Source organism: Cyprinodon tularosa, unplaced genomic scaffold (assembly GCF_016077235.1).
Source record: "Cyprinodon tularosa strain WSP-4 unplaced genomic scaffold, ASM1607723v1 ctg49, whole genome shotgun sequence".
Taxonomy (NCBI): domain Eukaryota; kingdom Metazoa; phylum Chordata; class Actinopteri; order Cyprinodontiformes; family Cyprinodontidae; genus Cyprinodon; species Cyprinodon tularosa.
This window is the reverse complement of record NW_024039218.1, coordinates 1,115,944-1,177,675: the sequence shown is the minus strand read 5'-3', so window position 1 is coordinate 1,177,675 and position 61,732 is coordinate 1,115,944. Positions and strand designations below refer to the sequence as shown.

At 38.9% G+C, this 61,732-nt stretch overlaps 1 long non-coding RNA gene across 1 annotated transcript; it reads left to right on the top strand.

Moving 5' to 3' along the window:
• Positions 1 to 23,927: 23,927 nt before the first annotated feature.
• LOC119794712 lies at positions 23,928 to 32,765 on the top strand. Its single transcript, XR_005282256.1, has 3 exons — positions 23,928 to 24,059; positions 24,147 to 24,335; positions 32,061 to 32,765. It is a non-coding gene; the product is annotated as an uncharacterized LOC119794712 (long non-coding RNA).
• The last annotated feature ends 28,967 nt before the right edge of the window (positions 32,766 to 61,732 follow it).

The window sequence follows — 61,732 nt, the reverse complement described above, 5'->3', positions numbered from 1 at the left end:
CTGGCCTACCTGTTCTCCAGAGCTGAATCTGATTGAGCACATCTGGGACATCATGTCTCGATCCATCCACCAATGTCACATTGCACCACAGACTGTCAATTAGTTGTCAACGGCTTTAGTCCAGGTCTGGAAGGAGATCCCTCAGGAAACCATCCCCCACCTCATCAGGAGCTTGCCTTGACATTGTAGGGCGGTCATACAGGCACATAAAGGCCACACACAATGCCGAGCCTCATTTTGACCTGTTTTAAAGACATTAAATCAAAATTGCATCAGGCTGCAGTGTGCTTTTCAACTTTAACTCTGTGTTTAACTTTGACTCCAAGTCCAGGCACCCCATTGGATGACACATTTCCTTTCCATTAATTGTTTTTCTGTGATTTTGTTGTTAGCACATTCAACTTTGTACAGAACAAAGTATTCAATGAAAATATTTTATTTATTTAGTTTTAGGATGTTTTATTTAAGTGTTCTGTTTATTTTTTAGCAGTGTACATAAAATAAGGTGATTAAGAAGTAAGAAATGCTTGATAGCCCATTCAATTGACCTATAAAGATTTCAAAAATAGTTCTAAACATTAGTGTACTTATTTTACGTAGAAGTCGGCCTAAACCATTCATCCCGATTCTCATGCTGTGAAGATGAACAAGAAAAACCATGCTTGTCTTTTCAATATGGTTTTGCTTTTGTAGAAAGTACGGTGAACAATTTGGGCAAGTTAATGTAGTGTTGGAATACAAAACTTATAACTTTACCTCTTTGATAGGCAAGCGACCTGACCAGGGTGTACCCTACCCTGATGGATGGATGGATGGATGGATGGATGGATGGATGGATGGATGGATGGATGGATGGATGGATGGATGGATGGATGGATGGATGGATGGATGGATGGATGGATGGATGGATATTGATAAATGATTCACCTGGTCAGTGAGGGAACCAATTAGAAGATGCTGTTGTGACTAATTTCAATGTAATTGTAAGCTGCAATGCATAACTAAGTGTCATATTTAATATTTTTTTTAAGAACCATCTTTACAAGTATTTTTTTATTTGACAAAAGAAAAAACATTGTAAGATAGTGCAAGATAGAGACATCAGTACAACATGTTCCTCTTTTTTTTTAGGAAATTGTCAGTAAAAGCATTTAGTCAGGTATAGATTACTCATTACCTGATTTAGTCAGGTATAGATTACTCTTCCCATTACTTGATTTAGTCAGGTATAGATTACTCTTCCCATTACTTGATAAAAAAAAAATATATAGTAGTGGACAATATATATATATATATATATATATATATATATATATATATATATATATATATATATATATTATATATTTTTATGATTAATCAAGAACAATAGAATAATAAATTCATAGCCCATGCTGTTGTATATGCAATTTAAGGCCATTTTTGACCCATTCTTCTTTATCTCACTTCTCTCTCTGGAATTGAAGTTTCCCTTGCAATCAAATGGCACATTTCTGCCTGCTGAGTTTAACTGCCTGCATGATCAAAAACACCCAGGGATATTTCCCCCATAATGACACTTTCAAAATTTTCTTCTATGAAATCCCTGAGCTACTGTGCTGATGTCAGTTTTACTCCTGGTGTTGCCGGCCTTAATGAAAGGCTTCTCTGTGGTATGTGGGACCGAAGCTTTCGAAGCTCAGACCCGCTCCCCTGGGAGCTCTAATTAAGGTAAAGGAAGCGGGACTTATCTGCATGGCTGATGGCGCTCATACCACTTTAAATTGCTGCTAGCCTGTGTGCTGTGAATTTAAGCAGTGAGTTTTGGTACCGAGAGCAACAAAGGACAGAATTGAAATAACTACCCAAATACTGGAGAAGAGTGAGCCTGATGCAACTCTTATCCTTATAATATTTATTTTGTTTAATCTAAACATTCTATTTGCAATCAGTAGTGGACAAAATTATAATTTGAGCTTGAAAGTAGAGAAATGTTGTGGGATGACTTTGTGATGTAAATTTTAAAGGCCCAGCAACCTTATGTAAACAATTTCTTGCATCCTTATCCTGCTACAAGACCGATTGAAGGGCTTTTTTCTGTTTCCCGACTAAGTCAGCCAGATTTTTGATTAAAATTAATAAATTTCAATGTGACCATGATGCCTTGCAACCCCAAAATAAGTTCTGGGGAGATTTAGAAGAAAGAGAGGGCCACAGAATCATCATACATGCACAATTGCACTCTTACAAACAACTACAGGTGCTTGGTTCCAGGTACTTAGAGATTCACTTCCATACAGAAAGCCCATATTCTTATCTTCAGGTAACACAGAATACATGTCAGATTAAATAATACTACTTATACATCAGCGATAGTATCTAGGTGTTACTTTATTGTATATCGTATACCATGTCCGTTGGTTGTGCTGTTCTTTTCACATCTCTTTGCAGGTGATGAAGCTGACTGAAAATGTTTTATCATTATCTCCCTTTTATCTCCTCTTTCTTTCTTTGTTTCTCCTTTTTTTCCCCTATTTTTCCTTTCCTGTTCTACTTACATTACAATGTCCATATAATCTGTAAAACTCCCTGCATAATTATAATGATGATAAATAACAAGCGGAACAGTATGGCAATAGCCGTACTGCTCCATTTGTGAAAGTAAAATCTGTTGGACTCCTTTTGGCATCAAGACAACTATTCTTATTGCCACATTGCCAGACAGGACACTGTTAAAAAATAAATAGTTGAAGCTATTATTGAAGCTATTATATTGTTAGCTCAGATAAGTACCACCTTGGTAGCCCATGGAACCAGTACTGTTTTTTCCATTTATATTTAGTAGCAACTGCAGACCAAGAACATCCAAATGTCATGATGGGCTTTAAAGCTACAGTGTGTAATAATTACAGGCATATAAAGTCAGAAATTTAATATATTATACATAACTATGTTATTTATCATCACCTATGAGCTCAGCCTTTTAACCATAATATTTGCGTTGCCTTAGAATTCGTTATTAATAATTACATAGGAGCGGGTCTCGCAGCCATGGAGGCTGACATCTTTGCGCTACGGCAAGCGCAGAGGCAACAAACTAGCGATTGCGAGATCTCCCATGACGCTCGAAAATAACTACGGCAAGTTGAGAGAGATTAACTGAGACGGTACTGAACAGTAGATGGCAGTATTATGCCTGAGAAGCGTTTAGTCTGCCTGAAACCAAAGAAGAAGAAGAAGCAGGTATACTGCGCCTCAGTAACAAGAAAGGTGAACAAGGCGGCAGGCGTGAGTGACTTTGCAAACTGTTTGGCACTGTGTGGCCAAACATCAGACGAATGGAGGATCATGCCTACTCTGTATCACAACGAAAAGCGGCGGACACCGAACCCCCGTCATCTAAGAAGCGGAAACACGATGAGAATAAACGCAAGCGTGACAAGAAACGACAAAAAACACGGATCAACATTGGCACGGCATTTACACGATGGAAGTCACTGATGGAGGAAAAAGGTTTTCAAAGTGACGCTCAAGTTGCCAGTTTTCTCTTGGACAGGTAATTAATCCTACACACACAATTGTCTAATATCACTGCAGTTTTTGGAGTACAGGATGCTCAGACCTGTCTAAAACAATAACATGCTGCGTGATGATGCTGTTACTCTCCAGTATACTTATTCAGCAACGTCCCTGACGTTTCATAGGTAATGATTCAGTAATTTTCTGTAAAATAATTTTCTGGATATATACCTCGGTTACTTCTCTCCGGCTCCTTTGGAGATCTTCAAGCCTTTCCTCCTCTGCTCTCACCCCGCTGGCACCCCTCCCTCGCCTGGCCCTAGCTGCACGGCCTCCCTGCCCTCTCCCTCTTCCTCGCCTTGTAACCCCCGTGCCACAAACAAGACTTGGACTCTGTAAACGGGGAATATATATTCTTCCAGCGAACACAATCTCGCTGTTAAACTAATGACTACAATTACTTCGTCTGTTTATATCACCATGCAAAGCAGCTCACCAAAACGTCACAACGATGTAGAAAAAATAACGGGTATATTTATTATCTTAAGTCTACATGAAATCTATACCCTACACAGACTAATGAAATACTATCTGTAAAATTATCTATGTAAACAAACCTCATCACTTGAGAAGGTAGGTGATGTGGACGTCGTGGAAGACATTTTGTCCCGTAACGCTCGCCGTACTGTTGGGGGGAGAAGCGGTGGGGGGGAGATGTTCATGTTGCTGCGGTCTGCAGTCTGACCGCTAGATGTCGCTGAAAATTACACACTCTAGCTTTAAAGTTCTAACCCACATGCATAGACACACTCAGAAAACCAAGGGTAAAAGTTAACTGGTTTATTTGTAGATTAACAAAAATAGAGTGAGAGGTTATACAGCAGGGTAAACTCAGTTGAACCCCAGCGGACTGGTGAACCGGAACTGGAAACTCTGAAGGGGAGATCACAATGATCAGTTCAAGGCCCGTAGGAAATATGACTGAGACTTGTAATATGCAGGAATGGGACTCACGTTTGGGGGGCTCATGGTTTCCCTTTTATCCAGAGATACTGTAAATGAACTCATTGGAGGGCGGACAGGCATACTAGTGTTGGGTCCAGAGGAAGTTTCCTGAAGCAGACTTGAACGGATCTGGTGGAGGTTTCCCCTTGCTCAATGTGACTCAAACAATTCCTTCCAGGGGGGTAGAAGGTCCAGGCTTATCCAGTGAATCAGGTAGGCATCCTACCGGACAACAAAGACAAAGGCAAAGCTAAGACTCAGAGAGACAAGGCAATAATCTCAGTTTGGCTAGAGTACCCAATACTGGCAAAACTCTGGTGTCGAGGTAGCGACAGCCCGCTGCTCAAATACTCCTCTGGTGATGACCCAATGAGCTGCAGGTGTGCGAGGAGGCCCAAACGAGGAGAGGGCACCATCTAGTGGAGGAAAGGGAGAACAAAAGAAAACACAAAAACAACCCTCACAAACTGGAATCCTAACACCAACAAGTTGCATTGGGCTAGTCGTTAGTGATTACAAATTTGTGAGAATCCAAGTGGCTAAAGTTCTGGTTCTAAAGGCTTAAGTACCCCTTCTTCTAATTTACCTATTTCAAAGAGTGTCTAATGTAGAGAAAACCTGGTCCCACATCCTCTTCGTAATTTAGGTAAATGCAAATCATGGTGTGCTACTTAAAGTTCCTAGACACTCTAAATGAAAGTAGAAGATGAAATAAAATTAAAAAAAAAAACAACCTCACTTACATTTCTTCTGCAGGATTTGTAAGGAGTAGAAACACATGTGCTACATTAGCCCAATCCTAATCCCCTGGCACACTGGACAATGACATATATGTGATTTTTTTAAATAAAGAAATTCACCCAACTGCCTCCTCACTCTTGATCTGTAGCCTAAATGTCAAACAAACAAGCCAGGAACAAAGGCTCTTACAGTCCAACACGCACAGACAGAAATGTAAATCCAAAGGGGTGAAACAAGGATAGAAATAGCTAAGAAGATGGGGGGGACAAAACACTATCAATGAGAAAAAAAAATTGGACAGCAAAACATTATCGAATATGCACATAATAGACTGGGCAGCATGATAAAACTGATCAATGAAGAACTATTAAATGATATAGCTTTACCAATTTTCCAAATAAATGCATTAATACCAACCATTGTGCTTGAAGCTTGTTGATGGCTACAAGAAGGGTGGTGTTTCTTTGCCTCTTGCCAATTACAATAAATATTACAAATTTGTGGGAGTGTGTATACCACAGTAATTGATCAATTACCTTAAATTTTTACTCAAGTAAGAGTAGCACTACTTAAATGTTATTTACTCAAGTTAAAGTAGAAACAAGTCATCTAAAAAATTACTTGGTAAAAGGGCCACTCAAGTATTGATTTATTGTTGGCTCACATCACCTGATTTAATGTTTAAAATAATGAATCTGATAAACCAATACAGAATGTGTAAATCATAGCATTTCAAGGTACAAAATAAAATCTAAAAATAATCAAATAAATAACATGATTACAAATAAAAAAAGGCAGAATAAACATTTTTCCAATCCAATTTTATTTAAATTAGCTTTTAAATCCAATCTATGCAGCAGGTACTGCTTATAAGTCAGGAAATGAATTCAATTTACATCCAAATTAGAGGGGGGTTATTAATCCCAAAGGGAAATTAAATATTCTAGTAACTCATCTGCTTGTTTTAACAAGTTGTTGTAGAAGTTGATAGCTGTAGGCAGCAAATTACTTTTAAAGTGGTCTGTCTTGCACTGGATAGATAAGTCTTCTCCAGTCAGTAAAACTCTTATCCAGACATTTTTTGTCTGAGATAATTGTATAATAGCAAATTACTAAACCTCTGCTTGTCTAGATTAAATCGGAGGACAACATCTATCTCACTGTGGATGGAGCAGTTGGTCTTTCTAGGAATCTGGCCACATTTAATAGTCTTCTAAAGCTCTGCAGATCGCTTTCCTTGTGGCAATGGCCACCACAAAGAAAACACCCAACTGTCAGCCCCAGTGTATCACCTGCAGGCCCCCTAGTCCCCCAAAGACCAAAGGGGATGCAGACCAGACTGTGCAAACAATATCGGGCTGAAGACTCAGGCTTCTGCCTGGTTACCTAGGTTCTTGGCCAACCTCTGACAATTTTGGTGCTGGATCGTGAGAGCAGATTGAAGGGAAGAACTCAGTGGCAAACCACCAGTTGCCCAACTACCAATAGGTCACACCTGTGAAGTCCTGACAGTTGTTGAAGCATTTTGGTGTGTCTTGAGTTATGCCCCCATGGATTTAACTGCACCAGAATCAAAGAGTTTTTTTGAACCACAGGGAGAGCTCTGGTGGGTATTTTCCACCAAAAATAACCATTGTTTGGCACTAAGTTCCAACTCCTGTTTCAACCACTTTGTTGAATGCAGCACTCGTTGTCAGCAGTGGCCATTACACAATACAGAAATAGAAAGCGGGCTCCATCTGTGTTTACAGATATGCCTTTTAATATGCATAGAAAGGATCAATTAAACTACGGTTTTGATCAGGCATGCCAAAGTTGGTATTTGAGGACCACTGTCCTGCAGGCTTTACAGGTTTCTCTGTTTAGCACAATTGATTCTGATTATTGCAGTTCAGCAAAAGCCTGTTAATCAGGAATCAATTAAAGTCAGCTGTGCAGGAGCCAGGAAACCTCTAAAACCTGCAAGGCGGGTTTCATCAAAAAATTAGAAGAGCAAAATTTTCGCAGATATTTATAGGTGTAAAGGGCAACTTAGAATTATGTGGAATACTAAAGCAATCAGTAGGGAAGAAAAGTATTTGGAAAAGTATTAAATCACCTTGATTTCTTTGATCTTTGAAAGACCTACAAAGTTAGCTTTATTACTTAAGATAAGGGTTTTTCTTCTCCATTCAAACATCTGGGACTACAACATTCAGAAAAAACTACATGGACTTCAATTAAAATTATATATTTGGAGTTTTATCCAGATCTAAGTGTTTCAATCAATGCAACCAACATCTTACCAAAAGAGTTTATCCATGAGTAAAAACCCAAATTCAAGATCGATGTTGGGAGGAAGCAGGGTTAGGAATTTTTGTAGCCTAATGTTAAATCAAAAATTTGTTTTATTTTACCAACTGTACTTCCTGTCTTCTTTTATTTTCTTTATGCAACTTTAGATGATTTCCAGTAAAATCAGTGAGTTGCAGATGAACAAGAAAAAACAGGCAAATGTGCCCAAAATCATCAAGAGTAAGCTGGATGATCTCCTACACACACATCATATGGCTGATGTCAGCCACTCCAAAGGGTGAAGCATCTGCTTATTCGTGGGGGGATAAAGTTTGAACTACTCTTGGGTGTCATTTCTAAATGAAAGAAAAATAGATTAATACAGTACAGAAGTGTTTTTCAACCGTGCTCCTCAATTCAGCAATGTGTGTTCTCTGCCTTTTGGATGCATCTTTTCCAAAAATCCTGAATCAAATAAAAAGGTTGATTATGTGTGGAAGCAAAGACATCTGAAAAACTTCGGCTTGTCATCAGTATATTTAGAAAAATTATTGCTATATCATAAACATTGTGAAAAGGTTTTTATGCCTTTATTAAATATATGTAATATAGTTAAACAACAATGCAACATTGCACATATGTATTCTTCAATTACCCAATTCCTCTGATCTCTGCTGCTTTTTAACCCCATTCATCATACCCATATTTTTAGCAAACTTCACCTCCTTAATGCCTATCATCAATACAGAAGATATATCCAACCAGATGACCAAAAGACAGCCTTCAAAACCCACATCAGGGATTTTGAAGGCTTTTAGCCTGTCCAATACCCCATCCTTGTTTTAAGCCCGTATTAATAATATTGTCTGTGACTTTCTAAACATCATCCTATATGTTTATCTGGATGACATCTACATTTTCTAGAAAGACACACCGGACACCGCCATCAGGTCAAACAACTGCTTCAAAACCTTCTCCAGAACTGTCTCTATGTTAAGACTGAGAAATGCGAGTTCCAAAAGACTTCAGTAACCTACTGCTCCAAATCTTTAGGGGCAGTCAGGTCTGTGCTGACCCAACAAAAATCAGACTTTACAATGCGCCACTATAACTGCAATAACTAATGTGCACTATTTAACAACCTGTGCAATAACCTATTTATACTGTAGTTAATGCCCTGTGCAATAACCTGTGCAATATTTCCATTATATAGCTAAGAGACTTCAGCTGTATACAGTATATATATATGGACCGAGATGTCTGAAGTATTGCCAGGGATCTGCCGTAATCACTCCTCAAGTTTGAGGGTCACTGCCCCAAGTGCCCAATGACCATGGATACCACTGATGCCTTGACCTTTCAAGTTTTCTTTAGCTCTTCTATTAGCCCCTGGTTTTTCTCTAGTTTCTCATGTTTCTTTTTCTTGATGTTGCAGTCACTTGGTATGGCTATGTCAACCACAATGGATTTCCTCTGCTTTTTGTTCACCACCACAATGCGTGGTTGGTTTGCCATTACCATTCAGTCCCTCTGTATCTGGAAGTCCCACAGGTTCTTGGCTTGATCATTCTCTACCATCTTTGAAAGTGTTTCCTACTTTGACCTTGGGGTTTCAAGTCCATACACTGCACAGATGTTGCTGGACACTATTCCAGCCACTTCATTATGGCGCTCCATGTAAGCTTTCCTAGACAGCATCTTACACCCAGCAGTTATGTGCTGGATTGTCTCAGGGGCCTCTTTGCACAGTCTCCACCTGGGGTCTTGTGTGGTGTGGTAGATCCGGGCCTCTATTGCTTTGGTGCTCAGGGCCTGCTCCTGTGCAGCCATGATGATTGCCTCTGTGCTGTCCTTCAGTCCGACTAGCCATTGGTAGGATTTCCTTCAGTCCGACTAGCCATATATATATATATATATATATATATATATATATATATATATATATATATATATATATATATATATATATATATATATACATACACACACACACACACACACACCCCATGCACCGTTGCCTCCTTTTGGCACCTTCTTTTGATTATTAAGCGCTGATGTGACCAGTGAATTCCTCCACATTGAGATCAAGTCTATTGTATCTTATGGAAGGGAGACCCGAACACCAGTAAGAAAATTGGAGACCTTTGTAGGGTTCGCCAACTTCTACTGCCACTTAATATACACTTCATATCCACCAAAACTCCCTTTGTTTGGACTCCAGAAGCCAACTCCACCTTTAACCACCGCAAGGCTCTGTTGTGTATGGCCCCTATCCTCATTCAACCAGGTCCACACAGGCAGTTCATCTTGTAGGTTGACTACAGAGTCAACCTATACACTGGATCTGCCTTCACCCTTGAGAATTCTTCTCTCAGGTTAACCCCTCCTGAACGAAACCATGTTGTAGGAGAAAGGAAGCTAATCGCCATTAGGTTGGCCTTAGAAGAGTACGCAGACCATAAAAACTTTTCAGACCAAGTCCTACAGGCCAGGCTCCAAGAATAATAAACCAGATGCTCATTCCAGATAGTTCTCATCCGGGCATCACACATCAAACTCTCCTACAAGAACCCAATTGTAAACTTTCTCTCACGTCCAACATTTACATCCCTGAGGAACATGCACAGATTAAGGAGTGAGTAGTCCCTTAAGAAAAGGTTCAAACAGTGCATATGTCTGATCAATTAAAGATTATTTTAACACCAAATATTGCTGAGAAATATCTAGCCTGATTAAAGCCCTGGCTGGGAACTGTGCAACATGCTTTAAAGGCTGAACATGCATGATGGAACTCTAATGTAACATCGGTCTCAGGGATATTTATAATGACGACCTAATGGGCTCTTTTAAATGAGGTCCTAGAGTAAACTGTGGTGAGAAAGGAAGAGATCACTAAATATGTATGCCTTGAGCAAGATGGAAAAGGGGCAATTGTCGACTGAAAAATTAGGTGCGGGTGGGTGTGACAGTGAGAGAGACGATGTTAAGAGATGGACTCACGGACATAGAGGGATGGGTGACTATAAAGCAAGCAAAAAAGATAGATATCTGTGGAGGGATCAGGTGCTTATTTCCTCACTTCAGCCTGTCACAGGGATTATTCAACACCTGACAAGCAAACGCATTTCTAAAAGCTACGCCAGCTTCCAGGCAAGTTGTAAATGTGCCACCCTGGGGTGGGAGTAGTTCAAAGAAGGCGTGGGTGATTGGGAGATGGTTTGTTGGAGCAGTATAATAGGCTGTAAGACATCAAGAAGAGCATTATGATTACACCCTTCTCCCTTGCATCATCTGACCCAATCTCATCAAATTATTGTAACACCATTCATCATTTAGTCACACGCTGCGAAATCTATGCTGAGGAGGCGAGCATCTCACTGCTGCAACAGAAGCTGCAAATTATTTTGAGTGTGTGTTTTCTATTGTAGAAACACTGTCATTTTAGTTTCTCCTCAGTGGATTCAGTCTGAACTAATACATTCCATTTCCTTTTTTCAGTCTCTTGTTAAAGATTCAGTTCAATTTAAGTGAGAGGTCAACTAAGCCAACAACAAAAGTTTTTTATTATTTTTTATTAAAGGATTCCAGTGGAGTAATAAACTACAACTGAAAAAAACATGAATACAATTTCCAGTAAGTGACCAAGATAATTAATTTTCAGCCTTGAAGGTTGGATGAACAAGAACATGTATTTATCTAGATGTATTTGTCTGATAAAGATGGCAGTTTTTTGGTAGTTGGATGCTTATTCTTAGAGCTTTTCTATATCATCAAGAACCTTGCTATTCTCAAATTGTGAACGTATAACACAAAGTTGAAAAGCTTGTTGCTTGGCCATTACAAGTCAAGGTTTTTTAGTTTTCACTGAAGAATATTGGAAGTTTACAATGGACTCTCAGCTACTAGCTTTCAAACACAGTCACTTCCAGTGTTTGACAGCGTGGGTGTATTCTCATCAGCTTTTAGTGGCTTTTAGTGGCTGGAGTTCTACGTATGTACTGTGCTGAAACCATCTACTGGTTCAGGGGAAATTTTCCCCTCCGGGGGGACTTAACCTGGACCTGGGAGGACAGAATGGGAGTTTGAGTGGGTGTACGATGTCCATATCTGTCCATGGTGTATATGGTCATGGACATGGGGATGTCTGATTGTGTGCCTAGTTATTTGTAAGGTTAAAGCCTGGATCATTTTGGGCCCTATACTAAAATATGATGCCTCGCCACTCCCCTCTGGTTGGCTGGTACCTCTGCCCATTGGTGTATTTGTGTCTATCAGTATCTATTTCTCTGTGTCATGGTGTGTGCCAGCTAACCCTGCTTGAGACTGCTTGTGGGGGGACTGTGGAGCCCTTTCTGGTTCAGACTCCTATGGGTGGTGGACTTGGATGCCCTAATGGGCGTGGGTGTTTGTGTCCATGGTCGGATCTGCTCTGGCATAGGGAATTGCTGGCAAGGCCTCTGGGCTCCTGTGGCTTTTTTACTGTTGCTGACCGAGGGTTACACAGGAACTCTCTGGAACTCTGCTATTCACTTTGGGCAGGTGGAGCCTGTGGCTTTGGTACTCCTAGAGACATCATTGTGTCCTTTGGGGTGGATTTGTAGGCATCTACGCCCACTATTGCACACTGTAATGGAGAATCATGATAGATACTAACATACTGATCATGATCTAGGCCAGGGGCCGGCAACCCACTGCTCTAGAGCTGCATGCAGCTGTTTAGCGCCCCCCTTTCTGCTCGCTGGAGTTTTTTCAAAAATCTATGAAAAACTAATTTTTTTGGTTTGTTTATTTTAACATGGTGTGCAGGAGGTCAAATTGACATTCATTGTGTTTTCCAATGCTGTAAACATTTGTAAAATGAATAAATTTAAACAATATATGTAAACATTTATTTCAGCTGGACATCTGAGCCTGCCTGTTCTTGTTCTGATTTGTTTGTCTGACCTGGCTCTGGACTCCTGCTTGTTCTCAGGGGCTGGGATACTCTGGGCAGTGCCTGCTGTACCTTACTGGCAGCCCACCGGCTAAATCCTACCTTGTTCTCTGGGTATGGACTGAACTGTTAAACCAGGTTAGTGACTCATACGTTTATAATCTTCCTCTGTCAGATTATTCTTTGCCAGATACAGTCTCAATTGGTCTGCTTTTCACCCTCTACTGTGTGCTTTTCATTGATGCTACAAATGTTATGATTATAAAGGGATTTGTTTTTTCTTGTTGTGGTTTCTTGCTTTTGTGTTATGATCTTGGTGCTGATGATTGGCTTGATAACTCATTTTATTCACCTGCTTAGCTCCGCCCAGTTTCTTATTACCATTGATCTGATCCACCTGCTCTTGCCTTTATTTAACAAGCCCTTTTACCAGTCACCAGCTCTAGATTATTCCTGAGCCCTTGGTGAGAGTCTTCTAGTGAAGCTAAGTGTGTTCTGATTGCCTGATCCTGACCCATTCTGCATTTGGACCTCTGTGCCTGCCTCTTCCCATTCTGATCTGTTTGCCTGACCTGTCTTCGGACTCTTGCTGGATTCTCCCTGTTTACCAAACATGGAACTGCTTCCTGGATTTCCCTCCAGTATCTCTTTCTAGCCGGGACTCCCGAGCACGTCCTCAACACCGGCTTTGGCTTTTATCTCTGGATTATCCTGCTTTCCATCATCTGCTCGGTTCTGATCTCCTGTCTGTTATTAGGTCTATGGGGCTTCAGCGTCTGGGACTCTCTGGGCAGCGTCCACCTTGTCTTGTTGGCAGCCAACCGGCTGGAACAAACCTCGTCCTCTGTACATGGACTAAACTTTAAGACCAGGTTAGTTATTCACACGTTCATCATCTGTTGCCAGACAGACGTGGTCACTAGGTAAATCCGTTACTTTAAAAAACGCTTTTTTGAGATATCAAACCGTCTGTGTGCTTGAATACTGGGTTCTCTGTTCTGAGCCGTTACACGTTGTTTTTTCTCTTTCTTCAGGTTTAGAGGCAGACTTCAAGGTTTTTGATTTTTGTTATTATAAACTTTTCTCTCTCTTCTACTTCTTTCTCATTCTTTCTCATTAGATCTTCTCCCCTTCTTTCTCTCTTCTATTCTTTTTCATCAAATAAATATGTATCAAGTGGACCATTAGAGAAAAAGCTATAGTGCTCAGTTTGAGAAAGTAAAAGTCATGAGTGTCATAATTTTGCAGCTTTCTGAGCTGCATTTGAGCATTTCTTGTGAAAAACTGCTATAGCATTTCTGTGGTAGGTGAAAGAATTTGTCAACATATATCCCTTGGTGTGAACTTAAAATTGTACATCAGAGATAACATTTCATTTTAAAAGTAACTGCAGTAATGTTCATATGTGAACATTACTGCAAAAAAACAACTCACAAGATTTACTTAAATAATATATTGTAAGTATTTGTACACAAATGATTTAAGTAAAATTTAATGCTGCAATGTCAAGTAACACTCACTTGCCAGTATCAAGTGAGTTTTACTCTTAATAAGACATATCAGTTGTGAAGATATTAAGTAACATTTACTTAATTACATCCAAGATGTAAGTTAGATTTATTTAAACAAATTAAGTAAAGTGTACTTGTTTTTCATAGGCACAAACAGCATTTTACTCAAAATTGTATTTGTAAATCTTATATCCCTCTAGTATTTGCTAGAGAGGTGGGGTACACCCTGGACAGGTTGCCAGTCTACTGCAGGGCACCAGAGAGATAATCAGGACAAGCAACCATTCATGCACACACTCACACCTAAGGAGAATTTAGAAAAGCCAATTAACCTAACAGTCATGTTTTCGGACTGTGGGAGGATGCCGGAGTACCTAGAGAGAACCCATGCATGCACAGGGAGAACATGCAAACTCCATGCAGAAAAACCTCGGGCCAGCTGCAAGGCAGCAATGCTACCTCACTGAGAAGCCCTCTAACTAGAATTGTACTTTTCATATATGCAATAAAAAAATATACAACCCTCTAAAACTGAGAGTTGCAACTTTCGTTACAGAAATATAATCATATGTAAGATCCAGAATATTTAACTTACACAAACATATTCAAAACAACATCTGGGCGACAGCGCAATTTTAACATTTAAACCAATCATCCAGACTAGTGTACTGCCTAGTGAATGCAATTACAAGATTAATAAAACAAAATCAAACTGTCTCACCATTATCAATGAAGAATAAATTCTCTGTAAGATATTTGAATAAAGGTATCTGCTATTTTTAGCCAAATAACATATACCTTATTCAGCAAAAAAATAAAAAAACAGGCAACTTTCCACTAAGATTAACTTGAAGCCACTGACAAAGTCATGGATGCATTTAGGAAAGCAACTACAACTTCAGGGTGTTTACTTATGGGGACAGTTGAAATCCATCTAACGCGAGAAAAAGTTGTTGGAAGACTTCAAAAGTTAAGCGCAAAGTGGGAGGGTATGCCAAGTTCAGGGCATATATCAGTCCCATCAGCAGCAAGCAGGCGTTGGCAGCACTGTTGCACCCTACCAAAATGACTGTCATCGGGACTACCTCTTGCTCTGTGTGTGATCCTGTAATGTCCGGACTCAGAGCAGAATCAGTCCTGCTGTGAGCTACAGTGCACATGCACCATTTGTCCATTTCAAAAAAGTAAATTTTTAGAGCAAAGTTTATGCAGTATTTATAGTATAATGTATATACTGCTATTAAACATTTGAATAATATAAAGAAATCTAAATAAAACTAACTCTTTCCCCAAAATTCATGTATTACAATAAAACATTTTTTTAGGTACTTGAATTTAGGAAATTACATTACATGCCACCACCACTAGCAATGGGGTGTTTAAACTGTTACCTGCTAAATGTTTTGTAACTGCTACAATGGCCAAGCGGTGTAAGAAAGAAATACATGCTTTCACAGCAAATTCAAAGAGTCCTGCAAACACAAAAAAGTTATATGTGCAAACTCAAAAATTAAACCAAGAAACATAAGAGTGTGACAAACACTGCAATACTGCAACCTCATATAAAGAAAAAAAAAATGCTGCAAAAGAGAAAATCTCTGATGAAAGAACATTAAGACTAGCAAAGTGGAAACATGCTGCAGAAACCACTCACCTGGCAAACCAGATTGATAAAGTGTTGCATTCAGGTTCCACACATTGTTGATATGGGACTGCCACCATTAAATCTTTTCAGGTATAGGAACTATCTTGGCGCTAATGTCTGGTGTGATTATTCATATCACGCACCGGCTTATCTCCGCCCAGTTCTAATTACTGTTCATCTTATCCACCTGCTTCAGTCTCTATTTAACTAGCCTTCAGACCAGTCATCAGTTCCAGATTATTCCAAAACAGTGATGAGAATTTTTCGAGCATTCCTGTTGTTTCTGATTGCCTGATCCTGATCTGTTCGGCATCTGTTTGCCTGACCCGTCTTCAGATGCCGGATCTCTGCCTGTCAGTGTCCCGAACCTGGAACTGTTTCCAGATCCGATCTGGATTTCCCTTCGACAGCTCTTTGGACCTCTGATCTCCTGGATCTGACTACCTGTTGTGTTGTTTTTGACAGCCATCTTAGATCTAGTCTTAGGGCCGGATCTATCAAAGGTTTGCGTGTATTAAAACGTGAGCTATTTCACTGCGCACGCTAAAAAATGTACAAACTGATCTATCAACAGCGTGCTAAAAGGATTTGGTCTTTAAAACGTGCTAAATAGCGCCTCTTATCCATTTAGTACTTTTTCTGCAATGAATATGCAATATGGGGCGTTTACACGCTAAAGTGCGTCTTGTGGGAGGAGAACATGTAAATATATTAATTTAGCACTCGCAAAGTGATTTATCAAACCTGAACGCAATTTTGCTAACGGTATCTGACTCTATATTTAACACGTTTCAAAAGAAGGTGCAAATGGTCTGTATGCGTAATTGCGCACACATGGCAGCGGTTATTGTCGCAAGAAGGAGACATGGAAATAAAGCAAGGAGACGCAGAGAACGCATTTTTTCACTCCGTGTGAATATTTTTGCAATGAACGAGGAAACGATCATCAAAACATATCGTTTATCCAGCATTGCCATTTTGGAGCTGTTGGGGGAACTCCGAATGGATTTGGAGCCAGCCACAAGGAGGACTCGCGCAATACCAGATATCACAAAACTCCTTGCAACATTGCACTTTTTTGCATCTGGGTCATTCCAGCGTACGGTTGCAGCGAGAGCTGGGATCTCCCAATCTCGTTTTTTCAGAAGTGCTGTCCGACGGGGTCGGGGTTCTCCCCCTGCGCCTGTGGAGCAACATACCAAATGCTGCGGGGATCTCATCCACAGTCACAGGCCAATACAAAACACCTGTTTTTTTTTTTGTTTTTTTTACTGCAGCACATACCACCTTAGGGAATAAAGGTTGCCAATTTATATATATATATATATATATATATATATATATATATATATATATATATATATTTACTTATTTATTTTTTTTGTTGGGGGTCACTGTAAGATTTAAATTTCTTAATGCACTAGTTTGTACAGACTACAAACTACTTTGCCGCAAACCACAAAACGCGCAAAACCATCATTTAAATAGGGCGTCTCCAACAGTTTTGCACCTTCCACCAGTTACGCAATCGCTCTTGTTAAATCACCCGCAAACCATGGTTCAGCCCCTCGCGCAAAATTCCAGTTTGCGAGCGCAAATTACTGCACGCAAAATTGGATCTTGATAAATCCGGCCCTTAGTCTTCACGATGAAAACTATTATTAGTCTTAGTCGCATTTTATTCATTACGATATGTGATAGTTTTAGTTGGTTTAAGCCGACTTAAACTTAAAAAGGTTCTAGTCAGGTTTAAGTCATTGTTATGTTGCAAAAAAAAGTTAACTTTTACAATTTCAAATAACCACAAAACTCTTTACCAGACTGACAACTCCTACCTAGATACTACAATTGCTGGATATAGAATGCTGCCATGCAGTTCTTCATTACTTCATTAATTCATTACTGTGGCAAAAAACTTTCATTTACAGAATTCAAATAAACTTTTTTATGAATTAATTCCCTACTTATTAAAAAGTGTCTCACAAAAGCTGTGAAAATAGCAGATCTAGACAGGCAAGCTAACAACACGTACAATAAAGGAATAGTTTTAGACATACGTTTCCATTCAAAGGCAAAGACTTCCTGATCTACTATGAATTATGCATTACACACAGATTAATAAAATCTTCATTACTCCAAAATGAAAAGAGAAAAAAAAAATCTTTTTTCTACTATTTTGGCTTTATTTCTTAAAATTTGCCCCTTAGTTACCACTGCTCATGGGTCAAAGTAGATTTAAATTCACAGGGTTTTATAGAGAAAAATTCAGAGAGAACCTACATATTTCCCTTTCTAATGCCAATCCAATCCTAAATTGAATGAATATGCTACTAAAATGTTGAGACATATAAAGGAAAAATAGAAAATGTTTTAATGACAATACAAGGAAACATTTACACCATAATTAAAGATGCAGTCCAGAGTGTAAACCCTGTGCATCTAAAATGCAGAGTGGTGAACTCCTTGCGGGGCTCACAGAAATCACCACGGACACTGCTTTCAGTCTGTAAGCACCTTAAAGGGCACAATTTTGCCATTTCTAATCTGCCTTGTTTGCCCAGCACATCCAAGAAATACCCAGTTTGAACAGATTTGGAGTGCTTGGAACCCAAGTCAAAGCATCCACTGCTATTTTGTGCCTAATTCCAAACTTTATGAATTGTTGCATGGTGTATGATTCTTCTGCAATAAACCAACTGACAATATTGGTTCCATGTTGACACCATGAGGAAGATTTGTTGAAGTACAAACTGAGCACCAGAATAAGGAAGAAAGGGGGAAACACGTAACTTTAAACCTACTGATATTTTAATTATATTCTTTACTGTTGGCATGGTCCAACAAACAGGAAATATCCATTAAACAACAGATGTTGATGAACATTTCTACTTGTGAAAGGACAACAAAGAAACTTAGGTGACAAAAGGACAATATTGAGTGAAATGACCACACCAGATTGCACTCCTTTTTGTTGTTTTTATGAAAACCGTTTCTAAATAATTTTATCATCATTATTACTATCATCATTTTTAGAATTTTCATATTACAGTAGAAATAGTGGTAAATAAATAATTGTTTTAATGCGACAGGCTTTCTCCAGTGGCCTCCATAAAGGTGCTTTTTCTAGACCTCAGTCTAATATCTACCACTCGAGAAGGCTCAGGGGATTCACGTCACTTTTGTACACCCAACAATCTTCAGCAACTGAGAGATGTCATCATATCATTGACTAAACTCAGAGAAATTTTTCCAACATGTTACAGAACATATGGCACAAAAAACTTAGAAAAATCTGAAGGTAAAGAGATATCAGGTCTAGTACTGTACCAAAGCTGGTGAATTTAGTTGTTCCTTTCTGATATGGATCAAGATAAAATTTGGTCTTGGACCTTTTTATATCTCTTGCAGAAGTTATAAAGTAAAATCATCATGCATGTGAAATTACTACTGTATCTCCAACAGTCTGCTGTACTGGACATAAAACATCACTGTTTTATGGTTTAACCCGCATAATTACCCCAAACATCAAGAACAGACAGTAGGGTTTCTAGCGGCCCCACTGATTTTTATATTGTAGTGGCTATAGACATGTTGCCATGGAGCTGGCCAAATCAAATATTTCCTTTTACTGGAGGCAAGATTGAATACAAACCTTTGTACAGCTATTATGGAACAATGTAAGCATTAGTAACAATGGTTTGGTAGTGCCAAGAGAAATGGCAGCGTCTGAGTGTGCAATACATCACAGTAGCCCTGCAAGCGGCTTCTCTTGGGAAAGTGCAGCCTTTTGACATGTCTTTCCTTGATATCCATGTAAATAAATAAAAAAAATGTTGGACTACATTTGTTAACATTCTACAACTGATGACTTGAACATCCCCAAAGAGCTGCTGCTATAGAGATGTTTTGATCCACGTATCAAGGCAGGACACCCTGTCCTTTTATTTTAAAATCAGATTAACATGCATATTTTTATATGATCCCAATCAAAGGATCAATGAGTGCCCTTGTGCTTTAATGTATCTATATCCATTATGTTGTTCCCCTTAGTTCTGCAGCTGCTAATGAGGGGCCTTGTCTCACATGATGTAACGCCTCCATGTCTTTGAGATAATTCCATGTAATTTTGAGTATTTGTTTCAGCAGATTGTTACATTTCAACTGTGAAATGCAACCACCAAGAGTCTTGATATAAAAATAGATGTAATGCTTTTAATAAAAAATTATTTTCAACACCACATATATCTGCATGGGATGTCATGTGCTAATGTTCTTGCCTCAGTAGATGGTTTATCAAAGCACCCAAAACCATTAGTATTTCAAACAGAAATAAAATGCGAATGTAATACAGTAACATAAAACAAAATTAATGAATGCAATAAGGTAAAAATGAATATTTTACCACTTATGTTTGGACATAAAGCTCTTGGAATATATCATTTTACTTGATGTCATTATGTCATCTTATTGCTATTAAAGATGGAGAAAATGTGTCAAAAATATTAATAGTCAAGAAGTTATTCAATGATAACAATAATTTAATCAAACATATAATATGTGTATATAGAACCCTTAGCTATTATTGGCACCTTGTTAACAATCGAGGTCCTTTATGCAGTAAATTGTGGTCCCAGGGGCTTGGTGGCTCTCCAATATTCTATTCTATGCTGCTATTCTCTAATAGAAGTCTTTGAAGACTTGTATTCATCCCCTATTCTGTTCGCTGTTGTGATGGCAAGGTGGAAAAGCCTCGTTTGTCACAGTTCAGGCTGTTTAAACATTTTAGTTATCGCTCTATCTGTAGATATAGGAAAATGTCGGAGTTACTTTTCGTACAGCCTTTTCAGAATGTCTTTACCTTGAGGCTGATGCCTGTGGTACACTGTACTTGCCAGAAATTGTTTATTTATCATTTGAAAGTGTCTAATCCCACATAAGGTTTGACTGTTTAGCCACATTTTTGTCCTGTTCAGCATTTGGCACCAGAACTGAAATCTTCTTACCAAACTTTATGTGTGTCCAATAATGCCAAACCTGACAGAGGGACAGGGAAGAAAAAAGAACAAAGAGAAGCAAACCTGAAAAGGAGAAAGAGGAAAAGAAAGAGCAAAAACATACAACCAGTTTTACAGTTTTAAGATGAATGAAAAGAGTGTCTTGTCTGTCTCTTTATTATTTCCTTGTTTTCTTTTTTGTTTTTTTTATGCTTGCTGTTTGTTCATTCATCTTTACGTATGTGTGTTAATCCGACTTTGCTTCAGAAAGTTTTGTTTTTGTCTTTGGGGAATGTCTTTTCTGAATCTTGTGGGTGTTTTTTTCTGTACATTTTTTCTACCTGACTAATTCAATAGATAAATCAAGGACAAACACAAAAACATTCTTAAAAGAAATTAGTTGTGAATCAAAATGCAGATAAAGGAACATTCGGAAAAATACACAAGAATGCAGAGCTTTGGAGCATTTCGACATCTGCTTGCTTAGGGGCCTTCCCTGGTCCGCTGGTTATGCATTCATGCAGGCGTGTATGTGTGTTTTCTGCGTATGTGTGTGTGCTGTTTGTGTGCATGTGTTTGTCCAGGCGTTTGCACACCTGCACAGACTGAGTGGGTTGGCTCAGTGGGCTGGCGTGGATCTCCGTGGATCCCCCTCCAGGCCAGTTCTCTGTCAGGCCCTGCCAAGGTCAGCTGTCTGCCAGTGGGTGGGTGGGGGTGGGCGGTGTTTGCCAGTGGGGTGTGGAGTAGGGAGGGAGTACGCTTCAGCAGTATGGCCACTGGGGTCTCAGCACACGGTGTCCAACACCAACAGCAAACCTCACACTCATACCAGAATGTACAGCAGCAGAGACAAAGTGGAAAATAATGAATCATCCATAGACTAATTTTAAAGGTATAAGAGCACATTTCAAAGAAAGGAAAATGGTTTGGGTAATTAGAGACAGTAACTTAACCTCTAGAGATTGGGAGAATGAAAGGGTATAGGAAAGTAACATGGGGACCTGTGTTCACTCAGTATTGTGTCCATTTCCTAGATATCCATTACCTGGATCACTTTACTGGGTGGCTAGGCCCAGGGTGGGACCTGAGATACTGCAGGCATACCTGACAATCTTATTTACTTTCTCCCATCTTTTTACAACTATAAACTTGAATTTGGTTTTCTTGGATTTCATGACATTAAAGAAGAAAGTAGTGTATAATTATGATACTGGAGGAAAATGATACAAGTCCTCTTTTTCAGTCACGTAGGGAAATGACAGGTGAAAGCAATACTCTAGTCGGATAATACAAAAACTTTCAGCCTACTTTAAGAAGGTGTGGACATCACTCTGCATACACCGCTCCAATGGGAAATGTGGTATCATGTCAAGGAGATGCTTTTCTTCAGCAGGAATGGCAGAATCTTATCAGAGTTTAAGAAAAGATGGATGGAGCCAAGCAAAATTCTGAGTGAAAAAAAAGAAGCTGTGAGAGGTAGCAAGAACTTGAGACAATATAGAGGTTCACTTGGAACAGTTATGAGTGGACCACCATCTGTTCCAGTGGATACAGGATTACCTCTTTGGCCACCTGCTTAATTTGAGAACACTGGATTGTGGCTGACAGACAGGTCAGGTTTGCATTACAGGTAACTGGGTTGGCACTGATCCTCTTAACCTTCTCCACTGCAGACTTCTCCATCAACTCCCAAAACTGACATATTTTAAAGTTCTCAGATGACTCTGCCATAGTCAACCTCATCACAGATGAGAATGATTGAGTGAAAACAATAAATGCAAGACCTTGTAGACTGGTGCTCGCAGAACTACCAATGGCCTTTTTTTTTATTTTGTGGTTTCATCATTTTGTATGGTGTGGTATGATGGACTAGAAGGTAATATGCATTTTAAAGGAAGGTACTGGATAAGCTAATTAGGAAGGTCTGCTTTGTCCTACAAAGACAGGATATGTACCAACACTGCGTCCAGAAGATTCAGAGGAGCTGTTGGAAGTCAGAAGTTTTCCACTCCATGCATGAAGCTGTTACTTAACAGTAAAGCTCACTCAGTAAAATATTTCTGCACCCTAGATGCACAAAGGAGCACTACCACAGATCCTTCCTCCAGCTGCTGTAAGACTTTATAATCTTCACCACTCCCGCAAGGCCCAGTGAGTTTTAACTGCACAGTATCTATTTATTTGCACAGCTTTACGTGACATTTAGTCTTTTTTTTACCTGCTGCATTAGTTTTTCTCTTTTTAATTTAACCATTCTTTTTTTTTCATTATATCTGTAAAAGGGTTATTATTTGTTCTTTTTGAGCTTGAATTATTTTCATTTAACCAAAGCATAAGTTTTCCAGTAACTACAGTGTTCCCTCTGGATTTGTTTTCCTTTGTACTGCATTATTTTATTTAAAATTTAGTTCATTATTTTTTTGTGTGTGTGTTTTTATAGTTTTGTTTGTACAGAAATCATGTATTTTCTTTGCTTACGTGCTTTGCTCTTGACTTGCCTGACTTTTCCCACTGTGGAACAAAAAAGGGTATTCTATTCTATATTCATTCTATTCAGAAAATGAATCTTAAGCACAAGGCTAGAACTATAATGGAATAGTTTAGATCAAAGTAGGTTCATGTAATGGAAATATCCAGTTTGTGTCTAAAAATCTTTAAAGAAAAGAAAAAACATTTGAGACTTACCAACTAAAGTTCACTGATATTCTCCAATCAATCTCATAGAACTTGAGTTATGAAAAATGGAATGGGCAAAACTTTGATTGTCTAGATGAGCACCACCAGTTACGAATTTAAATACGACTTTCCTAATTTGTTACTTCTAAACTAAGTCTTTATGTCTTCATTGTCTGCAATGGATAGATTTCTCATAAAGAAATAGAAACCATATGAATTGTGTCGCAGCACAAAAGCAATTACCCACTGCCACTCCTCCGCACCCCCCCACTGCTGTCAAACCTGTCATTAACCCCAGTGTGTGCATCGATGTGAGTGTGTAACTAGCCGCCAGAGTCCTCAGCGTTACTGGTTGGTTGCTATTTTCCCAGCCTCCAGCTCTCTGGGTTTGTTGTAGAGGGACCTTGTGTTGTCCCCCTTGGTTGCAGGACCCCTCCCACTTCACCTCTTTTACCCCCCAACCCCCACCCCGCCCTACCTCACCTCCGCCCCCTCCACTCCCCTCTCAGGCGTTGGGTAGAGACAGAACAGCCAGTGCTCTCCAAACGCAAGGACAGAAGTTGCCAGCAGGTAGCCATGGCAACAGTTTCTCTCTCTCCCTCAAGTTCCCCGCTCACTAAAAGCGAGTGTGGAGAATCGCAGGGCCCCTCTCCTCCTTTTTTATTTTTTTTTTCTGCGCTCCCTCACAGCCCAAATTAGACGGGTCACAGTGTTTTTCTGGCACCCGTTTAAGTAATCATAGAGATGGATGTGCATAAAAAGAGATGGAAGAAGAAAGAGAGGTGAGGCGGGGGCAATCCAGGGAAATAGAATGGGGGTGTTAATCAAAAAGAGGCAGATTGCTGCACAACAAATGATTTTCTTTGCAGGCATAAGGCTCTGGTGGGCTGTAGACAAGGATACTTGAGATATGTGCCAGCCATGGTGTGGAACATATCAATCTACCGTGAGAGCAAGGAAGAAGTATGAGTAATTTCAACAGCTGAGTCTTGATGAGAGGATGGAAATGTCTGGCAAACACATCAGTTCTTTATTCCAAGGAAAATGGGATTGTGAAGGTTTGTTTCTAGATCTATCTTTAAAGAGGAATATGAGTAATTTGTGGCTGCTCAGGGCCCTCACCTGGCTTCTGAGTCCCAAGAGAATAACAATTTATGAGAATGACAACTTTGCAAATACACCAGTTGCACACATTGGAAAAACCTGCTAAGTTTTTTTTATAATTTGTTTTCCTGAATCGTTCGGGTATATTACTGATGGGGAACCAACTTCTGCAATATTCTAACTAATCATTTACTGATGACTTTAGAGTTTAAATGTCTCTGTTAACCTTTTCTTCATTTCTACTGGCCAACTCAGTTAATTATGCAGCACATATCTATTATTCCAGATAGGAGTTCGGTGTGGAGTAAAATTACGCATGTACATACATTTCCAGCACAACAACACTTGTTTGGGTAAGGAAGCTCACTTCATGGGGAGTTTATCAATGTAAACATTTACTTAAGAAAGGCTTTGAATGAACTTTGCTTTTATTTTGAAAGTCTTCGAATAAACTTCTGGTTCTCAAAGTGCAGGAGACCTCACAGTGCAGCTCTGTAGCCAGGGTCCTGACAGCGCAGCTCTGCAGCCAGACTATTTTTATAAAAGGACTGAAGTGATTACCATGTAACATGGTCAGTCATTGTTAAGTAACTACAGTAGTTAGCTGGTTAAAAACTGGACAAGAGCCCTAAAAGAAACTATGTCTGGGGACTAATTTAATTTTGAATCGCCTTTGCTCATGTTTTTATAAAATATAATAAAACAGAAGCTTTAATTACATGGCTGGAGTCTCATCTTTGACTCTATTTTTTCTCATCAATTAGTCTGTACAAATACCCAGTTACGGGTTATGAGTTTTTTCATTAAGCACATTGGCTAGTGCAGCAGCTTTATGTAGATCCTGGATGTCCTCCTGAACTTTTGTGTATCCTGGAAGAGGTGCTAATATTGTGAGCAAGAACTTGCATGATGGAAAACCCTGAAATGTTTTTCTTTCATCAGCTGCTGCCACGGGCTCGCTCGAGTTTATTAGTATTCCGGCCTTTTCAAAATAATTCAACACTGCTTATTTTCTACTTGATTTACTCAGCGCAAGCCTCCCTTCATCAGCCTAGAGTTCTGAAATGACGCCAAAATAAATTGGTTTCCTTTCTCTGCAAGATGTTGGTCTCAGAGAAGAACTTCAAGAACACAACCAGGGGATTACATCACTGCTAAACAATTTCTATTTTTATGTTGGCTGAAAGTTTTTCTTACTTCTAGGAATTTCCTAAACAGGTTAACGCTGAAAGATCAAGCACAGTGCTCCAAAAAATTAAATTAAAGTGTAGTCTTACACGCAGGGTAAAAACAGGGATTAAATATTCTAGGGGGATGTTGGAGAGCACGTTCGAAAGGATTAGGTGTCCTTGTATGGAAATCTTCTTCCAGGTCTCAGGCGACTGCATGTTGTTGACGTTTGGGGTGAAGCCCTGACATATTGAAATACCTCATATCTTAACAGTAACAAGAGTACAGCAAGTACCTTGCTTAATTGTTTTTTTTTTTTTTGTGTTTAGGTTTTTCTTTTTCAAACTTACCACTTGCTGTTTTGTTTTCTGTTTCTCAGTTTAAAAAAGATCTGTTCATACCTATTTGCATAAACTTGTAGATTTGTGGAGGGGTTAGAGCCCACCAATTAGTCCCCTAGTTTTAATTACCTGCCTGTTGATGTCTGGGACACTTTCCTTTTCTTTTCATGGCAGCTTTTTGTACAGTTTATCATCACCTCCTGCAGCCAAAAATCCTGCAACATTATGCTGCCTCATACTAAGCAGGTATAATATTCTTTAATTTTTTTTTTTTTACTCCGGATGGTCATGAAGCAAATTTTGGATCTTCTCTGAGCAAAAAACCAGATATGATACTGAAATTGGAAGGGGGCAGCTTCAGTACCAGTAAAAGTGACAGATTCTGCTTTGTTTGAATAAAAAAAACTTTTGTTTTGGAACCTAATGAAAATATGTTTTAGCTTCCACATACGTCTTACTACCCTAGAAACCCTGAGGAATAGCAATGTCTGCAGTAAAAATTTGCTTTATTTGGTTGTAAAGATGAAAATGGCAGTTCAACACATCTAGAACTCATATCATAGAAAATAAACATATAAACATAAACAACTATCCTGTTTGTATCTTTCAGAAGTATTAACAGCTTCGTCCCCAGAGCAGTGAAAGTGGTCAAAGACTCATTTCTCAACAGAACTTGCTCACATTCACCCTCCCCCTCCAATCACAGACTCTCACCTTCAGACACACCCACACACTTCCATCATCGCACATACACTCCTGAGTATCAAATTTGTAGACCATTACCCCCTTTCATAGACTGACTTGCACTAGCTGCACTTTTTTTTCAAAATACTTTACTTTTTTCTATGTACATATTATTTCTAATGAGAGTGTCTTATATTTTAAATTTTCTTTATTCTGCCTATTATGTATATGTTCCTTCTAAGTCCTTAGAAGGAACATATACATATGTTCCTATGTAATACAGAGTCCTTATGTTATGATGTCACATTAGTATATATATATATATATATATATATATATATATATATATATATATATATATATATATATATATATATATATATATATATATATATATATATATATATATATAATAACAATTATTATTAAAATATTTAAATTATTAAAATAGGAAATGTAAAAAAAAAAAAATTATGTCCAAGAGATTGACCCACACCTGGACAGTGAAAAATTCAAGTTTGTTACTTTACATTAGTTTCTAAATTTCTTTTTTCAAGGCTTTGTAGAAATAAATGACATCTTTACCAGAAAAATATAAGGTTTGGATGCCAAAAGAACCCCTTCCTGGAAATGAATCGTTAGAGGTCCCTCACACGATGTTCAGGTTCAACCATGATTCTCTTTTATGAAAACACTTCTGTCTGGTGTGTGTAGGGAAGGGGGTTTGTATCTGGTTGGGAATATGGACGTGTGCACATTCACAAGCTTGCTTGACTTCCCCTCATTGATACCAGATGGCCCTTCCCATCATGGCCAATAGAGGAATTCAGTTGGCAAGACCCCTTTTATTTCATGGTCAGTGTGTTGGTGTAGCTCTGTGTGTGTGTTTATCTGAAGCCCTCTTTTTCACCACACACTGACCTATTTGTATTCTGGGCAGAGCAGATGAGGCTCCAGGCCCACTGCCCTGCTCCCCTGTAGCCAGTCCCCTCGGGAGGGCATCTGTGGATCTGCACTGGGCAGATAGGGGCCGTCCCATCATGGCAACACTTTAAAGACCACCTCACTGGTCCAAGTAGAGTCAGTGTGTTCTGAACTTGTTGTGGAGGGCCTCTGTGCTTCTGAGATGTCTCTCTTTGTGTTTCTTTAAGCTGAGAAGTGTTGCTTCTGTTGTTTGATGACAAAAGAAAACACCGGATTCCTTTATGAAACAGAAAACCTATGATCAAGCCCTAATGATGCCTTCTAGTGACAATGATAAGTTCCTTATTAAGAATAAAAAAATAGTTAAAGCCTTGTCAGGCATGTTTTGTCTCTCCATATAAACAGATAGACAGGGACTCCTCTCCATCCTCTTTGGGCTGATACATGGTCAGCCTGTATATGTTGTGCAAGAGTCTCTGTCTGTGTGTTTCAATTCAAATTGAAATGGGCCTATTTGAAACTACCCAAGCATCTCTGATAGACCCCCTTATTTTTAACCTACATCCATTTACCCTGCAAACATTATTTGCTGATTTGCGGCCACACACATATGTTGTGAAATCCAAACACAAAGGTGTGTGTGTGGAGGTACGCACGCAGACGCGCAACGAGGAAGAGGTTGCTGAGCCATAAAGGAATGCAGGGCAGTATAATCACAGCATCATCAGCTCTGTCCTCTGAGAGAGAGGGCCAATAATGCCCCTCTAATTGAATAACTTATCCACAGCTATTTCCCAGGGGGGGCCGAGCTGCAAGGCACTGTCGCAGAGAGGGAGTAAGGGGGGCAGATGGCGCCTAGCAGAGCTGTGAGCATCCTTCAAGTGCTACAATGAAAGGTGGAGTTGAGCAAACACACATAATCACTTGGTACTGTGCAACCGTTCTCATATCAGGGGCTTTTCAGGTTTTCAGGATGAATGTTTTTAAGAAAATCAGGATCCTAAAAAGCTATACATGAACAAGAACACATCAGTCTGTGTTTATTGCTGTTTTTTAAATAACTCTAAGAGATTTGTAGTATTCCCAAACTTGATTGTAAAGCTAAATACCCTCTTAGACCCCACCAAAATCTGGCTCCCTTTTAAAGCAGCAGTTGCATCCCTAAAAGGAGTAATTCTACATTCTGTCTTTTATTTTTAGAACATGCATACTAGATAAAATAGAAATACGTTCTATGAAAGTAGGTGAACATATCTTTAAAGGCTGGACCAAAAATGTGACTAAACATTAATATTGTGCCAAAAGTCCACATGTGTAAAAAAAAAACTCATATCAGCAGTTTTATTTAAAACACACGTATACTACTACGTATGCACATTTTAATGTTCTATGACTGCAGATTTAATACTATGAGGCCCTAAATGTATCACAAAAATGAGTGTGTGCTGCTTTTCTGCACTCTAGGTTTGCTTTTTAAGCGCTAATAGATTCTCTCTTTGTTGCGTGTGGACCTGTTTCTGTGGGTTCATGTCAACTTTTGTCACTTTGAAGGCGTTACCCACTGGACAAAGTAACCAACCTGTAATTGGCTGCTTTTCAGGAAATCCTTCCTTTTGAGGCTGTACTCCTCTTCCTACTAGCGAGCAACTTCAGGCTAACCGCTTCTCTTAAAGAGTTGGAAGTTGGTCAGCAGAGTTCTCATTAAATATGGCATGCTCTGGATCAATATTATATTCTGATTGGCTGTAGCATGTCCGTTAAAAACGGTCAGAGGACATTGTCAAAAAGAAGTTCCTGTCAAATAACACAATAGTGTTTTTCTAGCTCAAACATTAGGTGGAAACGGGGAGATAGCTGGTTACCTTGGCAATGCTTAATAAGTCAAAATATGGGATTTTCTGAAAAGTAGCCAATCACAGGTGGGTTGCTGATTTATGTACTCAGAAACCAGGTCGTCTGCGTGTGTGTCACAGTGAATGTAAATATGCACCCGCCCATTCTGCAGACACTCAGCTGCACCTATCCAAAATTAGGTGACCGCAGACAGTGCCGCAGACAGGAGGCCTCTGATTGGTCAAATCTACATCTGATCTACATTAATATATTTCCTGTTTGGTACCTTACCAGCTTGTTTTGTCTGTATGACTGCCATTGTGGAAAAACGACTCATGAAGTTGGACCAGCTAGAAGAGTGAGGTGCATGAGAATGCTGGGACCCTTTTTCCACCTGGATCCCCGCTCTTTTTCAGCCTCATGTCCCTCCGTTGTCACACAAACTTACCCCCACTTCCTCACCACCTCCGCCGTATCTAGACCCACAGCTAACTCATGATTGTCCCTCTTGCGTTGTGGTGTGGAATAACATAGCGCAGACCACGCTTCAATATTGGGCATAAATCAAAAATATCTGCGACAAGCTCACTGCGACACACTGCTGCAGAAGTATAACCAGGCCTTAACACCTTCAAATTGACAACAGGAGGAAGGAAGCTGTGCATGCGTGTAAATAAAACCACACGTGCACAGAGAAGGAACTACTGTAGCACTCGCGTGTTATGTATTGGAGCCCGGTCGTATTCTATTTATGCATCTAACACGTTGAACATGCATTAAAAAAGTAGGAGTAGTTTATAAGTAAAAGTAAATAGGATTATTTACTGAGTATGTGCTTTTTTGGCAGCATCCTGACAGCATGCAATGAGAAAAAACAAATTGCTAAAAACCTGATTAATTCTGAAACATAGAGTTAAGAATAGTTTTTAATATTTTAAGATCAATTACCTGTGCAGTAAACTGATGGCCTGTACGTATTATAGTGCTTTTTCAAGCCAGGTTACCCCGCAGTACTTTACGCTATATTCAGTCATTCACACATTCAGATGCTGATGGTGGAAAGCTACATGGTAGTCACAGCTGCCCCGGGGCAGACTGAAAAAAGCAAGGTTGTCATAAATTTGGAACCACCACTCCCTCTGAAATGAAAAGACAATGCCGGAAAACAGAACAGCAGTAACGGATGGACGAGGAGCTTGAACTGGTGAAGAACTGGACATGCATTTATGTGAATGCATTTATGTCATTTACAGTTTTGAACTACAACATCCAATAGCAAATAAAGAAAAACAGTTTATAACCTTTTATAATTTTCATTTATGTAATTTAATATTGCAGCCAGTGTTATTCCCTCATTAAAGAAACACTGTGTAACTTTTAGCCTGTGGTAGACCTGTAGCCTACAGCTTTAGCCACCGTGTAGACCACCGTTAGGTTTCCTTTCTAATCCAACAAGCTGGGTCACCATTTTTTTGTTATATGAGGGGGATATTACTGTTTTTACAACCTTTATGTTGTTTGGAATAATTTTGATAATCATATCATAAACAATACCACACACTAACGCCAAATTGTGCCATATACCTCTACCATATCATGTTCTGATGACACGTTGACTTTTACCTATCTAAATGTCCAACCTTCTCTCCGCTGAGCTGAGTCTCATCAGTAGGCATGATCTCTACTTTGGTCAATACCTTTATGCCCAGAAGCTCACCAAAAGTCAATAGAATTTTTATTAGGAAACAATAATGGGGTTTTGGGGTGGATGTGAGGTAAAGAAAGAAAGAAGGTAAGATGTGTGGAGAGGTAGTACATTGATTTACCCTTCATAGTCCGTTGCACTACATTTACCCAGCAGAGTGCTCAAATTAGTGCCCTCCAGCTCTCTCCCAATTAGTTTCCACAGAGACGAGGTGTAAAGCCAGTCACTGGCCTCATTACCTCTCCTCTCTCCTCCTCGTACTGTGCTCCCCACCCCTTCCAAGCAACTAACTCAGCCTTACTCGCTCTCTTATTTTTTTTTTGTTTAGTTTCCCCCTCTCCACTTCAGCCTTTTGTGTTTTTTTTCCTCCCCTGTTCCAGTGCTCAGTCCCAAGCTTTTATTTGTGCTCGTTCACTCTGTCTCCATTACAACATATGTGTGTTTTCCTCCTGTTTAAAGTGCCAAACAGTCTGAGGAGAGTGCATTCATCTCCAGGAGCATGATGTGGGTTTGGCTGAAAGACTCTGCCACCTGATGAAGAATAGATGATGTTGTTCTTTTGTCACTGCAGCTCTCAGAACCTCTATAGCTCAGCAAAGTAAATTATACTGTGTAATCTTTTAAACCGACGTAAAATCTGTTCAGTGCATGGTCCCTTTAGACCTTCAGGTCCAACATAGACCAGAGCATATAGGTGCTCCTTAAACTCATCATTTAAATTATGAAGATAATTTTTAGCTCGACTATCCTTGTCCTTTTAAACTGACATTACTGGTTCTGTTTTTTTTTTTGTTTTTTTTTTTTTGTTGTTTTTGTTTAAGGATTCATAGGGCACTAAGAGAAGATTTCTATCTAACAAGCCTATTACTGCATGCTAGTCTAAAAAATTGTTTCCCCTTCTCTACCGATCACCATTCATGGCATGGCTGCCATATCCACAGGGCTATGTGTTGGTTGGAGTGTGTGTCTAAGTCTCTATGTCCTCGGATTTCAGGTTGTAACTGACTGTTGTCTTCTTACAGATGGGGCTCATCAACCCAGTCGGGGGAGCTTAAAGAGGTGTGGATTCCCAGAGGCAGATGTGATGAACTGGTTTATACTGTCAGGAACCCTCTAGGACCATCCACCATTACTCACCTGCCTGTCCACCCTCTGCAGCTCCAGTACCTTTCATATTGCCACCTAGAAGAAAGAAAAAAGACGCAGCATAGTGATCTCAGTTTCTGTGACTACACTGTACTGACCTTCCTTCCTTGCAACTCCTTCATATCTGTACCAATAAGTATCCTACCCATCATTACCTTTAAATCTGAACCATAACCCATTTATTATAATCACTTGCACATCTCTGTGGCATCCTGGATTTCACATATGAAATCAGAACAAAAAAACTTTAGTCCATTTGTAGCAATAAACTCTTTTTATCTTTAGTGTCAGTAAATCTTGGTTGTGCGAGTGTGAAAACAGCTACCTTTGTTTTTTAAGAAACAAATTTTAACAGCAAAACTAGACGAAGAAACTCTGACAATCTCATAGAACCTGTTTTAGCATTTTTGTTTGCGTTTGTTTGTTTTTATAGTGTTATATTGGGCTTTAAATGTGTGCCCGCAGAACTTTGTCAAACCAGAGCCAAAGTATAACTTCACATGATGCTCGACATTCCTCATTTTAGGGAAGAAAGTGTTTTATGTAAGAGTTGTCATAAAATACAATTTTATTCTTGTTATATTGGGGCCATATTCTCATAATATTACGACTTTATTCACATAATGTTGCAACTTTATTCTTTTAATTTTATTACTTTAATGTTGTAATGTCCCTAATTTATTATTGTAATTTTAAGACTTATTCTCGTAATGTTACACTTTTATTGTCGTTATTTTATCGCTTCATTCTCGTAATGTTACAACTTTATTCTCGCAATTTTATGACTTTATTCTCGTTGCGAATTTGTTCTTGTAATTTTATGATTTTATTCTCATAATATTACAACTTTATTCTCGAAATAAAATAAAAATCTCTAGCCTGGCCCTAATACTCCATCATACCACAAGGTGTTTGAAACACTCCTTTGATTGTGTTCCACACTGACATCCTGAATGTTCATAATGTCAATCTTCCATTCCCACCAACCTTAAAAATTGCTCCTTAAAATCAGTATATGGTAACTTTAAGGGGCATTGAATGTCATTCTGATAGAAGTACCAGCTGGAGGATGATTTACTCTATGGTCATAGAGATATTAATTAGGGTATCATATTTTCAGGCTGCAGAAATTGATGAACATGTACACCCTGCATGAGAAAATGTTCAATTCTTATTAAGTGCCCCAGTGTGAAAAGAAAATATCAATTTATCCTTATATACTAAGCTAAAAGCCAGAGCCTTTAGGTACTTCAGGAATGAAAAAATTATGTTCCTAATTTTTTTTTGTGGCTAAATTCTGAGCCTAAAATACAATAAACTGCATCTGAAATCAACTCTCACTGAACCAAGCAACTTGCCGGGGAGTCTGTTCCTAACTACTAAGCACTTAGTGTGGTAATCTGTTTCTTACGCCTATGGGCTCAATGGTTTAACATGTTTTTCATTCAAAGACGTTATTACTCATATCTTGCCTATAACAACTGCTTATTTAAGTAGTTGTTGTTGACTTTAATGTTAAACCAGCCTGCCCATTCCTTCCTGACCTCTAACCTTCACTGCATTTAAATGCCTAAATGCACTTAGCCAAACAACAAATTAAGAACTGGATCTTTGAAACTAAAAAGCAGGCAGCCTTGTGAGCTTTCTCCTGAGACTGGTCAAGAGAGCTGACTAGAGGGTTTAGCAAACTAAGCAGCTGCTTAGGATCGCCAAACCATTAGGAATCCCCCAAAGCACTTAAACATTCACACAGAAAACAAATGTCAAATTAAAAATATCTATATTTCAGTTTATGGAGAATTAGTCTTTTGTTTTCAAATTCAAGATCATGAACAGCAGATATATTATTTTGTATTTTATTAACTTAGTAACCAAGTTATTAAAAAAATTATACCATCTTTGTTTAGAAAAGAAAATGTGTAAAGTTTTAAAGTTATTTTGGTGATCATAATTATTTACTTCTACTAATGCACTCAGGTTTTTTTGCAGGTCCATTTAAAATATATAGAGATGTAAATTTTTGTTAATTTAAAGCTATACAACTGTAGAGTTTGATGGCAACAAATTACCACCTCAGAGAAACTACCTTATGTCCAGAGATGGCAAAAGTACTGACTTTCCCTACTTGAGTAAAAGTACAGATACTTGTGTTAAAAAATACTCTGGTAAAAGTGGAAGTACTGATTAAACTTCTTTACTCAAGTAAAAGTAACAAAGTACAGGCTTGTAAATTTACTCAAAGTATAAAAGTAAAAGTAGAAACCACTTTTTTCATGCCGTTGCCTACATTTTAAATGGATGTCTGCCAATAGGACTAGATCTCCATTGTGTTCATTTTCAATCATCTCGTCGTCCATGCTACTATGCTAACGCCACCGCCACCAAGCTGCAATGATTTGCCGCCAATGAATACCGCCGAATCTGTCGATTCATCTTGTAGCGGTGCGTCAAATGCAACGTAGATTCCCATCCAATTAGATTGAATTTGGTATTGATGACGTGAAAAATAATAACGGTAACTCCATTGAAATGATTCAAAACTAAAGTAACGAGACAATTTTTTAAAATGTAAGGAGTAGAAAGTACAGATATTTGTGTAAAAATGTAAGGAGTAGAAGTAAAAAGTCACCATAAAAATAAGTAGTAAAGTAAAGTAAAAATATCAGAAAAATCTACTTGAGTACAGTAACGAAGTATTTGTACTTCGTTACTTCCCATCTCTGCTTATGTCCACCTTTAATTTCCTGTTGTTCATTTAATAAGAAAAATAAATAAGTAAAACTTTGGTAATTAATGAAATTCCTTGTAGATTATTGGTAGTTTCAGTGTCTAGTGTCCAAGTTGGAAGGCCCACAGCTTCTGGTTTACCAGTTCTCTGCAGCCACTTCTTGTGATAAAGACTGAGTGGTTCAGCCTAGCTCAACAGAATCAGGGCTTTAGCCCAAATCGATAAAAATCCAATGCTGTCCACACCATCACATGCTTCATATCATATTTTTGCAGACCCATCTGTACAACTGAGATATAGATGGCCTGAATGTAGTTTCGTTCATGACCTGTGGACACCTGCTGTGTATACCTTGCCTGGGGATTAGACAGCAGCAGGATGCACTATGAGAGGATGACAGTTCTAGAGAGTATGTCTGAGTCTATAATTCAAACATGTTCTGCAGGAAAACCTTGGAAAATGTACAGGTGAGGTAAAAATGGGTAAATGCTTATGAGCTAGTTTAGGCGATCAAATAGAGCTTCATATGGGTTCCACAAATAATTTATCTCACCCACATCAAACATAACCCTCCAATCTGTGTTTTCTATTTAACTTGAATGTTTCCTCCCACATAACCTTCATGCTTTAACCTAGACACCTGGGACTGAAATAGGTTCATCACTTCAAAGCACGCTGAAAATCATGTTTAAAGAGTGAACCTTTCACCAGTTGTCTGACTGAACTAGATTTGTACACCTTTTTAAGATAGATTTTTACTGCAAATTCTAACAAAATGTTTTAAGATATTGAAAAGTAAGACCTGTTAATTTTATTTAGATGTGATATTAATAAGGTAGTGTGACGTGGTGGGAGGGGGGTCTGGCTACCTATAAAGATGGAGCCTTTATTGAAATGAGAATAAGTCTTATTTAGTGCCTGATAACATATACTTCATACTTAATGGAAAGCACATAGAGTGAATTTTTCCCAGAATGTAAGAACCCTGCACAATATTATACTATATGTTATAGCTGAGATTATCATTCCATTATTCTAACAAAGGAAGACTAAAAAGAAGACTATAAAGACTAAAAGTAAATGGAGAAAACCACTTTGACTTCATTGCATTACAACCAAATAGATCAATACATTTTTTTGAGAATTTTTTTTTTAAAGAAGATAATAAACCCATAGTATCTCTGAAGGAGCTGCAGAGTTTTGAAGGAGGTCACTCTTAAAATAGGAATTTTTTAGGATCCAACTGTTTTATTTTCTTCTCTACCTGCTTTTGTCAGCTTTTTTGTGGTCCAATTGTTTTATTTATTTTATAAATGTTTTTGCTTTTATTCTGCTTTTGTTTTTCATCTGTGTTGTCTAGTTCATGTAAAGCACCTTGAATTATCTAGTTGTGCATTCCACATATCCATGTGATGGAGCGTGTGAAGCTGAAGGCTATTGTTGAAAGAACTATTTTAAAATGTGTGGAAGAAGGTGGTCTGGTTTGTTGTGAAAACGTATACATTTTTGTACATCATATTGAAATGCCATACAATCGCGAAACAAGGTAGTAAGAGTATTATGCTGTGGGGCTTTTTGCCTTTTTGTTGGTATCATATGAGAAGCTGGGTGAAGCTAAACAGATAAAGGAAACCTGTTTGAAGAACATACAGCCAAAGCTACAGTGGAATGGTTAAGACCAAAGCATTTTTATATTGAGTGGCCAAGTTAAAATCTAGGCCGAAATATATATGTTTAATATGTGGCAAATTATATTTTATTTTAATTGGAAAATTCAAATCAAAAATTTTGCATCCATGAACTGAGCTTGATCTATAGAATAATCGCGAAACATTTATTCTTATAGATGTGTTAAGCTAGTAAAGACATATCCTGGCAAACTAGAGTCTTGAAAGGAGCCCAATTTGAAAAGTGGGATGAGGGCAGGACTGACGGAGTCATTGACAAACAGCTTAGATTGAAAAAAAAAAAAAACTGTTAAAGTAGCCAGTTGCTAAAATTTAATTTTAAAAATATACACATCTGCATCGGCACATAATACAGGGCAACAATGAAACCTTCCTACATTGCAGCTGCAATCTTGACTACTATGATTATAGAAGAGGGCTGTTGCATTTTGGGTAATTCTGGCACAAGCGTAATCTTCCACACCCTTGCTGTCTAAACATTATGAAAATGACTGGCCAGCCAGGTAAAGAGATACCCCAATGGAATTGCAATTAAAAAACTTATCTTAAAGATCTGAAACATAGCAGAACCTTATTTTTTTTTATTTTGATTTAAAAAAAACACACACAGACAAATGTGTATATTTGTATCTTCTACTTTACAATCATAATGATACTGCCCTGGTAAAATAGCTAGATGGTTGATTGAATATAAAAACCTCCAAGGCATTTGAGTATTTTTGCAAGCCTCTCTATGTCAGTACTTGGCACTAATAGATATTACTTATAAAAAAAATGGAGAAATTATCTTTGCGCAATCTGGATCAGAAATGTCTGATTTTCAGTGGAGTCTTAGCTATCTGAAGACTCCAGTGCTACCAACAGATTCTTTATCGATTACCTGTTTTTTTCACGTTTGCAGCACATTACCTATAGGAAGCAGAAATGTCTTTGTAATGCTGTTCAGACTCTGTGCAAACTGCATTTTGTCAGCAGTCTGGTTGAATTTTTCTACACTCTGAATGTTAGTGTGTGATACAGAGCAAATAAGAACAGAGAGAATAAACACTGACCACATGTGCATATTGAATAAATATGCAGCCAGGAACTCATAGTGTCATCTTCAATTTTTCACTCATATCTCCACATGTTACTGAGGTCAACAAAAGCTACATAGGAATAGAGCATTTGTTAATATGGAATAGTCAAAGATATTTTTCCGAAATACAGTTTGATATTTTAAGCTGCTGCTTCTTTTCCCAATGTTGGCAAAAAAAACAGCTATGTTACATGAAAATAAAGCAAGTTGTTTTAGTTTAAAATAGATCCAACGACAGGAACACAGTAACACATCCTTGGCCACAGAAGAGAGGAATTTTGCCTGCAGGAAAGCAAACACCTTTTCTCATCCACATCACACCCCCAGCATTTTCTTCCTCATTCTCTGCTCTTTCGCGCTCCCTACTCTTCCACGGTAACCCTGAGAGAATCTGGGTGAGGTGTCAGGCCAATGTGCTGCCTGCAAACAAAAGCCACCCCAGACCCAGATGTTCCTTACTGACCCCTACCCCCCCTGTTGATTTGGCTGAATGTAACCGGCTCCAAAACTTCCCTAACACTCACTGCGCATGTTTTTCGTTTGTTTTGTTCCCCACCGATTCATAGAGTCCTTCGTGGCCATCAGATTAAACCTTTGTGCACAGCCACATTTAACAGTTTGATTGTTGCAGCACATTCTTTTGCATTTATTTCCTCCGCTCTGCTATCTCTCCCTTTCCAGACCCCCAGTTGGTTGTTTCTGGTTAATAATGTAGCGCGTCTCGGTGTCTGATGTTGCAGTGGGTTGCCGTGGTACCACAAAGAGGCTGTCTACCTTTCCGGTAGAGACGCAGTGACCGGTTGCCAAGGAGTTGATTTCAGGAAGGAGGCGTGGAGGGAGGAAGGGTAAAGTAAAGGTCTGGCACAGACAGAGAGAAAGGGGAAAAAGGCAGAGAGGGACTGGAAAACACAATGTGACTTACCAAAGAAAGCTGGTCTATCTTCTGAAATTTGCTATAATGCCTAAACCTTGTTCAATATGATGAAATTCATTTTGTTGGTTGGTATTAAATGTCCCCGTACAGATTACCAAGCTTCTGCTTTTTTATCTATCTTAAAATAATGTTTAATGTCAGACAGAAATAACTTATATAAATACAGTCTGTTTTCAAATGACGATTTCCATTATTGAAGGAAAAGGATATATAGACAATCATCACCGACCTTATTACCACTAGACCTGCCTGAAACTATGGAGCAAGTCAAAGAAAGAACATTGACTCAATGTAAAGACTTATGACCAGATGAGAAACAGAGTCAGTGGCATCAATGGGCCAGTGGTGATAGTCATTTTTCACAATGAAAAATGCACAACACTATGGTGAACCTTCCAAGTAGAGTCTGACATTCTTAAAATACTCAAAGATAATATGAACAACACAAAATAAACAGAACAATATCCAAAGCTCTGCATCTCTGACCAGCTTCAGTCAAGCTCAGTATAGCAAAATCCATTTTCATTGTAGAGTTCCAAGGGGATAACCCGGTGACTAAAAATAATGTAGCAGCCCATGTCATTTTCCCCACCAAAAAATCTTAATTATTATCCACAAAAGCTTTGGAAAATATGAAGAAGGATATCCAACAATTGTTTTGTGACCCTACACTTAGTTACCCTTGAGTTTACCAGCAAGGCAATGATCCGAATAGCAGCCGCAAATTCTAATTTTAAAATAATTCATAAAACCAAAATGAAATTCTGTATTGGCCTAGTCAAACTCAGGACTTAAATCCATTCCATAAGAAGTAAGATTAACAAGCTGCTCATGCTTCAAAACCCTTCAAAGATTGTGAATAACCCCTCACATCCTCACCACGGGCTGTTCTCCCGGCTGCCCTCTGAGAAGAGACTTCGCAGCTTTCCATGCATGGCACCAGATTCCGAAACAGCTTCTTCCCCACCGCCATCAAACTGCTAAACTGTTGAGAGAACTCTAAATCATGTCTCAGACTCTGCATTACACTGACAACACCAAACCAAAACACTGCATATTTGCACCATATATATTTAATGCTCTCACCTTCCATATCAATACTTTTTTTTTTTTGCACCATGTTTTTTTTTTCTCCGACACTGTTTACATTTCATCACTGCTGCACTAAGGAATGGACATGTCATGAAGCTGTACAAAACAAAATTTCTTTTTGCATACACTCTGTGTATATAAAATGAAAATAACAGTTGTCTAAGTCAAAGCCTTGATCAAAGTCTACCTGCCATATTATGCAAATGCATACTGGACGTTGTTCTAGCAACCCTAAACCATTTATCGCCAGAGGCAATTACTCTGCCACCCAGGGCCAGGTTTACTCAGATAGCCTTTAATATATTTATTTTTGATAATCTAAGAATTAAGTGTGACAAAAAACAAAGTAAGAGAGGTTTAAGGGAGGATTTTTTTTCAAATTGGATTGAGCTAAATACATAGGATAAAATATAAGGCATCTCTTGACTTTTGTATGCATAATTGTGTTCTTATAAGAAGGAAAATGCCATTAAGTCGTTGAGGTGTAGCTTGCAGATTGCGTTGTGGGTGGAAAATGCCATTCACAGGTTCCACAGCCCATATTTATGTCATTACAAGCACAGGCATGGTCGCTGAAGGAATTGATGGATTGTGCTGTTCATCAGTGTTTCAGTTAAAGGTATTTTCCTGTAAACCAAAAGATTTATGGTGATGCAAACACACAAATTCCCATAGAGAGAATATCACGAGTGCTTAAAAAACGCAGAAAAAGCTGACTCTCTGCCTTCAAGCCTTTGCACAATGCTTTTTGCGCTAGTTAATCTGATTCCATAGCAGGCAGGTTTGTGTCAGAGATGTCTCTTTTTCACCAGAAAGCTGCTCCTACATCAATGAGATTGTCTTTATCTGCCTGCTTGCAGCTTGGGCTCAGATTCTGCCCTCTATATACGGGTGCCGGGTTTGTGGGAGGCATGTGGGCGAAGGTGCGTGGCATCCGGCCTAATGCACAGCCTGGAGAGAAATACTAACACTTCATATTCACTGTGACTTCAACACCGCCACAGTTGAGGCTCTCACATTTGGATGGAGATTTTCACTGAATGAGTCACAGGTTTGAAAGATATTCCACGGGACATGGTCTTCTAATTTTGTTGCGGTGTGAAATGAAAAGAGTCGACTGAATGCCGTTAGCAAGCGTCCGCGTAGCCCCATCAGCTACACAACAGTAGGATGCTCTATGTCGTTTTTCTTGAAAACATAAAAAGCAGTTTGGAGAGACTTCACCACAAAGTGCTCCTCCTCAAACCCAAGGAACGCCTTTTGTGTTTGACTCAGGATATTCCCCGCCGCACTGCATTCCACTGTAGCTGCGTTGTTCTGGACGGGGTCCCTGGCTTTTCCTGCCAAAGGCCTCCCATATACACACATCCAACCCAGGAGTCCTTGCTCTGCAGGGGGCATTCCAGAAGTGTTAGCTTTCTGAGGTTTCCTCCATATTTAAAGAGATCCAAACCCGAAACAGGACAAAACAGTCAGTTTTACCTTTGACCAAAAGATAAAGAAAGAAAATCTCATCTCTGCCTAAAAAAGCTCAACAGGTCTTTTTTTCTTGTCATGTGCTTTGTTGCAGATGACATTTTAAAAGAGGTAATTATAGAGGACCAGCTTCTTTTTTTTTTTTTTTTTTGCAAAAAGCAAAAAAAAAAGAGTTACTGGAACTCACCGTGTTGTTCATGCTCTCATTTCATTTACAACAGAGAGGAATGCAGGCTTTCCCGTCCTGGAAAGAGACTATAATTTTTCTTTTGTCCCTTGCAGTGTTGTTTACATGTTGCAGTGTAATTATGGGAACTAACAAGGAACATTTGCTTCAGTGCTCTCATTTCAAAATTCAGTTAAACAGAGAAAAGCTCCAATAACATTACCATCCTAATATGGAAAGCCATAAAATTATACTTTCTAGAAGCACGTTTTGGTTCAGGTTTAGAATTAATTTTTGCATCTATATCTGTCATCATTTACTTTGAATCTGATGTACCTGATTAAATCCAAATTTGCAGACGTTGCAAAGGATTAAATTATCTGATAGTACAAAGAAAGAGGGCGCAAAACATTTAAAAGCAATATTTGGTTACAATGGGACAATAGACACAGCAATCAATAACAAGGACATCTAGTACATGAAGTAAATTTTTAAGCCTGGATTCTGTCCAAATTACTGAAAGGCCCTGAGGAAGCTGGAGGCAAATTTTGTTCTCGACATATGATGTATGGCATTCTTCATGCGACAGGTTAAATAGTGTGAATGGATGTCTAATGGAGCCTAGGCGGAAGTTCATCTGAAGAAACTCTTTGTTTTTCATACATCCACCTGTGACACAGCTGATCAGCTTTGAACCACACCTCCATGAAAGCCAATCGGAATCCAAAGCTCATCTTAAAAGGCCTCTGATACGCACCTGTCTACTCCTGTGTGCAGGCGGTGAATTCGCTGTGACTTCATTCAGATGACACCGTTTCAACCCACCTCCAGCCCCTCCTCCACATCGTAGCTAAAGCTTCATCAGAGTGTCATTCCTCCTGGACTCTTACTGCGTTCCCTGTCTCATCTCAACTGGTCTGACAGAAGACCGCCATGTTGAGCCTGGTTCTGCCAAAGTTTTCTTCCCAATGGGGAGTTTTTCCTTTCCACTGTCACTTCATGCTTGCTTATCATGGACAGGTTCTCTCAACCTGTGTTATTCAACTGGACTTCCATCTTCCAGGTCCCTGAGTGAAGCTCTAGTATCAGCTCACGCAGTCCACTGGATCTCCCCATCTTTGTGGGAGTTTTTCAGATTGAAATGAAAGCTCCTGAAGTAAACATTTAAGCCTAAACCATTAAAAATTTGCATGCTGCATAAACAAACTAATGTTGAAATTTGAAGTCAAATTCCAAAAGGCAGTAATGAGTAAAGAAATAAAGAAACACAAGACTGAGCATAAGTGGAAAAAAAATACATGCCCACAATCATCAACAATCATCTGCAGCATCATCCTTGGAATTTTTTTTTTTTTTTTATGGAAAAAATGAGAGTGAAGTGAAGTGGGCCAAGTCAACAAAACCAAAGTTTAGGAAACTGTTTGCAAGAGGAAAAGAAAACAAATGATAACAAAATATATTTTAACAAGTTGTTAGTATATCTGCATGCTCATACAACCTGATGACAAGACCTTTTTATCTTCTGAATTTGAATGACTTTTAAAAATAATAATTGAACTTTATTGATCTCACACTGGAGAAATGTACCTCTGCATTTTAACCACTACCCTTTGACAGCATTGGGCTGCCATTCTGTGGCACCCATGGAGCAGTGTGGGATTAAGGGTTTTGCTCAGGAACCCAGAGTGGAGTCTGTGGGGATCGGACCGGGTACTTGTAAACTTCTCAGAGCACAAGTGCACTGCTCTGACCACTAGGTCAACACTACCCTTTTTAACAGACCTGTTTTTTTCATTGTAGACATATAGGATATTCTTTATGTCCCTCTGAAGGGAAAAAAAAAACATTGAAATTATTCACCATGGTCTTATTTACTTACGTTCCAAAAATATAGAATTGTAACAGCTGCGTGTACACTTTCAGAGCCAGTGCATCTGCAGTTAAATGGCAAACTATAACCAATTAGCATTACATGGTCTAAAGTGGTTCTTTTCAGCACCCACCAATGATGTTCCAGTTAATAACTTGTACCATAAAATAAAATGCACCTATTTTATGGAGACTTAAAGAAAATTACAAGGCTTGTATCTAGTTAGTTTTGTAATTTGGGTAAAATAACTTGGTGGATTTGGGATTATAGCAACAAAAATAACCGTTTGGAAATGTAAATACACCTACTTGTTTTTTTTGTTTTTTTTATTAACATTGGATATTCCCGTTCTTTTCCGTTAATTAATACAAATTCATTCAGATCTGTGATTTAAATTTTTTACTAATAAATCAATGCTTCCTAATGACAGTGAAAATCAGTCAAGAGATCAGGTACATAATTTTTCACCTCCAAAAGTCTGTTTTCTTCTTTAGAACAATTTTGAGACCCCTAAAAAGTTCACATTTCTCTTTTCAAACTAATATAAAGTATAAATAGCTTTGGAATGTCCTGCCACCAGGAAGAAGACGGGTGCTGTGTTCCAAAGATGGAAATGTTTTGATGCAAAATATGTAAATCAATTTCAGAGTAAGAGTAAAAAGATGCTGTGAATATAATATCTGAACCTAGTCAGGTTGTCATTTTCCCTGAATATAAGACGATATCTACCAACATGGTGTGAAAGGCTTGTAAGCCTGAGAACATCACCCAGGAGGGTGTGTGGGTGTTTTGCTGCAGGAAGGGACGCTGCACTTCACAAAAATAACAGTAACCTGACCAAAGAACATTCATAGAGATGTCAAAATGAAGTCCCAAGACAACAGCCAGAAACCTAAAGCCTTGGTACAAATGGGGCTTCCAAATCGACAAGTACCCTATAAGACGAAATTAGTTAACAGGTAATTTAACCAAAGTCAATCCTTTGTAGAGGCCATCACAAAGTCCCAATCCAAGCCTTTGAGATAGCTCGTGGATTTTTTCTGGGCAAAGAAAAATCTCAAAATCAGACATCTGATGGAAATATTGTTTAAAAGCATCTTTTTTTTTTACCTGGTTTCATCTGTCTGTAAATTTAATTTAGGAATCGTAGTACTTATCAAACTTCAACTTTAAACTAGAAATGGCTAGAACACCAAGGTTACCGAGACTTTACATCAGCAATGGCTTTGTGTGACTGGTCATTTCCCACCTTTAAAACACATTAGAGGCAAGCTGAAGAGCGCCTGAACTGTTGATAAAACACTTAAATGAGCAAAGAAAATATAGGTGCAAAGAAAGCTTGACTAATGGTGGGCTACAGGGCCATGACAGATGCCACCAATAGTGGCTGCTTTAAAAAAAAATGTAATAAAGCAGTTCATTTCACTTTGCTGTCTATAGTGAAGATGGTATTTTATAAAAATAGACTGAAAGATGTTAGCCAGAAAGGAAGATTTTCCTTTAAAAGAAAAAACACTTAGGTTCAATGGAAAATTAACAGCTGATCATATAAACAAGCCATGCCTTCCAAGAGGAGGCTTCCAATTGTCAGACGCAGTGGCGTAACTTTGGGACTACAGATGAAGGAGCAAATGTCTGTGCTAGTGCTGCGTCATTTATGAGCAACACGTTGTTGCTTCGTGTTTTGCAAATATCCATTATTTTGTCTTCTTTTGACTCATAGTGAAGCATACAGGGATTATATGGAAAGTAACAGAAAGAATCAAATTTCTTTTAGATAAAATGGGAAATCTAATATTATATTGGGCTGTTTTAAGAATTCCTTTGGAACCTCATGTTGACAATTTCATGAGAAGAATGCTTAATAAAATGAGGAACATTATAAAGAACCATAACAATCTTGTTAAGAAGATCGTTAAACATCAGTTTCTTCAGTCAAAGGCATCTCTAGATCCGGAAAAAGACAGACAGCTAAAGAAGACCCTTCCTGCCAACAGTTGTCAACATTTACAATGAGTTACTAAAACATTTCATTTTCCTTTGGGGTCAATAAAGTACTTTTAAATTTCATTTGAATTGACTCAAGTATTAGAAGCACAGACATGTGCTTTTAAATGTCTTCTTTTAAGGGATTTTGGGCTATTTACAAAACAACTATAAGTAAAAAAAAATCTACCTGCTGTGTTAAAAGTACAGAAAGTAGTAGGAAGTGTTGTGGGTTACTTTACAAAGCGATTAAACATGGGACTATATTGCTGGTGAACGAAAGTAAATAAACCAGTTCATAACACCTCTGGTCAGATGACATAAGGTTTGATCACAAGGAAAATTACTATGTAGGAAGTCAATGGGAGGCTTTCAAACTTAAAATTCATTGCAGCTGTCAAATATGGGGCTGGCTGCATCATGCTGTGGGTCTGATTTGCTGCCAGTTGAACTGGTACATTGCAAAAAAAATTTTAAATAACACAAAATGGGAACTACTGTAACTATTTCTTCAATTTTGCCTCAATAATTACATTGAAACATGAACATAACTGTGTCTTTGATTTGGAGAACACCAAATTTATATCAGAATTTATATCTGGTTTTGGAAGAAGTGCAACAGCCTTGCCTGAGAATTTGAGTTAGTTCTACAAAAGGAAGACTGGCCAAATATTTACCTATGATTATTGTCAGAAGCTTGTTGATGACTACAGTTTGTTGTGTGCTCTCCTGTTAGGGGCTTTTCAATCAATATATCAATATTTTAGCCTATTTGTTACATTTTCAGTCTGTATAAACCCACAATAATTTAAAGTCATGAAATTGTTGTCATGCATTACATTTTCAAAACGCCTAAATAAATATTTCATATAACCATATTATATGGATACATAAACTTCTGATTATAGGCGTATTTGGTGTATAGTTGGCTCTTTTAAGTTGAATTCTAAGGATCACATATAGTTGACAACATTTTACTGGATTACTTTTCTTTCATCTTTTCCTAAGCTAAGACACTGAGCCATAAAATGTAATTTAACATAATTCACTGCAAGTTTATCGTTAAATTCAAAGATTGTATCCATGGCCTTGACCGAGTTCAGCTACTCATCATAGGACTTTGATTTAGAACATTTGTGTGAGCAGTTATTCGTCATTGTTCTCCAAATTGTGAGATTTTGTGCTGAAACAGTCCTATGTGTTGCTGCCTCCTGCTTTGTGTTAGTTTTACACTGTCATCTTCCATTACTCATGAGGTCTGCCAGCACTTGTTGCATATCCCTATCACTTGTACTCATTTGAGATGTCTGTTATCACTCCAGACAGTGAGGATTTATAAAATGCTTCTCATTGTGATTCATATACTGGCTATAATCCATCAGATTTCTGTGTAATAGCCCAAGACAAAAAGCTTCATCGTAGCTTTAAAATATATTTCAATTTTTTTAAGGAAAAGTCCAACCCTCTTTGCTGTGACTGCATTTTCTCCTCCAAATCTGTGCACATTTGATGGCTTCCAGTGCCTTCTGACAAACTCTTGAGGTGTTCACATGTGAACCCTGGGCTTAAATTATTCATCCCGATCACCTATCCTCCTCACAGTCTCAATCTCAGTGTTTCTATTTGCTGTGAGATACAGGGACGAGAAGAAGATGCACAGGGGAAGGAGGCGGGGAGGAGTAGCCTGACTGGAGCCAGAAGAGGTCCAGGAACAGGAGTGTTCATTAAAGTAGCCCCAAAAGCTCAAGCATTGGAGAGGATAACAAGACCCTGGGGTGGCTAGTTTGGGCCCTCTACCCTCAAAGGGCACACAAATATATTCCAATTCATCTAGACAAATCTAAAAGTAGACTGTCAGCAGAAAAAATACACACACACACACCTTTGCAGAAGCCTTTCTTTCTTTTTGTTTCGGAAAGTTTGGAAATATGAAGAAAAGGAAAATAGAGGGGTTGTTTTTTTTTCCAAGTACCAGCTAATTTTATATTATAAAAAATACTAATAATTTAGAGTAACCCTGCTTTTGAAGTAGGCTATAAATGCACACAGCTTTATGTTGACGTTTCTTTTTTTTTTTTATTCAGCAAACTAAATTAATCCACAATTAATATCTCTTCAACAAACCTGCTGAAAGCAGAAAAGACAGTCAGCTAAACTAATGGGAACACAGCTGAGCTGTCAGCTAATGCAACTTAAGATAACCTGCATACTTTATAATAAAAATTATCAAACTTTAAGACAAGTTTAATGTTTAAGAGAAAAGTAATACAATCTTTTTTTTACCCAAAAAGTTTTTTTTCAGGCTACAAACTAGCAAAGAAAGAAAGAAAGAACGAAAGAAAGCCATGTCATTTGCATCTACCTCTGCCAATCCTCTACTATCCACGCCTTCCCAGCACCCAAAGGTATGACTTTTATTATTCCACCTCTTTCTTGGTTCCATCTCCCTTTCAACCAAATTGCAACCCACCTCCACCGCCTTTAAGGTCACCAGTCTACCTTTGACTCCATCCTTCATCTTTCATCCTACCACCAGCATCCAGGTCTTGCGATGGATCTCAGAGATCCATAGTCTGAGAGCCAATTCATATTCATGTCAAAATACTTTCTAACTGCCACCTTGCCTCGTTGTGAGTCTCTCCAAGGTTGAAACAACTAGTTGTTCAAGACAACAAAGAAGGGTTTTTGTTGTTAGGTCCTATTGTGCGTCAGTTTTCTAAAATGCTTTAATTCTAGTTTATGCTTCTTTTTTTTTTACTTTCCTTGTTTGCAACTATCAACCCCACCTGCATAATAACATCACAGCATGATGGTGAGCAGAGTCCTAAGCTACCTAAAATGTGCTGAAAACACCTTTAGATTGTGCTGTAAATACTTGTCTTGGTACATCCTGCTGTGGAAAAAAGTCAAAGGTATGCGACTGAAAGCTTCTTCATTTGTGTCTCATCATTCTTCATTGGTTTTTACACTCCTCTTTCTTAGTCTTGTTTTCTGCTGTGGTTTTGTGATCTCCACCTTTGTAGAACTTGCAACTGCTTGGTATTCAATGGAAATGCAAAGTAATGTAGTTAAAGCAGATGAATTTTTGTTTTGTTTTAAGAACTGCACACAACACAACCCCAATATGAGATCAAATGGGATATTATTCTAAAATGCTCTTATGCCTGGTTGTGTAACCATTGAACTCAACTCCTCCCTTTTAAGTCTTTGCAGCACTAGTCAATGAGAGGTTTACATTTGTGTGAATGAGTTTTAGCCTACACTGACTGCTTTAACTTAGCACCAAACAAATGCTTTCCAGTGCATGAAGTGCTTTATCTGAAACACTGTGCAAAATTTTTTTGTGCCAGATTCAATAAGACTCACAATTTCATTAGTCAGGATGGTGAATGTTTTCCTTAAAGTCTTGGAGATCATCAACAAAGTGATTGATCTGGGCTCCTTGGTGAATTCCCGGATGAATCATTGGTGTGCTATTGAGACATGCTTACTCCATTTGTAGATAATTGTTCACTGGAGTCCCAAAATCTGAAAACTGGCTTTGAAAATATTTCCTGGTCGATTAATGTCAACAACTATTATTTTTTCCCCCACCTTTTCTGAATTCAATTAAACAGAATACAGAGTTTCACTTTTGAAATCATTTAGTTCTTTTTGTTGTCAGGTAGGCTGTAGGCTGCAGGTCTGGCAAGAATTATGTTTGGATGTGACTAGTAAATCAAACAATAACATTCAACTCCTGATTAAACAATGGACTCTTTCATTGTTCTCATAGGAACATGTTGGTTTGGAAACTTTGTTTTTTTTTTTATAAAATCAGAACTTAATATATTTGTTTAAACAGATCATATATGTAGCAGCCATTCAAAATGAACCTTCCCAGTCAAACGCCAGCCGAATGGCAGCCCACTTCTCTGCAACTCCTAGCAAAAAATCCCCTCTAAATTCTGACCCCCTCCTTCTCCTGGGTGTGCATATTTCTTTAATGTGACTCCACGCTTTCACTGAATTACAGGGTCTGAACAGGAGAGTTTTGTTTTTGTTTTTGGAATTGTAGAGAAACAGGCAAGGGCCCAAGGGAATTTTGAATGGCTACTACAATATAAAGATTTTCTAAGTGATTCAGCAAATGCATTAGCGACAAAAAAAAAAAGCAAAAATAAGAGAAAGAAAAAAAGTCCATAATGATTTAGTAACCAGAAAACTTAAATTAATGCATGAAATGACAGTGTCTTCTATGACAAACCTTTTATATTGTTCACATGTTTCCCTGCAACTTTGTTGTGCTAGAAACAATGTAAAAAACACACATATGTTGCCCAAAAAAATTTTCTGTAAAGAAATAAAAATTTACTGTGTGGCTGTAGGAGATCAAGTTCCTCTCACTTCTGCATGGCAGAGTTGGGGATAAACATTTTAAAGAAGCAAAACTAACGAAACTACTCCCAGAGGAGGCTGCCTCCACTGTTTTTATGGATATCTGAGGTGTCTCTGCTCAAACTGCAAAGAGCTGCTGTTCTCCCTTGTTTGCCTGCTTGGCCTGTTGGACCCCCATACCACAGCTTTCCAGAAAGACCCCCAAGCAATCTTACATTCAGCCCGGCTGAGCAGCAAGCTGAAATTAAAGCTGTTTCCCTGTGGTTAGTTAAATAGTTGGACAGTGAGAGCATAGGGTGGCCCTGAGTCAAGGCTGAGGCTGTCTGGGCTTGGGAGTGGAAATATCAAAAAAGGCAATGAGTCGGGCAGGGGGGAGATGGGAAACATGCAAAGCGGAGTAGACGAAGGAGCTAACGTAGCTGCCCGGTCAAAAGTTTTTGTTTTGAGAAACTATGGAGTTGCTAAGATTATAATATAGTGAAGAAATTCTGTCAGTCTTTGTTTACTGCCTGCTTCTAAATCAACACAATGTAACAGATTGTATTAAATGAGATGACAATACATCCACTCAGCAATACAATCACAAGAACTAAAGGCAGTTTTACAAACATCATATATACTCAGATGCTCTTAAATAAAATCCAGGAGCCATCTTATCTTTTCAGGAGACTCTAAATTTATCTGGTAGTAATAGAATGGAAACTGCTGATAAGTTTGTTCTTTCTCTGTAAGGTGGCCTGAGGCTGGGTTTCAACAGAGTTTAACGTGTTTATTCTATTATGTAACTGTTCAGCACAAATCTGGGCCAAGGAGCAAGGGGTGGGTCTACAAGGTCCCTCTGCCCCCCCACGGCTTTCTGAATTTGACCACAAATCCAGCCAACATTCCTTATGCCTCTGCTCAGTCTGTTTTAAGGAGATCGATGTTTCTTTTTCACAAAAACGCTACGATTCGATTCAAACCGTGTGGATCATGTCAACAGCACCTTGACATACGGTCCTGCGCTCCGGGAAACACACCAAGGCCATCATGCCTGATTGTAATCAAATTATTCCTTGTGCTTTTATTCTCTATTTTTATGCTTATTGGATGGCGTACAAAAGACACATTTTCCCCTTGATGTTTCCAGGCTAAAGATAACTGGCTGTATATAATGACTGGAATAGAGAGGATAAAATGCCTGGGCCAAGTTCCTTTAAGTCTTTGGGGGTTCAAACAGCGAACTGCGGGAACAGTAGCCAAGACATTTGTGTGACAGGCAGGGATTGTTGCCTGCAACCACAAAATCAGGATCGGGAAAACCAGGATTAGGTGGTGACATTACTACAAGCCATGTCTTCTCAATGCGAGTGTCAAGTTTGAAATGCAAATTTAATAATGCTATTAGAAAAGCATGCACATATGAGTTTACTTATGGAGTGAACAAAAGTTTACAAGTGTAATCCAGAATAGTGTATTAAGGGGGCACTGAGTAGTCGAGTGTCTTCCCAAGTAGTACATTAATGTACTCAGTATGGAGGCTCTCATTATCCACTATCCACTGGTTTTCTATTCAGTTGGGTCTCTGTGCTAACTCGAGAGTCCTTTCTGCCTGAGGGCAAAAGGACTGTGATAGGGCTGACACGAGGGCTCTAACAGCTTCACTGCATTATAGTTAACACCTCTGCAATAATGCTGTAAAGCAAAAACATGATTTTAACACTGCAACATTATGGCATTCATTAGAAAAATGTTTCCCACAGTGAATAAAAAAATAACTTTAAATGTTGCACATAGGGCTGCTGAAATATTCAATTACAGCAGCAACAGTCCCCTGGTCGCCCCTAGGCCATATCTGTCTCATGGATTTGTTTTATTTGACCCACAATCTATGAGATTATTAATAAATGAACTGCAATGCAGCACATTAATCAGTTGTAGCCTGATGCAGTTGCTTTGCCAGTCAGAGGGCTCGCCCCAAGCACCTAATCTAGCATGACCCAAAAACTAAAACATGCCCCAGGTTAGCGGTGACACAGGATGTTTAGGGCACCACACCCTTGGAGGGTCTAAAGCACACAGCATCCTGACTCAAGGGAGTGTTATACAAAACAAAAGGAGAAGGTTTGGTGTATTTTAACTCTTTTGTTTTAGTTGCCAATTTTTTAAGAAGATTTCTAGTTACCCGTTTAAGTTCTTAAACATCATGTTTACAGATCCAAAGCTAATATCTAGAACATCTGTCTGCATGTTTTCTTCTTTCTGAGATCAGGGCATGATATCAAAAAGGTTGAGTACAAAAACACAGTGACACCAAATCAGTCTGAAAGGTCTTAAGCCAAAAAAATATATTGTCCCCACAGGAAATTCTGAGCCTTTGGCTCAGACACCTCTAATAATATGTTTGCTGGGGTTATCCTTATCAGATACCTGAACCATTTAATATGAATGTGGGGGAGCACTGGCCATAGTCTAAGCCAATCTATAAACAAAGTTAATCTCATCCAACTGTTTTTAGGATCTTGTTATTTTGGTCAATCATAAATACCAACCATTATTCATGAGGTAGAAACTAGGACCACTTCCCTGCAAGAGAACAATTGCATTAGAATTATTTGACCACTTAGGACATTAAAATGCCCTTCAATTTGTGGCGTTACTGTATGCCTGGGGTTGCTGTGCTGCTGGAACATCTATCCTAGCCCCAATTCTTCCAGTCTTTTTACATACTTTTTCTTTTGGGGATTGTACTATGGTAGACTCATACATATCCACCCTGCTGCCACCACCATTTGTCACAGTCAACATAGTATGTACCGTTTGGATTTAAATGTTCTGTTAGACCAGTCTACCATCAGGGTTGCTACTCTGATTAATGCTCTGTTGCCCTGGTAGCTCCATAGCTTTGGTATTCTCTTTTAATTTTCAGACAAAATTAAATGCTTCTCTAACATTATCATTTTATAACCAACAGTTGAGCCACACTCACACAGTTACCCTCAGAGACAGCAATAACCAGATGGCTAAGCAACTTGAGGTTATGCTCCATCGACATGTGACAGGGGAGTTAAGTGGAATAAAACCCACAACTTTCCAACTGCAAGACGACTCCTACTCCCATTTAAAATGGAATACCAACCTAATTTGTTGAGTGAGGCATGTTCCGCCTAATTTTTAAGCATTTTATAAATATTATTCAGTGATACTCTAAGAAAGTCGGAATGAGAGTGTCTTTCTTAGATATATAATGACTTTTTTTAGCTCCTCTAAGAAAGAATAGCAGAACTAAACAGGCCAATCAAGATAACCAGAAGCATTGCCAAAGTCAAAGATTTCCAAAAGTAAAGGCCAAAAAGCGATTGTTATTGATTACCACTGATTTAGAGAATTACAAGAGATTCCAAGAAGACTCAGATATATTTCGTGATCTAAATGATATTTCCAGTACAGCGAGGTGAAATAAATGGTTATAGGAGTAAGTGTTACACAAGCAAGAGTCTCAAGGAATGGAAGCTTGTGTTCTCACAAGTGTGACCTCCAGTGTCCTGGATGTTGCCTCCACCCAGCCACACCCCCTAGCGCACACACACACACACATAGACACACACGGATACACGTCTTCCAACCTAGACAGGCCAGGTTGCCAGAGCTACACAAACTCCCACCCATTAGCGGCAGGATTCCAGGATAACCATGGAAACCGGTCTCTCACCCCCGGGGAGACGAGCAGCAGAACTGAAAGGCTCCATTCAATTTCCACATCCCAGTACAGCACACACAAAAGAACACGCATGCACTCTTTTCACGCAGTAACACACACCCACTGACGAGCAAACACACACACAGCCGTGGACACGTCCTACCCACTTGCTCTAACAGCCTCGCAGTCACTCCAGCCTTCTCTGCCTGCCTCCACTGGGGTGAGTGGGAGCTTGTTAGAGAGACCGCACACTACATCCTCTCACCCACGGTCTTCGGCTGCACACACGCAGCCCACCAGTGAAACATTAATTACACCTCACTCATTGTGATTAGACACACTTTTAGAGGGAGACGACAGACTTTATTGTGTGCACGGGGATGATCCTTCTCTACCCCCCAAAGGCAGGAAGCATCCTATCACGCCCCTGCGGCAAGTCTCATCAAATGACTTCATCCTGTATCTGTGCTCTTGTCTACCACTTGCTTCATATGGTTGATATAAGAGGTGAGGCTGCTGTCATTTATAGAAATGTTCAGTGACACCTCTTCTGTGGACAGGCATGAAAATTAAACCAAGAGAGAAGCTGTTTCACACTCAGAAACATCCCATAATGTGGTATTAGAGAGAAGATACAGTGGTGTACCAGCTAATAGGGATGTAGATATGACTGCAGGTGAAATATCCATCATGCTACTGTGAGTGCACCTTGCCTCTCAGGGTTCGTCCAACTTGAAAAGCAAAACTTTCTCAGTGGGTTTCAATAAGAGCAGAGAAATGGGTACTGAAACAAAGTGGGAAATCACCATCATGATGCCAGAGATACAAGCTGACAGTGGATGGACATAGAGGTACACAGTTAGAGGAGGAGAAATAAGGTAATAGGCTTTGTGAAGAAAATTAATATACTCCAAAGGACTCTCTATATATATATATCTTTCCAGCTTTTATTGTCTTTACACTGTAACAAATATACAGCAAAGAAATGAACCCTCTGCTTTTAACCCATCCCCTTGGAGGGCAGTGGGCTACCATTGTGCGGCGCCCGGGGAGCAGTGTGTGGTTAAGGGTCTTTGCTCAGGGACCCAGAGTGGCAGTCTGTGGGAGTGGGACTCAAACTCAGAACCTCAGGATTCCAAGCTCTATGCCCTAACCAGTAGACCACCACTCCCCAAAAATTTACCTCTGCATTTAACCCATCCCCTTATAGGGTAGTGGGCTGCCATTGTGTGGCGCCCAGGGAGCAGTGTGAGTTTAAGGGTCTTGCTTAGAGACCCAGAGTGGAGGCTGTGGGGATCCACTGGGTGCTTGAAACCTTCTCAGAGCACAAGTGCACTGCTCTAACCCACTAGGCCAGCATATTTTTTGCATATTTTTATTTCAGTTTTTAATAACTTTGGGTGTGTAATCAAATGACATAGATGAACATCTTGTGCTTACTTTTAATATCTCATTTTAAATTCAATAAGCATTTAAACCAAGGGGAGAAACCTGTGACCATTTGGCTTTGTTGTGTGTCATGAGCTGACATTCATAATGCAGTTTATATCTACTATTGCAATTTGATGCATTTCTATTTCTTTTCATTCCTTAACATTATCCATCCGATGTAAACTTTTTTCATGCAATTAAACCTTTTTGATATATATATATATATATATATATATATATATATATATATATATATATATATATATATATATATATATATATATATATATATATATATATATATATACATATATATATATATATATATATATATATATATATATATATATATATATATATATATATATATATATATATATATATATATATATATATATATATATATCTGAGATTAAATCAGTGATACTCTTTACAACATAGTGGTAAAATATTAAAGATAGATTTTTTAAAAAGGCAAAAGAAAATAATCTGTGACAATAAAGGTAAAGAATCCTGTTAAAAACCCAAATAAATAACAGTCATTATTGGTGGTTATTATTAAGGACTGTAAAGAATTACAATATCCACTGCTTACTCTGTCTTATCTTGACCTGCATATGTCATACAAGGTTAAACAAATAACAAAAACAACACTGCTTCAGTGCAAAAATTAATATTTATCTTGTAAAACTTTGTAATACTTTCACCGCTTGTGTTTAGAACATCTTGAGATAAAATATGCTTGTTCTTCATTTAGTAAAGTTAGTGTAATTTCAAAAATGCACTCAAGTAAAAGTGGCGATACCATATAACAATATTACTCAAGTAAAAGTAAAAAGTATGATGCAGTAAGACTACCTTTTTTATTAAGTAAATGTGCCTGGCTAAAAGTAACTGGTAAATACCCATCTCTGGTTAGGACAGATGTTAGAGATAAAATTCATCTAAAAATAAAAGTGTAGTCAAGGGATAAGGTGGAGCTCAAAATAAAGGGTTAAGGAAATAATTGGCAGAAAGAGACACAACCCAGAACAAACAAACAAGCAGCTTTGAAACCCTGTGTGCTGATTTTCTCCAGTATCCAATCAGAGCCCACACAGACTGTTAAGCTGTGAGCCCCATTCAAATCAGTTTGGGAAGAATCTATTAAAAAAGAAAAACTGTGATTGGCAAGGCCGCCTTCCCCTACCTTTCTCACTGATTCAGTGCAGGTTGATATCTCTTATGCTGGTGGCAGGAAGTGGGGAGTTGATGAAGTGTGAGTGTGAAGTTGGATGGAGGGATGGACAGGTGGGAGGACTGTCAGAGAAACCAGGTCAAAAAATAATATAAAAAAAAGGGTGTGGTGTTGTTGTTGATGTGGGCGGGAGGGAGAGAAACAGAGAAATCTGGAACAGGGCATGGATGGACGAAGAGGCGAGTGAGGCTGGCATTAATGAAGGGTGCGCCCGGGGCTAACCAAGTACAGCTGTCTCCTCTACCAACTTAAGCAATGTCAGATTGGTATAATAAAACTCAGTGTGCTGGTCTGTGCTCGCAGGAAAGGCTGGGTAGCTTGGGAGGAAGAAAAAGAAACAAACAATATCAGTTCCACAACCAGTTTAGCTCTATGATAAACCCATAATACAGTATCTGGTAAATATATTTACACCTGCTAAGCATTTTGTCACACTGAAAACAAACTTAAATGTAGGTTAGTCAGGATGTTATGTGACTGCACAAATGATTGCACTTTTTGCTGAATCTGTATCATTTAGAATTACCATTTGCTAGAGAAAACCCTTTTGGGTTTATTAATTAAGCTCAATGCATTTTCCCCACTAACCATGATGCACCAGGTTTTACTGTTGGGATAATGTTCAGGACAATGTGCTCTGTTAGGTTTGTGCCACATAAAGTGTTTTGCACATGTTAGAAATTCATTTTTGATTAAACTACCACAGATATTTGTGAATTTCATTTATTGTGTGTACTGATAGCAAATGCATACAAAAAGAAGACATAATACAAATATAAAACCAGGAAAAAAGCAGGGTCAGATAATTAGAAACAGAAGTAAAGCCTCATTTCATTATGGGAAAAATCTGATGGTTTCACCAACTGGATGAGTCTTCTCTCAGGGACACAAAGGCTGTATTTAGCTAAGGGGGGCTGAATACACAAGTTGGACTTTAATAATTTATATATGATTTTTAATACCACTACATTATGCTCTTCATAAAATCCTTTTACGGTAAATACAATAGGGGTTTTATTTGTATTGTCAAAACAGAATGAGTACGGTACAGATAAATGAATACATGTGTTTTTGATTTCCCATATGCCCAAATAGATAACAGCAGCTAAGAGTGATGGATGCTCATATTTTTTCGTTGCTTCTGTTGGAACACATCTTCTTTCTTTCACGTAGTTTCCAGAAGTTGACGTCAGAGAGCGTCCAGAGTCCACTGAGTCACACAGAAACGAGCTCTGCCCACCACCTTCTCTTTGTGTTTCTGTCCTTTGTGGCCTTGTGAAAAGGTAAAAGCATGATGTCAGATGCTCCGCTCTCATGTCACACCCCGGTCACTTATCATTACACCATACTCCCAAATCTTCCAGGGCTGGGACCATTAACATACAAGCAAAGAAAGTCAGTCCAAACAGTGCTTCTACTGCCTGCATTTCATCTGTATTTGCACTTTTATTTGATGGCCCTACATGTGGGAGGATATCTGCTTGTCTGACTCACTCCATGTCTGCCTGACCACCCCCTCCCTTCAACATGGCCAGCACTGAGCTATGTCTTTCTTCTCCTTTTCCTGTGTTTTTCTGATCACTGCAGAGGTGATGAGGTCCAGGCATGAAGCCACTGGATAATCTGATTAGAGGGGAGTTTAGGCATATAGTCGCCACGCTGATCACTTCAGTCACCTGGGATTTTGATTGCGTTTGTTTGGTGAGGTGATTCCCATCACATAAACAGAGAGAAAAATATGTTTTGGAGATGTTCAGACCTGGTATTTCTGGGTTTTTTTTTAAGTGTACTCATTTTAATCAAGATTTGAATTGTGCCTGATTTGTTAATTTACCTTTTTTTATATATTCCCATATTATAGTCACCCAGTTAAATGATTTTGGGGAAAATTTATGTGACAGACCAACACAAAAAAAAAGATTTTCTGTGAAATTAAAGAAAAACTATAGTTCTGGATAATAAAAAAAAACAAGAAAAGAAAAAAAAAAAAACAAGCTTTGAACAATGTTTAACAAATCTGTTTTTTATTGCCCTAATTAATACACATTCTGCAAAAATATAAGTTGTAGTTTTTAAATACATAGGGGCAGTGCATGCAATGAGAGATGGCCATTTTTGATGAAAGTAACCAAAAGGGACAAACTTGTCAGCCTTTCACGTTTTTAACCTGCATCTGAAAAAGTGCTGTAGGTGGGGAAGGAGTTTAAAATGAGCAAAAACAACTTTAGATCACTCTGCCTTCTACTTTCTGCTGCAACCGAGGACCATCTGTACTTTTACTCCATTAAGAGTCAAGAAAAACATGCCAAAAATCAGAAAAAGAAGTAATAACTGGGAGATAATTATGAGGAAGCAGGGCTTCATGACGGTTGCAAAAGTTGAAGGCTTTTTGCTGGACAAGTAGGTAATTCAATACAATAAGTAAAACACAATGTATGATTGACAATTTGTATTGCACATTACCCCCAATGAATCATAAGGGTGGCGGCATTATGTTGGGGGGCGGTGTCCAACAGACATGTCCACCTGATCAAAGGAAATGGGAAGATGGCTGCAGCTAATTACTGGGAATATCTAGGTGTAAGACTGCTATGGACATCAACCTAAAAACATTTTCATGTGCTAAAATGGCACAGTCTGAGTCAAAACTGAAATCCGATTGAGAATCAGTGGAAAAACTTGAAAACTGACGTTTGACTTGATGCAAAAGCTGTAGCATAATTCCTGACAGTGAGGTTATACGGAAATGCCTCTCCGGATTTTTAAAATTGTCTTTCTGAAAAATATTAGCAAAACCATGCATCACTACCCTTTGTCTTCACATTGTACATCGCCTTGTGTTAGAGTCATGTAAAACTATTAAATACATCAAAACTTGTTGTTGTAATAGGCTCTAATTTGAAAAACCTAATGAGTTAATACTTCAGAAGGGAACTATATGAGAGATCTCAGCTCAATAAATGCTTCTATTAAAGCTTTAACTGCATCCTGGACTGTATAAACATTTAAATCTGTGATTCAACTGTGTCAGCAGACACAAAGCGTGCTCTCTTGGCTCCATAGGTTCAACAGATGTACAAAGCATTTCATTAGGTAAGCCAGGCGTTATTCCCCAGCATGTTCTGCAAATGTCCCCGGGGGCTTTGTGGCGAGTGTGTGTTGTCAGACCGCTGAGGGGGAAAAGGTGGAGGGCGGAAGAGTGGCTCTTGTCAGGAAAGAGACAAGGAAGGCTTAGACATGACAGACATCTCATCAATCACACGACTCTGGAGGCAGTATTTGTGGACCCATACCTGCTCTCTGTGGAGGAAACCAAAGGACTTGACTAGTTTGGGATTCGGAAGAGCATGTGTTGGTTTAGTGCAGTGTTTCTTCTGCAGCTTCATTATTGCCCTTTTCCCTCTGTCATTCCCGGTTGTGGTCGTGCACCATCAGCTCCTCTGGCAGCTCCATCGATGACAGGTACAGACAGAGAGAAACACTCTGTAGGAAGCAAATCTGTCACCATTCTGACTAAAACATGTCAGACTGAAAGTGCTGCGTGTCTAAGACCAGCAGTACCCATGCTATGTGGATAGCTGATTGGAATTCAGGCTGTTACTGCAAAGTGTTTATTTCACAGCTTCAGAAGAGGCACGGACAATTGAAGAGCTTTGAAGGAGATGGAGCAGTTGGTTGCATCGGAGAAAGAAAGTTTGAGGGAAAGAAATCAAGGCAGAGATGAACTGAACGGCACAGCCTGCATCTCTGTGTGTTTCTGTCCTTGGGGAAGCCCGTTTCTCTCTCTTGGCTAGACTGAGCCCACCTGAGGCTCTCCCCCACCCCTGCAGCTGTGTTCACCTTCAAATCTTACCCCCAGTCATCTGAATAACTTCTAATCACTGGATCTACAAGCCTCATCCAGGCCCTCCGACATCCACTTTAATGGTGGAGCAATGTTTGAGTCTCCGCCTGAGAACCAGATTATTGATTTGAATCATGGAAAACTATGTTGGAAAGTTACAACAGAGCAGCTGCTGAGATAATCCACGACCTGTAATACTCCGCGCTGATGGCTGTAGCCATGTGTTTTCAACTGAATTGACTCCAGCTTGTAGACTGCTTCACAAGCACAGCGGCACAAATTCCCATATAAGGCAGGAGGACCCTTTCTAACCTCCTTCCTCCTCCTCCTCCTCCACCCCATAAGTCCTTTACAGAGACTAGCTCATACTGCACACTTAACCTCCCTAAGACGCACACTAACACAACCTGATTTTATGAAGAGATGGAAATAGTTAAACCTGGAACATTAAAGCGTGATTTGGTGGGAGTGGATCATTATAAGCCAGATAGAGAACTAATTTATCTCTTCCAGATTAGATTTAATTCTCAAATGGGTCAAAATGTCAGTTTGCCTTGGTTATGCAGATTGTGCTCAGTAACTGGGCAGTGAATTTTTTTATAGTGAAGTCAACAGTGGTTGGCAGAAAATGTTAAACGTATATTGTACATAAAGGGAGTTGCCTTTTAAAGAAATTGTGAATGTGAACTACAGGTTTACAGCAAGCAAGTGAGCAAAAGTTTTATGTTCTAATTTTTTTTCTTCTCCTTAAAACCTTGAAACTTTTTACAGAAGACACTCTGCAAATAGAAAAGTTGGAAGTCACAGCCATGCATGGGATGCTTTTTTTGTTTGTTTTTATGTGGGTCATGTTCAGGTGGTGGTTTATTTTGAGCTGTCCCAGAAATTTCAGGATGCCTTGACAAACTTAATTTATTCGGATATGTCTTGATGCCCGTAGACAGCAGCCCTTGGACCCTGCGTGGGATAAGCCTGACAGAAAATGGATGGATGGATGGATGGATGGATGGATGGATGGATGGATGGATGGATGGATGGATGGATGGATGGATGGATGGATGGATGGATGGATGGATGGATGGATGGATGGATGGATGGATGGAAATAGACTTTTAAACAGGGCGCTGCTGTAACGCTGATTAAGTTAGACTGCAGAGTTAGCTGTTGATTATAGATCTTCCCAATAAATATATTTTATGTCAAGTTCACAATTACCTATATTAGCAATGTACTGCCTGGGTGCTTAATGAGGTACAACCTCCTGGTACAAGGTTGGACTCCTATTGCCTTCAGCTCTGCTTTAATTTTCTGTTTTGTTCCATATTGAGATGGTAGAATAGAAAGTATAGAGTTATAGAGAACGATCTTTTATTGCCAGATGGATCATCAAAATAAGTGGTATTCTTAATTGTCAATAATTTTGGTGATATTTTTACGTAAGGACGTCCTCGGTGCTCATCCTGTTAGCTATCTTTTTCTGCGCATGCACACTTTCGGGCGTATATCTGTGGTGAGTACGGTTTCAGACAGTCATTGAAGCTCACCTTTCTCACTGCGGTTTTTTGAAAGTGGCCGAGAGTCATAAGAGAAAAAGTGTCTACGAAGTGTATGAAAAGAAAAGCCTCAGAAGAGGCAGATATATCCCAGAATGCTTTGCGAGGAGAGCCCTCCTCGCAAAGCATTATGGGATTTGCCATAGGCTGTCGCTCCCTGACAGTGGTGATAAAAAACAAAGATGGCGCAAGCACCGCATGGTGGAGGAGGAGTTATGTGACTAGTGATATGTCACTATATAGTCCTCGCTCTATATAGTGATTGAGGGATTTAGGGTTTAGGGCTTACTGTTTGGAAACAGTAAGCTTGTATGAGCTATGAGAACAGCAACTGTTACAGCATACACAAGGAGAAACAGGCTCATGCACGCTATTGCACGTTAACTAGGCGTTCCCTCTCGGGAGCAGG